At 49.6% G+C, this 67,809-nt stretch overlaps 6 protein-coding genes across 17 annotated transcripts in view; 2 read left to right on the top strand and 4 right to left on the bottom strand.

Annotated features, from left to right (window-relative positions):
- BRCA1 (BRCA1 DNA repair associated) overlaps positions 1-20,626 on the top strand; it is a 67,102-nt gene extending 46,476 nt beyond the window's left edge. For all 10 annotated transcript variants that reach the window (XM_059379007.1, XM_059379008.1, XM_059379013.1 and 7 more), the window contains 10 exons: positions 623-813; positions 1,898-2,208; positions 4,476-4,563; positions 7,748-7,825; positions 8,263-8,303; positions 11,487-11,570; positions 15,934-15,988; positions 17,614-17,687; positions 18,284-18,344; positions 19,393-20,626. In XM_059379007.1, coding sequence (XP_059234990.1) covers positions 623-813; positions 1,898-2,208; positions 4,476-4,563; positions 7,748-7,825; positions 8,263-8,303; positions 11,487-11,570; positions 15,934-15,988; positions 17,614-17,687; positions 18,284-18,344; positions 19,393-19,538 — 1,129 coding nt within the window. In that variant the 3' untranslated portion in view covers positions 19,539-20,626. The remainder of the gene's footprint in view (positions 1-622; positions 814-1,897; positions 2,209-4,475; positions 4,564-7,747; positions 7,826-8,262; positions 8,304-11,486; positions 11,571-15,933; positions 15,989-17,613; positions 17,688-18,283; positions 18,345-19,392) is intronic.
- A 12,502-nt stretch (positions 20,627-33,128) lies between these two features.
- Positions 33,129-36,722, bottom strand: RND2 (Rho family GTPase 2). 2 transcript variants are annotated; one of them, XM_059379313.1, is made up of 5 exons: positions 36,506-36,722; positions 35,942-36,029; positions 35,024-35,085; positions 34,093-34,227; positions 33,129-33,843 (listed from the first exon to the last, which is right to left on the bottom strand). In XM_059379313.1, the coding sequence occupies exons 1-5, from the start codon at positions 36,605-36,607 to the stop codon at positions 33,589-33,591; spliced, it is 642 nt and encodes a 213-aa protein (XP_059235296.1). In that variant the 5' UTR covers positions 36,608-36,722; the 3' UTR covers positions 33,129-33,588. The 2 variants fall into 2 exon arrangements, with proteins under 2 accessions (XP_059235296.1, XP_059235294.1); XM_059379311.1 differs by having other exon boundaries at positions 35,024-35,133.
- Positions 36,723-38,308: 1,586 nt separating this feature from the next.
- VAT1 (vesicle amine transport 1) lies at positions 38,309-45,078 on the top strand. Its single transcript, XM_059379000.1, has 6 exons — positions 38,309-38,812; positions 41,572-41,779; positions 42,184-42,354; positions 42,457-42,546; positions 43,089-43,330; positions 43,478-45,078. Exons 1-6 carry the CDS (start codon positions 38,405-38,407, stop codon positions 43,559-43,561), a joined length of 1,203 nt encoding a protein of 400 aa, XP_059234983.1. The 5' UTR covers positions 38,309-38,404; the 3' UTR covers positions 43,562-45,078.
- A 127-nt stretch (positions 45,079-45,205) lies between these two features.
- IFI35 (interferon induced protein 35) lies at positions 45,206-54,251 on the bottom strand. The gene is made up of 7 exons (XM_059380986.1): positions 54,041-54,251; positions 46,996-47,094; positions 46,462-46,609; positions 46,262-46,368; positions 45,981-46,167; positions 45,776-45,882; positions 45,206-45,561 (listed from the first exon to the last, which is right to left on the bottom strand). The coding sequence occupies exons 1-7, from the start codon at positions 54,053-54,055 to the stop codon at positions 45,370-45,372; spliced, it is 855 nt and encodes a 284-aa protein (XP_059236969.1). The 5' UTR covers positions 54,056-54,251; the 3' UTR covers positions 45,206-45,369.
- A 1,500-nt stretch (positions 54,252-55,751) lies between these two features.
- RPL27 (ribosomal protein L27) lies at positions 55,752-59,044 on the bottom strand. Its single transcript, XM_059380850.1, has 5 exons — positions 58,939-59,044; positions 58,616-58,698; positions 57,518-57,687; positions 55,964-56,074; positions 55,752-55,853 (listed from the first exon to the last, which is right to left on the bottom strand). Exons 2-5 carry the CDS (start codon positions 58,694-58,696, stop codon positions 55,805-55,807), a joined length of 411 nt encoding a protein of 136 aa, XP_059236833.1. The 5' UTR covers positions 58,697-58,698; positions 58,939-59,044; the 3' UTR covers positions 55,752-55,804.
- A 4,600-nt stretch (positions 59,045-63,644) lies between these two features.
- RUNDC1 (RUN domain containing 1) overlaps positions 63,645-67,809 on the bottom strand; it is a 9,187-nt gene continuing 5,022 nt past the window's right edge. For both annotated transcript variants that reach the window (XM_059380654.1, XM_059380653.1), the window contains 3 exons: positions 67,678-67,809; positions 66,350-66,469; positions 63,645-65,909 (listed from right to left, as the gene is read on the bottom strand). The exon at positions 67,678-67,809 is cut by the window's right edge and continues 67 nt beyond it. In XM_059380654.1, the coding sequence (XP_059236637.1) occupies positions 65,044-65,909; positions 66,350-66,469; positions 67,678-67,809 (1,118 nt within the window). In that variant the 3' untranslated portion in view covers positions 63,645-65,043. The remainder of the gene's footprint in view (positions 65,910-66,349; positions 66,470-67,677) is intronic.

Below are 67,809 nucleotides of genomic sequence, written 5' to 3' on the forward strand. Positions count from 1 at the left end.
ATTTGAGGATGAATTCCTCAAATCTGTTAAGTATCCTTTAAATCTGTTGCTAAGTATCTTATTCTGCAAAGCCCTAAACACCTGAAAGAGTGGAGGATGGAATCACTCGGCACATGTGCTCTTCTGACAGTATTTTATAGCTGGCTTTTGTTTTGAGAATGGCTTTGGACGTCAAAAAGATAGGAGGTAGGCATGATTCTATGAATTCTGCTAAAATTGGGTAAAAAGAATGAGTGTATAAATGTCAAAATTAATCAGCTTTCTATTTTCATGAGAGATCTGATTCTATTACATCCATTTGGACTCAAGTGGAGTAGCACATAGAATTTGATTGAGTGAGCGGCAGTGGAGAATTTGGTGAAATTTGCTGACACGCTTTTAAACAGCTGAGAGATGGCCTGCGTCAGCCCAGACCCTAAGCAGAGCTGTTATATGTCAGCCCTGACGTACTGGCAGGCTTCATGAATCCAGGATTCTGGGCAGTCACTCGGGTTCTTTTTCGCTAGTCATTCCCCATGTCCCTGACAGTGAGATGTTCCACTTGTGCGTCCACTGCCCAGGATGGGTGATGAGTCCTTTCACAAACTGTCGTGGTGTGTTTCTCCCTTCATCCTTCTTCTAGGTCTTCCCCCTCTCAGTCCCGGTTGTTAGATACGAGGTGGTATGTGCACAGCTGCCCAAGGAGTCTTCAGGACACGGACTGCCCTTCACAAAAGGAGCTCATTAAGGTTGTCAGTGTAGAGGAGCAACAAGCGAGTAGGTCAGAGGCGCGAGATTTCATGGAGCAGCCTTATTTGCCAAGACCAGATCTGGGTAATACTTCATCTGTTGTAATGGAGAAAACACATCTGTTTTACTTTGAATCTGACCTAAAGATATTTTGGTTAATCAGCTTTTAAGATGTCTAGCATGTCTAGTCTATAGTGAATGCTTCTCTTATACTTAAACCCATTTTAGAAAAATAACTTGAATATTAATCCAAATTTACATGAAAATTATTGCAGTTCTTAGTCTTTATTTATTGGTTTAACTCCAACAGTTTTGAGGATGGGAGAGTCATGTGCTCTGAATATTTTATTTCAACTGTTAAGTAAGAATTCTAGGGCCCTAGGGCCGCCTGCCTGGCTTAGTCAGTAAAAGAAGCAACTCTTGATCTTGGGGTCAGCGACTCTTGATCTTGGGATCGTGAGTTTGAGCCCCACAATAGACATAGAGATTACTTAAAAATAATAATAATAAAGTAAAAAAATAAAGAATTCTAGGGCCCTAGAAGTTTTCAGCCTGTCCTTTATTGAAAAATGAGTCCGATCTCCAAAGTAAGCTCTTATTATATGAATTAATGAATATAAATGACTACGTATTTTATGCCTTATAAATCACTTTAAATGAGTGGTGTGTTTTATGGCTTATAAATCAAAGTTTTAATCAGTAAAGAAAGTTTTAAATTAGTCCTCAAAAACACATTATCATAAAAGGTGCTCTTTGGCACCTAAATGTTGTATTTGGCTGTGTTCATTAAGGTCATTTTAGGAATCTCACGTTTTCTTTAGCTATGCTTACTTCCTGGTGGAGTGACGTTTTCTGAAGCATTTCAGAAATGTTCTTCTAGGGGCACTTGGGTGGCTCAGTGGGTTAATCCTCTGCCTTCGGCTCAGGTCATGATCTCAGGGTCCTGGGATCGAGCCTCACGTCAGGCTCTCTCCTTGGCAGGGAGCCCACTTCCTCCTCTCTCTCTGTCTGCCTCTCTGCCTACTTGTGATCTGTGTCTGTGAAATGAATAAATAAAATCTTAAAAAAAAAAAGTTTAAAATATAGAATCATGATGAATACTACGAATACTACTTGTAATTGAAGATTCATCATCATGTGGATTTAACTTCTTCCCCATGCTTTTCAGAGGGAACCCCTTACCTCGAGTCTGGAATCAGCCTCTTCTCTGATGACCCTGAGTCTGACGCCTCTACAGACAGAGCCCCAGAGCCAGCTCATGTTAGCCGCATGCCAGCTGCAACCTCTGCATTGAAATTACCCCAATTTCAAGTTGAAGAATCAGCCAAGAGTACAGCTGCTGTCCATATTGCTAATACTGCTGGGTACAATAAGAGGGAAGACAGTGTGGGCAGGGAGAAGCCAGAAGTTATATCTTCAATAAAAAGAGTCAACAGAAGAATATCTATGGTGGCATCAGGCTTAACCCCAAAAGAATGTGTGAGTGTATTTATGTATCTCCCTAACACCTGAGACGTCTTAACATATTGCAAATAGTTTTCAATACGTACTAGCAATGAATAACGTATAAGAAATCTAGGAACCAAGAACGATTCTATGTAATCTAATTTCCATTGCTAATTTCTGAAAATTGGGGCCTAGGTAAAGCTGTAGCATAGACTATTTTGTATATATTTACTTAAGAAAATAGTTATTAAATATTAGCAGAAAGGGTATAGTTTTGAGTATAACATAGAGCTTTTTAATTTATTTTTTTTAATCTAAAAAACCAAGTAAGTATAGTTTTAATCCCCAGAGGAAACACCTTGGTTTACATCTGAGTGAATTTACAACCATAATTAACTAAATCCAAAGTGCTTCCAAGCAAATGGCCAGATAGTGGCATTTCTCCAGTGTTTGTCTTTATCCGAGTTTGTAACACAGTTATTCCATAGCTCGCTCTATCATTTCTGCCCTACAGCACCCCTTCCCTATTAGGATTTGACATGTCCTTGGGCCCCTGGTACCAGAAATAGGAATTGTTTCACATTGTAGAAAAATATCCATTAAAATATTAAGACCACTGAAATTTTGTTTCTGCTTGGGCTGAGTGTAGATTTCAGACATCTTAGGAAATTAATCTCCCTGGTAATTAATCACCATTGGTATCCTTTCATAATAAAGTAGTTGAATGAATATTTCTTTAATATCATAGAATAGCACACCAGCGTATCAGATGGATGAAATAGTGGGTGCCATTTATTGCACACTGAGAGATGACCCAGTCATTCTTAAGTATTTTTCTTAATATATCCTTCCTAGGCTTCCTTTAACCCTTTCTTAATATAACCTTCCTAGAACCATTTCTCGCCTCTCTATAGGTAGCAGCTCAGGGGCCAAATGTATCCTACTACTAATCCCACTGTATCTACTATGTCTGCCGTAGTAGATACAGTGAATAAATTCTCATCAATAATGCTAAAATTCCCATCTCACAGCCATGTGGCCAGATCAGCTATTTGTTCTGAAAATTCATACCTTCGTCTGCTTATACTGCTCTTGATCATTTACCTATACCTCTAGAATTCCCATTTATTCATTGAAAATTAGCATTCCCCTTTGTTTTGTGAGTCCAGCTTTTCAAAGAGGCTAAAATGATCTGATCTTTCTTTGCCACGGAGGACTCCGCGGAGCTGCAGATTAGACTGTAAGCGACTTGGGTACGTGTTGTCTTTAGGCAAGCCAAGAAGAAAACTTTTCGGCTCCATTCAGGCTTGCTGAAGTGTGGTAAATTTATTATGAAAGCTGCTGACTGTAGTACACATGATTAATTCCGAAGCCCACATTAAGATGATCTTTTCAGCAATTGCTGTTCTAACTGAACACTGTTTCAAGGCTGGGATTTCAGCAATTAATCAGTTCAGAATTGCTAATGATCCTGGCAGAAGGGCAGCGGCAAAAGGGGGAGGATGTCATTAGCTTCTCTAGCCTCCCTTTTGCAGTGCCCTGTGGCAGTAGGGAGCAAGCAGCTTAAAAGAAAGATGACTGCTCTCCATTGCAGTTTTGCGCAGCCCAGAAATATTGGCAGGGGTGGCCGTGACTAGTACAAGATGGCCCTTAGGAAGAGAAGTTGTTTACCAAACAGTAGCTACTGATTATGTCAACTGTGTCCGTAATGGATCTGGTTAATCCCTTTTACTGCTTATTGATTTTTATTTGATTGATAGATAATAGCTAGAAGGCTGTAGCTTTCTTTTCCGATGCATCTGAGTCTCTTCCAAACCTTATTCTTAAGGGGAAATTGATAGCTTTTGCACTGACCTTTAGAAGCATCTTGAATGTTTTGTAACTCTTAGAGGGTTGAACCTTATTTTCAGCCACGTACCTGTGGCATAACTTTGAACAGGCTGGTCACCTCTTGGCTTATAAAGTGTAGGCAGATAAACCTAAATTATAGTAGAGTATCACTCTGCAAAGGAACTGGCTTAGGGAATCAGATGATATGGGCTATTAAAGGGAAAAATTATTATTTTTGAATCCTGGGTTGTAATTCTGTGTCTGTGAGTGCAAACTATTTTAGAATTTTTTCCAATGAATTCTACATAATTTTTTATTAAATTACTATTTATTTTAGGACTTCAGGCATGTTTGAATAAAAGGGATGTACGTTTTATGAGGGAAATGGAGAGTCAAAGCTAGGGTAACTAGCATTCTAAGCTATGTACTAGAGGTAATTGATTATAACATAATATTTGATTTGATTTTAGATGCTTGTGCACAAGTTTGCCAGAAAACACCACATCACTTTAACTAATCAAATTTCCGAAGAGACTACTCATGTCATCATGAAAACAGGTATACCACGAGCCTCACAGAGCATGTTATGTCTGTTGCATAAAACTACATGAAGAAATGGGAGAATCTGTCAGGCAAAGGATGGTTGACAGTCTTCCAACAGTTGATCAGTTATTTATGAAAGAAAAATCAGGGGTACCTGGGTGGGTCAGTGGGTTAAGCCTCTGCCTTCAGCTCAGTCATGATCTCGGGGTCCTGGGATGGAGCCCTGCATCGGGCTCTCTGCTCAGCGGGGAATCTGCTTCCCCCTCCCTCTCTCTCTGCCTGCCTCTCTGCCTACTTGTGATCTGTCTGTCAAATAAATAAGTAAAATCCTTAAAAAAAAAAAAAAAGAAAGAAAGAAAGAAAAGAAAAATAATAGTTTTGCTATGTCCTGACCCCCTTTTGTTTGCGGTAAGATCTGGAGAGTAGTGAGTCAGGAATGGTGAACCACTTCTCATCCACCCTGCCTAGACGGCACTGTGTGAGGGGCTGTCTGATAAGGCAGATCCCAAGTCCTGGAGGAACGCATGGGGAAAAGAGGGGAATGAAGTGAGTTCCCACTCTTAATCTGGGCAGTTGTGGGTGGCTGCCTGGGTGGCTTAGTCGGTTAAGTGTCTGACTTTGGCTCAGGTCATGATCCCAGCGTCCTGGGATCAAGTACCACATCAGGCTCCTGAGCAGGGAGCCCGCTTCTCCCTCTTCCACTCTCTCTACTTGTGTTCCCTCTCTTGCTTTCTCTCTGTCGATAAATAAATAAAATCTTAAAAAATAAACAAAAACAGGCAGTTCCAAACACTAGCTCCATGTCCACTCTGTGTCCTAGCTCCATTCATGCACGTGGACTGAGCATGTTGACAGTTTTTCTGGGAAGCTAGTATCCTGTCAGCTCTGAGGTAGCCTAGCGTATGAACCAGGAAAAAGAGACGGGGAAAATTCATTTCTCCTGCACCTTCCTCTTTTTCAATCTTAATTATGGCTTGTGTGATAACGGAGACCTCAGAGGCTTTTAGCTAAATCTAAGTAAACATTTCAAGGCCGCTGAAAAAGCACATTTGGAATTGGGCCTTATGTACACAAGCCTAGCGTCCAGAGCAAGAGAAATGTAGATGCTGACCCTCCCCTCCCCCCACAGTGCATCCTCTGCAGGAGCAACTGCCTGAAAGGTAACGTGCTCTCCTTTGGCTTTCTTTTTAAGCTGGTCACTGACCAACTAGAGTGTTTCTGCAGAGGTAGAGGTAGAGAATGAGGCTGGGGGGAAAGGAATTCAAAGCAGTATCATTTGAAGAAGAGAGGAAAGAATGGAAAGACCAGGGGCGTCTGGGTGGCTCAGTGGGTTAAATCCTCTGCCTTTGGCTCGGGTCATGATCTTGGGGTCCTGGGATAGAGCTCCACATTGGGCTCTCTGCTTGACAGAGAGCCTGCTTCTCCCTCTCTCTCTGTCTGTCAAATAAATAAATAAAATCTTTAAAAAAAAAAGAATGGAAAGACCAAAGGCAACAAGCTAGCTGTCTCACCACTATTCAGAGAGCTGCATTCTGGAAGAGGAGGTAGACTCACTTGTTGGGCCCCAGAAAGCAAAGAACAGTGCATGTAGCACACGGAAGTTGCAGATTATAGTGCATGTCTTAAACCCTTTTGAACAAAATGGACTCTCCAGAAATATGGTGGCCCTCTCCAGGATTTTTCTGTCTTATAGCTGATGGTGCTTGAGCATAGGGGTACAGACTCCTTGGCAGGGACACAGTGCTTTAGAACCTCTGAGATCTTGGGATTTCTAAGGTGCAAACACTGTCCCACTGGGTCAGAGGATAATGTTCCCAGGAGTCAGGTGCCAGGACAAGGTACTTTGAACTAATTACTATTTTAGAGATGAATGTCATGTATGTTTAATATATCTTAAGCTATAGTTTTAGATCAAAGCTGCTAAAAGGTGAAAACTTTAAAAGGCAAATCAGGAATGCCTGGGTGGCTCAGTGGGTTAAGAAGCCTCTGCCTTCGGCTCAGGTCATAATCTCAGGGTCCTGAGATGGAGCCCTTCAGCAGGCTCTCTGCCTATTTGTGATCTCTATCAAATAAATAAATAAAATCTTTAAAAAAAACCAAACTTTAAAAGGCAAATTAAATCTAAAGTAGTTCGGTCTTTAAACAAAGGTGATACATTTGCTACTTTTAAACTAAAAATGAACTAAAACAGAATTCTGAGTTTAAAGCCTATTACTGGATCAACTTTTACAACATTTAAAAGCTTTAAAAATTGAAGAAAGAAAAATTTTTTTTTTATTTGTGAAGAATTCTGGGAGAGAAAATGGCTATTGCTTCCACTGGCAGATGGCCTACTGTGTTTAGGATTTAGTTAAATCCATTTCTCCTGTTTAAAACTAAATGTTCTGGGGCACCTGGGTGGCTCAGTGGGTTAAGCCTCTGCCTTCAGCTCAGGTCATGATCTCAGGATCCTGGGATCGAGTCCCGCATCGGGCTCCCAGGGAGCCTGCTTCCCCCTCTCCCTCTGCTGCTCCCCTGACTTGTGCTCTCTCTCCTCTCACTCTCTGTCAAATAAATAAATTCTAAAAAAAAAAAAAAATTTAATAAAACTAAATATTTCTCCATTTTGTTTAGTTCTTCAGAGGGGGCCTTCGAAACACTACAGAACAAACAGAACTGATTCTTCAGCTACTGCTTTCTGACATCTATAGAAAGGGGAAGAGCTGTGAAAATAAGTCTGTTTTCTTGGCCCTTTCAGGGGAATTGGGAACTAAGCAGTTAGGACTTCCCAGATAGACTTTCCGGTGGGTGAAACTTTTTCACTTACATGGACATTTCAGATTCAGGATTTCACATATTCATATCCTCTCACATTTTGCCATCCATTGAAATAGACCTTCCCATCCACATGTATCAGTACTCCTGAAACGGGGAATTTCTTGAACACAGTGACCGACATCTTGAGCACCTAGAAGATAGAGCAGATATCTCCTGTGGTCTTAACCTCGTATCAGCCTCTTCTAGACTTCCAAAGATGCACACCTGCTGGTTATAATTAGGGATGCTTCCAGCCTCTGAGTCTATCACCAGGGCTTCTGGAATCATCAATCTGGATTGATCTTAAGTGGCATAGGACCTGGGGGCATTTTAGCTTCCTACAGCAGAACTTCCTGATTTTTGTTTTCAACTTCTAATCTTTTGGATGTTTTTCATCCTGCAGATGCTGAGTTTGTGTGCGAACGGACACTGAAATATTTTCTGGGTATTGCAGGAGGAAAATGGGTAGTTAGCTATTTCTGTAAGTACAATATAATGTCTCCCCTCTTCCCCTTAACACCTCAGAATTGCATTTTTACACCTAACATTTTTTTAACACCTAGGGTTTTTGCTGATGCTGAATCTGAATTACCAAAAGGTCTTTAATGGTAACACTTAAACTAGCTTTATCTTGAATGCATATCTCTTTGTTCCGATAAGCTGGTGATGTTGGGGGAAATGGATTTCTTTTCCTAACTAATAGGACCTAATCTACTCCTAGCAAAGTTTGCCTATAACTAAGGATTTATTTAATATGAGGCAGAAATCCATGTGCAGCAGGCACTTTTATAATGTTTAAATTAAGCCACCACAGTGTTTCCAGAATAAAATCTATTAGGGAGCCGTGGCTTTACAGAGAGAGGACCTCTACTCCTTGTTCTGCCCTCATGTGACCTGTCTTTTCTGTCATCTCTTTAGGGGTGACCCAGTCAATTAAAGAAAGGAAGATGCTAGATGAGGTAGGTACTTGATGTTACAAGTGAATCAGAAAGACTTGGTGCCATCGAGTCACAAAATCACTGAATACTTCTCTGCTGCCTTGTTTGTACTACTTTCCAAAGACTTTGCCCAGTGATGTGGATCATCAGAATTGCATGGAGCAACCCAGGAAATTCTGTGCTTTTGCTCATCTGTTCAAGTTTCAGTAGAAACAGTCCTTTGCTCAGAGAAAGGAAAAGGAATTTATAAGGCAGAAAGAGAAGATTCATAAGCCTATGAAACAGGCCAACCCGATCGCACATGCATAGACCTTTGTAGAAAACTGGTTGTCCACTGTCTTTGAAGAAAAGCCCTTCGTATTAATATGCAAATGTATCTGCTTAAAACTCAGATGCCTACTTTTATGATTTTGAGAACAGTGAGGTAAATAAGACGGAGTGTAGGAGGAGGAATAATTTTAGAACAGAGCCATCTAAGAGCTGCCGGTGACAGATCAGGCAAAATAAAAGTAGCAAAAGCACTTTTAAACTACTATGCGCTATTTGGCATATTCATTATTAATCAAATGACGTTTTTGTTGGTTTTAACTTTGATTCTGTGACCTAATAGGATTGGGAGCCTACTGTGGCCTGGGCAGTGGGAATACAGCCACAAGACTGATGGGTCCCTGCTCTGCTGGGACTCATGTTCTATTGAGGCAAGATGTACAATAAATAAAGATGCATTTAAAATACCAATAAATAGGAGCACCCAGGTGGCTTACTTAGTTAAGTGTCCTGACTCTCAGCTCAGGTCTTGATCTCAGGGTTGTGAGTTCAAGCCCTATGTTGAGCTCCACAATGGGCGTAGAGCCTACTTAGAAAAAGCCACCAAAACAAACTAACAAAACCAATAAATACTGTGAAATAAAAACTTTAAGATTTTTTATTTATTTATTTGACAGAGAGAGATCACAAGTAGGCAGAGAGGCAGACAAAGAGAGAGGAGGAAGCAGGCTCCCGGCTGAGCAGAGAGCCCAATGCGGGGCTCGATCCCAGGACTCTTGGATCATGACCTGAGCCGAAGGCAGAGGCTTTAACCGACTGAGCCACCGAGGCGCCCCGAAATAAAAGCTTTAAAAAAAAGTGATAGTAGTGAGATAATTAAAAATAAATAAATAAATACATACATACATACTTAACTTGGAGAAATATATATAACAGACTAGCACCTGACTGGGGACAGAGGTTGACTAACTAGGGACACCAGGGAAGCCTTTCTGAAAAGCTTGAGCTGAGACCTTAAAGACCGAGATTTGGCCTGGAAAAATGTAGGGAACAAATGTTAACAGGCAGAAGAACAGCGAGCATAAATGTCTTGAGCTAGGAATGAGTTAAAGAAAAATAGTGTAGCTGGAAAGTAGTAATTGGTGAATCATATGTAGGGAGCAGAGGTTGGACCAAGGGTTGGAGAAGGTCACGGACAAGGGTTAGATGAGGCAGGATTTGGTGGAAGTCATGGTAAGGAATTTGAATTTTATTTGTAGGGTAATGGTGGCATAGAGTTGGTAAGAAGAGATTGAGTTATGTTTGGAGAGAGAACCTGCTAAAGGGTTAGGTTTGGAAGATGAGGTAAAGGGAGGCATTGAGGGGCTGAGGCTTGGGTTTAAAAATATATTTTTTTAAAGATTTTATTTATTTATTTGACGGACAGAGATCACAAGTAGGCAGAGAGGCAGGCAGAGAGAGAGGAAGGGAAGCAGGCTCCCCGCTGAGCAGAGAGCCTGATGCGGGGCTTGATCCCAGGACCCTGGGATCTTGACTTGAGCTGAAGGCAGAGGCTTTAACCCACTGAGCCACCCAGGTGCCCCAAGGCTTGGGTTTTTGACCTGAACAATAGAGTGGATGTTAGTAATAGTAAATCAGATAAGGAAGACACAGAGCAGGAAGAGCATCCTGAGAGAGGGCAGAACAGGAGGCAAGAGCTCTGTTTCAGATGTGTGAATTTGGGGATTTATTTATTTTAAGATTTTATTTATTGGGGCGCCTGGGTGGCTCAGTGGGTTAAAGCCTCTGCCTTTAGCTCAGGTCATGATCCCAGGGTCCTAGGATTGAGCCCCGCATTGGACTCTCTGCTCAGCAGGGAGCCTGCTTCCTCCTCTCTCTTTCTGCCTGCCTCTCTGCCTACTTGTGATCTCTGCCTGCCAAAAAAATAAATAAAGTCTTTAAAAAAAAAAAGGTTTTATTTATTTATTTGACAGAGAGAGAGATCACAAGCAAGCAGAGAAGAAGGCAGAGAGAGAAAGCAGGCTCCCCATTGAGCAGAGAGCCCGATGCGGGAGTCAATCCCAGGACCCTGAGATCATGACCTGAGCCGAAGGCAGAGGCTTAACCCACTGAGCCAGCCAGGTGCCCCAGAATTTGGGGATTTATATTAGACTTCCAGGCAGAGAGCTTAAGTAGGCACGGGGGTACAATCAAGATAAGAAATTTGAGGGTCAGCTTCCAACATGACATTTTTAGCACTAGACTTTTGCCACTCAAGTGACTATGAAATGTTAAGTGTTTTTTCCTCTAATAACAGCCTGTGGTGACATTCATGACTCTGTCCCCCCTACAATCTAGTTCCCATCAGAATTGTTCCTAAGCATTCTTCCCCTAAATTCTCCTGAAAACTCTAACCTCCATAATCCTATTATTCTTTATTTCCTCATCCTTGAACCAGTGAGTTTGAAAAAGTGCTAACTTTAGTGTGTTCAATGTATATTTTATCATTTTGGTCTCATTAACTGTAAATCTCTCAATGGACATCTGTGAGCCCTTATTTCTTTAGATGGCAATACACAATTGATTTAAGAGATCGGGAATTCTCCAGTTTCCTTTATACCAGCACAGTATTAGCAGTTTAATCTCAATGCGCAGTGACTGTTTTGAGAAGAGACAGATGTTGAAAATTAAAATACATTAAGTCCCAATGAGGTGAAAAGCCAATTGTTCATTTCTGCCCACAAAGATTTGCTTCAGTGACTTGATTTCAGCAGCTGAGATGCTGGTCATCTCATTCAGTCTACCAAAAATGATTTTTTTTTTTTTTTGGGTGGTACGGGGTTATCAAAATTCTACCCAGCAATACTAGATTCCTTAATAGGATGTATCTACTCTACTCCCATCGAAGGACACTTCTCTTTTCTCTGATCTCTGTGGTTTGCTTTGGGTTTCTTCCAGCATGATTTTGAAGTTAGAGGAGACGTTGTGAATGGAAGAAACCACCAGGGTCCAAAGAGAGCAAGAGAATCCCGGGACAGGAAGGTAAAGCCCCAATCTGCCCTGTTAGCAAATACCCCACCCACCTTGATGCATTCCAGTCCCCTTGGTGGAGCTTGTCTCAGGCACCTGCAAGGGGCATAGCATCCTTGCTCATAGAGCACCAGCTGGGTGCTTCCTTGAGGTTCTTGTTTGCTTATTTTAAGGTTTTATGTATTTGAGAGAGCACAAGGAGTGGGAGGGACAGGCAGACTCCCCTCCAAGCAGGGAGCCAAACTTGGGCTCAATCCCAGGACTCTGAGATCATGACTGGAGCCAAAGACAGACACTTAACTGATTGAGCCACACAGGCACTCCTTTTTAAAAAGATCGATTTATTTATTTATTTATTTATTTACTTACTTACTTACTTACTTACTTACTTTAGAAAGAGAGTGTACATGAGCAGGAGGGGCAGAGGGAGAGGGAGAGAAAATCTTGAGCAGACTCTCCACTGAGCCTGGAGCCCAATGTGGGGCTCAGTCCCACAACCCTGAGATTACAGCCCCAGCCGAAACCAAGTGTCAGGCACTTAACTCACTGCACCAGCCAGCCTCCCCCAGGTTCTTTCTCAGTTCTCCTAGCCCGACAGGGTAAGTAAATATTCTCTCCGTTCTATGGATGAGGGAACTTAGAGGTGTGAGAAGCTGTGTACTTTGGACTGTAGTCTGGGGTTCAAATCTCAGCTGATAAGTGGCAGGGCTGGGATTTGAAACAGATGGGAATCTAAGGCCTTTGCTGTTTCCACGTCCCCGTGGCGTCTTTCTGTAACCTAGAAAAAAAAATTGTAACAAACAAAACAATAAGAGGGCTGTCTGGCTGGCTCAGTCAGTGACTCTTGATCTTGGGGTTGTGCATTCGAGCCCCATGTTGGGTTACAGATTACTTAAATAAAACCTTTAAAAAATAATAATACCAGAGTTTCTTGGAAAGGTAAGGAAGATTTCACAGAGTAATAGATTATTCCGGCAACTTTACAAATGAAGGACTAGAGGCCCAGGAAGACTCCATGATTTTCCCCAGGTCATACTGTAGCAGATGATAGAGCTGAAGCGATTTCGCCCTCTCAGGGAGAAGGCCCGGCAAGACTTCACCCCTGCATGTCAGGCCTGCACCGGCTGCTTTCTCAGGTCACTAACTGAGCACTTGCGTGCGGAGTCTGCATTTCTTCCTTTTTTAAATGTGCACCACTGAGCATTTCAGAACAGTCCCATACAGAGCACCGTCTGTCCCTTTATAGAACTTGAGCAAGAACCAGTAGGGGTGATTTTCTAGAGAAAACTTTTTTGGGAGAGCTCTGAACCCTTGGGGTCAGCCCACCCCCCACCCTCTGAGCCTATCAAGTAACTTCCAGATGCCAAGAAGAGCTGCTGGCCCTGTTTCTGTTTTTGCCTCCACCCCAGGGGAGTTCTGTGTGAGCCAGCCATTTGTTTTTATTCCACTGCATGCCAGGCAGTGTTAGTGCCAGATTCTTCCTCCTTCAAAGGAAATTCCAGTGTTTGGGGATTTTTCCTGATTTGGGGATGGCAGTGATGGAAAGTGCTTCGTCAAAGTAATGACATTCTGAAGATACTAAATGTCACTATAGTATTTTCCTGGGCAAGAGAAATGTATTTGTAGAGATGAAACTTCAAATTTCTTATCTTATAACTAGACATCCTCATCAATGAGTGTCAGCTTGGATATAACAATTCCTGATCTTTCGTACATTTCATAGCAACACTTGGCTGCGGCCAGCAGCCTGGGGAGAGCTTTTAGTATTATGAGCATCTAGAGCCTGTCAACAGGTTGGGTTGCAGTTTATTCGTACAGATCCTAAGAATGGCATGTGTGGGTGCTGTCACACCAGAGACAGACTTGGCCTGCTGCTCTTTTTTCTTTTTTTTAATTTAATTTAATTTTTTTCAGTGTTCCAAAATTCATTGTTTATGCACCATACCCAGTGCTCCATGCAATACATTTTGGGTTTTTTTGCTTTGTTTAAAGATTTTATTTATTTGAGAGCAAGAGAGAGAGACAGTGAGAGAGAACACGAAAGGGGAAGAGAGGGAGAAGCAGTCTCCTGCCAAGCAGGGAGCCCGAGGTGGGGCTCGATCCCAGGACCCCGAGACCACTACCTAAGCCAAAGGCAGATGTTTAACCAGCTGAGCCACCCAGGCTCCCCGAACTGGTGCTCTTTCTTATTCTTGCGGCTGTAGTTGAGAGGAGAGTGGAAGGCTCATTTCCTGAAGCCATCATGAGTTTTTAGCTCCTGATTTTTCTGTACCCTGGTCTCTCTTATTTGAAAGGAGGTGAGTTCCAGGCCCAAGCAATTCTCTTTTTTGTGGAGCGGGGAGAAAGAGGGTCAAGAGATAATGATGGTTACCCAAATGATATACACGCAGCCAACTGACACAACTTTACATTTCTTTTAAATGATACCCTTGTGGGGCACCTGGCTGGTGCAGTCGTGTAAACATCCAACTCTTAGTTTTAGCTCCGTCATGATTTCATGGGTTGTGGGATCAAGTCCCATGTTGGGCTCTGCATTCAGCGGGGAGTCTCCTTGAAAGGCTCTCTCTCCCTCTCCCTCTGCCCCTCCTCCCATAGGTGCTTGTGCATGCATACGTGCTCTCGCTCTCTCAAATAAGTAAATAAATCTTCAAAAACATAAATAAGTGGGGCACCTGGGTGGCTCAGTGGGTTAAAGCCTCTGCCTTCAGCTCAGGTCATGATCCCAGGGTCCTGGGATCGAGCCCCACATCGGGCTCTCTGCTCAGCAGAGAGCCTGCTTCCTCCTCTCTCTCTCTCTCTGCCTGCCTCTCTGCCTACTTGTGATCTGTCTGTCAAATAAATAAATAAAATCTTTAAATAAAAATAAAAAAAATAATAAATAATAATAATAATAAATAAATAAGAACCTAGTGCTTGGGGTGCCTAAGTGGTTTAGTTTTAAGTATCTCTGACTTCTGCTCAGGTCATGATCCCAGGGCACTAGGATCAAACCCCATATCGGGCTCCCTGCTCAGTGGGGAGTCTGCCTCTCCCTCACGCTCTGCCTGCTGCTCCCCCTGTTTGTCCTCTCTCTGTGTCAAATAAATAAAGTCTTTTTTTAAAAGAAAGAAGAAGAAGAAGAACCTAGTGCTTGCCTAAGAACCTGACCTAATGTACGTATAAGAATCTCTCTGTCTCATGAGCCGTACAAGGCTGTTTAAATTCTATATAACTAGATGAAATAAAATAGGAAGTTTAGTTCCTCACTCACCGTAACCACATATCAAGAGCTTGGTAGCTACGTGTGACTTGTGGCCACCTTACTAACACCTTATTTCCATCATCACAGAAAGTCCTTGTGTTTTGTCTTTTAAAGTTTATTTGCTTATTTAAATAATTTCTACACACAGCATGGGGCTCAAACCCCATGACCCCAAGATAAAGAGTCACACGCTTCACCGACTGAGCCAGCAGGTGCCCCCCAGAAAGTTCTTGTGGGTGGTGCCAGCGCTCACTAAACAAAAGTGGGGGAGGCACCTTGGAGGTTCCAGATATTCTGTGTCTCCCGGAAACCAGGCAGTCAGGTCATCTCAGTGAGGAGAGGCAGAACCAGACTTCACTTCTAGATTAGATTAACTTCCGGATGAAACAGTTAGGTTGCCTGAAGGAACAATGGCTGTTCTTAGAGCAGCATGAAGGTAGGAAGAGATGTCAGATTCCAGAAGACAGAGGAGAAAAGGAGCATGTAAAATCAACATAAACTTCCCCGCCAGTTAGGGTGATGGTCAGCCTTGATGTACCAAATTCTGATAAACAAACTGCAACTTAGAGCTTGAATTTCTTGCCATCCAAACCTCTTATTAAATATAAAGAAGACCTGGGGTTTTTTTTATTTCAATAAGAAGTGAAGGAGCCTGGGCCTTGACTGGTGGCAGGTGGGGGGTGCTCAGCCTCTGAGTAACAGGGAATGACTGTCGAGCAGACACACCTTTCTTAGAAGTCTTTTTTTTTTTTTTTTTAAAGATTTTTTATTTATTCATTTGACAGAGAGAGAGATCACAAGTAAGCAGAGAGGCAGGCAGAGAGAGAGGAAGGGAAGCAGGCTCCCCGCTGAGCAGAGAGCCCGATGCAGGACTCGATCCCAGGACCCTGAGATCATGACCTGAGCAGCGGCTTAACCCACTGAGCCACCCAGGCACTCCTCTTAGAAGTCTTCTAAAGTCCATCAGTAGCAGATGTCTCCAGGAGGTAGCAGAAATTAGGTGGTAAAGAAAAATGAAACTCCTTCATTTTGGAGACTCTTGTTTTTTTTTTTTTTTTTTTAATGCATGCTCTTTTATAATTAGTATTTCTTTTCTCTCCATGCCTCTGTCCCCCTGTCTCACTCTTCTCCCAGATCTTCAGGGGCCTAGAAGTCTGTTGCTATGGGCCCTTTACCAACATGCCTACAGGTAAGAGACTGGGAGAAGTGCAGAGTCCAGCACCAGCCTTTCCGCTACGTGGTGGAGTGTTACAGGAGAGACTGTCTTAAGGGAGCTCCTTGGTGAGGTGCTCTAGAGCTGATTCTGTTTCTCTACCATCTGTCAGACAAAACTGCCCCTAAACGTTGCCCTATGTTTAAAAAAAAAAAAAAACAGTCCTGTGCCCCTTCTCAAGAGCTAGCAGGCCGTGAAAAGTTAGCTTCTAGGATGCAGTGTTCTGTGCTCAGAAGGGATAGAGCTGCCCTTTGGTTTAAAAAAGGAGGGAAAGAATAAGGTGGGGAGAAGATACCTTTCAGGTTTGTGAATGTTAAGAAAGAATTCTGCTCTTCCTAAATCATTTTCATTTGATACTGAGAAACAAGCACAGCGGCTACTTAAACCCTGTGGGCCTGGGCCCCACACAGGCCCAGAGCAGGCAGGGAAGGACTCTAGATGAACATTTTCTAATTAACTTTGACATTGAATGTGATGTTATGTGTAGGAGTGCTGTGGAGCTCAACCTTGGAGTTGTGTGGCCCTAAGGCCCTGGCGTGTGTATAGATCTGGTTTGTTCTTCTCAAAACAAAGTCCACCCACCTTTGCTTCTGTGCCCACTTCCGCCCCAGGGATCAGGTTCTCTGGCTCCTCAGAAGATGGCCTTGGCCTCTGGTCAGGGACAGATGAGTGGCAGCAAGAGAGCCCAGCAAATTTTCCTCCTGTCTTCTTTATTGGTTATTGATTGGATTTTTATGAAACTTCCAGGTGCCACTTGGGGATTTCTCGGTGTTTTTGTTCTTTGGTGTAATGAAAACCAGGTCTCTAGCAGGTATCATTTTGGAGATGAGTCATTTGACCTCCGTTCTTTAAGACAAACAGGAGCCACCTCCGCAATCCCCAGAAATGGACTGATGGGAAAAGAGCACCCAGAGAGAGGCCCCGAAGCCATTCATCGGTCATTTCTGCTGATTTTCCAGGAGCGGGTGGAACATCCCTGCAGTCCGTTTTGATTTCTGTTTCCCTGAGTGTGTCGATTTCAGCTCAGCATGGAGCCCTTCCCCACTGACGGGCTGAGTCTCCATTCAGGATGATGTGTATTTTTTTGACTGAATGAATTATCTTCCTGTCTCCTGACATTTACAGTAATTACTGCCAAGTATGGTGTCCTCGGTGGCCGTGATTATTGATTGCCCAACACAGAATTAGGCAAGGAGGGAGGAAAGGCGAGTGGGCATTTTTCACAGTTTCTTAGCCAGCAATTTAGCAAATTAAGGGAAACTGCCTCTTGGATTCTTTCTTCCGAAGTGTTTTGTTTGAGAGACTGTCAAACCTTATCTATCAAGGGCCCTTCTGGGGACTGATAACCAGGGTAGGTCGCATATCGGTGGCAAACTGACTTCGAATCCATACCATATAGATTCTAGTTCAAGGTCTCTCTGTCTTGAACTAGAGGAGTTCAAGGCCTCTCTGTCTTGAACTGCTCTCTTTTGGAGCAGAGCTGGAGACTCTTGCCCTTGGAAGTGTTGCTGTAAGCCCTCTCCCAGAGGAGTACGGAGTAGAGGGCCCAGGTGAAGTGTGTAGAGTACTGTGGTGATTTTAGGTCTCCCTGTGCTATTTAGATCAACTCGAGTGGATGCTGCGCCTCTGTGGGGCTTCTGTGGTGAAGGAGCCCTCGTTATTCCCTCTCAGCAAGGTGAGTGTTTGATGCTCTCTCAGAGGGGACTGCACACTATCTGTCCTGTGACTGAGCAAGGCTGGCACCCATCCCTCCCTGTGAGCCCTGCCAGTGGGCCTCAGAAGCCTGTCTTAGCCTGAGCCTTCCCCGATCATATGCCAGTGCCAGAAAACTCCCATGTGTGGAGGGTCAGTGAGGACTGGAGTTCTCAACGTATTTAATTAAAGGAAGGCTGTCCCTCCAATGCTCCCTTTCGGCCTCATGCCCTTCCCCGTCCTTTCTATGGCTGCACCTGAAGTAGTCTGCTTCAGCACACCATCAAGAAAGGGCGATGTGGGGCGCCTGGGTGGCTCATTGGGTTGAGCCGCTGCCTTCGGCTCAGGTCATGATCTCAGGGTCCTGGGATCGAGTCCCACGTCGGGCTCCCTGCTCAGCAGGGAGCCTGCTTCCCTATCTCTCTCTCTCTCTGCCTGCCTCTCCATCTACTTGTAATTTCTCTCTGTCAAATTAATAAATAAAAATCTTTTAAAAAAAAAAAAAAAGAAAGGGCGATGTGACTGTTGCACAAGTCCAGCTCTGATAACCTCCATCCTGTTTCCTTTCCGGGGACGCAGGGTGCACACCCTGTGGTAGTCGTGCAGCCAGACGCCTGGGCAGAGGACAGTGGCTTCCATGGTAAGTTTTGCTAAGCCTTTGTCTGCAAGAGTATGGGTGGCAGGGCCTACATGAAGTCTGCAGGTGACTGTGGTGATTTTAGGTCTAAATGTCCTGTTTCAGTCAGCTGGAGCAGATGGTGCACCTGTGTGGGGCTTCAGGAGACCATGGGCATGTGCCTGTGACGTGTGGAGTCCTGGGTGATGGGGTTGGTTCACCACAGATCACCCAGTGTTTGGTTAACACAATAATCAGGACCTTCTGGGTGCTCAGGGAATATTTGAATGAATGAATGACTAAAGTGTCCTTTTAAAACTTCTTGTGGTTTGCTCATTTTACATTATAAAAATAATACATGAGCTGTTTCCATTGGTGGGGGTTAAATATTAATTACTGCTCATCACATAAAATATAAATGAGCACAAAGAAATAATCCCAGTAATCCCACCACATAGAGATGCTGATGGGAAGATTCTTCCAGGCACATGTGTGTATATATGTACAAGCATGTGTATATGTACAAGCATCACACACATGTGATCGTGCTCATCATACTGTTTTGCTTTTCCACCTGAGATGTTGTAAAATCATTTAATTGCAATGCTGTTTCAGGCTGTCTGGTGACTTTTTTTTTCTTTTAAAGATTTTTTAAATTTTTATTTGGGAGAGTTTGAGCAGGGGAGGGACAGAAGGAGAGGGAGATAACCTCCAGCTGAGTGCAGAGCCTGATGCAGGGCTTAATCCCAGGACCCTGGGATCATGACCTGAGCCTAAACCAAGAGTTGGTTGCTCAACCGAGTCACCTAGGTGCCCTTGGTGACTTTTCCTTTAACAGATTGCAGTTCCTTTTAGTAAAGTTGCCAGAGGCTGTAGGTTTTCACCAGCAGTCACTCCTCAGGCTTCTAAATGAGGTCCTGTGTCCTGAAGCATTACTTAAGATGATCAGTTTTGCAACTACCGGAGTGACACTATGAACTCATACAACCGTGTCCCCGGAGTAGACTGACAAGAGTCTGGTCTAGGGAAACATGAAGTGACACTAATTTCTGCCTGTGTTCTCTGTCCCCAGCGATTGGGCAGATGTGTGAAGCACCTGTGGTGACTCGAGAGTGGGTTTTGGACAGTGTAGCCCTCTACCAGCGTCAGGAACTGGACACCTACCTGATCCCGCAGATCCCCAGAGCCGCCGCTCACTCCAGCCAGCCGTGCGTGTAGCTTCCGGGGCCTGTCTCCACGGGACCCTGAGAATGAGCCTAAGAAGCAGCCTTTTCCCAGGCCCTGGGAGCTCTTCCTCAGTCCTTCCATAGTCCCGGTTACTGAATATTTAATGTCTATCAGCCTGAGAAGAAATTCTGGCTATGTAAGGGTCCCTTAAAGATTTTCTGCTTCCAGTCGCCCTTGGAAATCTACCATGAGCAGAAAATTGTGGTAATTTTTCACCTGAAAAGAATTTAAAACCGTTTAAACCCCACCAGTCGAGCAAGATGCTGATTCATTATTTATCAGCCCTATTCCTCATACTGGGGATGCTGGCTTAGAGCTGCAGGCGCAGAATGGCTGGCCTCCGGAGAATAGTTGGTCTCCCTAAGTTTGCGTCTCTAAAACCCCGTGTTCATAAAGGCCAAGAGTCAGACCCTTCAGGGGGAAGCGAGTACTTGGGGAATCGGTGACATGACTTCAAATCAGAACAGTCCTCCGGGGCTCTCAGATGCTGGCGTGGAGCATGGGTGGGGCTGGAGGGATTCAGAGGCAGGGAGTAGATGGAAACACAAACCCTGGGGGTCAGAGGAGAGGGGAGTTATGCCGGCCCTGATCCCCAGAAGTCTGTGCTATAGTCACTGGATTTCTAAAGAATTGCTTAGCACTGATGTCCTCTGAAATAGAATCTTTTCAAGAACTGGTGTCCAAAGAGAGTTTTCTAATTCCCCATCAGAAATAAATACAGGGTTTATTGTTGCAGCTCTGATGTGTCACCCATTCCTCTTGAAACATAAGATCTCTGATACAGATATTTCATGTCTGTGAAATGACGGATCCCACCAGGAAAGGAGCTGTTGCTTTCCTTGAGGTAATTTTTTTTCTCTTTGCCTCCTATTGCTGAACGGTACAGCTTCATAAATAATTTTGTTTGCCGAAGGAAAAGAAAGTGTTTTTCATCAACTCATTATCCAGGACTGTTTATAGCTTTGGAAGGACTGGGTCTTCCTTAGCCCCCCACTGTGTGAGGGCAGTACAGATCAGATTGTACAAAATGTTGTGTAAATGTTGTGCTGTTTACCTGCAAATAAACTTGGTAGCAAAGACTTCTACTGAGCATGACTCCTTAAGGCTTACAGCTGCAGACCTGCTCAGACCTTTTCACTGTCCTTCAGTCTCCTCTTCTGTCAAATGGGGGTAACAATAGTACCAACTCCAAGCGTTCATCGAGGAGACTTCAGTACCTACTGTATTTGCTGTTGCTTCCATAGCAAATTGCCACAAATCTAATGGCTAAAAACAACATCCACTTATCATCTCACAGTTCTGTAGGTCAGAAGGCCAAGTTGGCTCAACTGGTTTCTTTGTTTCAGGTTTCACAAGGCCAAAATCAAGGCAGCAGGGCTGTGTTCCTTCCAGAGGCTCTGGGGATGAATCGCTTCCAAGCTTATTTCATGTTGTTGGCCAGATCGTTCCTTGCAATTGTGGGACTGAGAATCCCCGTTTCCTTACTGGCTATTGGCCAGAGGTCATACTTAGCCTCTCCCACATTCCTAGACTCACGAACCCCTAGTTCCATCTTCCAAGCCAGCAACCAACACTGCTTAAGACTTTCATGTTTGGAGTCTCTCTGAGTTCTCCTTCCTCATCTCTCTGTCGGATCTAGCTCCTGCCAGAGAAATTTCTGTTTTTAAGGGCTCAGGGGATTAGATTGTGCCCACCAAGGTGCTCTCCCTATTTTAAGGTCCATAACCTGAATTACAGCTGCAGAGCCCCTTCCCAGCAGGACCTAGATTAGTGTTTGAATAACCAGGAGATGGGAATATGGGGAGGGTATCTTGAGATTTCTGACAACCACTCCTATTTAAACATACTTAATCCACAGATGAGAATCTGTTTTTGTTTTTGTTTTTGTTTTTGTTTTGGTCTTCACATGTTCAGAGATTAGAGTCCTCTTAGAGGCAAAGAGAATTAAATCCCCCCACAATCCCACGATTCAGCACTGCTACCTTTGTAAGGAGGGTGGGTGGGTGAGGGGCGAGTGGAGAAAACGGAAGGAGCAGGCATCATGTTTGTCTCCTATCGCAGCCCTAGGAAGTGGGTATTTGTCACCTCATTTGAATAAAGGAGAATGGGAAAGAGAAGATTTTGCTCCAAGTTTGCATAGCTAGTAACAACCTGGAAATCAAAGCCCATGCGCTCTGGACCCCATCATGGAGCTTCCTGCCCATGTCCGGTCATCCACCCAGTCAGAGGCACTGGCTTAAGCCTCGAGGGAATTTGAGGAAGGTGGAGTGGGTTGTGAGGGGAGGTAGCACTCTAGACTCTGGTGGCCACAGTGGGAGGCAATAGAATGTTCCTGCCTTCCACCAGGCAGCGCTCCCTGGGGAAAGCAGCCCTCCTTTGCCCTCAGCAGAGACTAACAGGATTGGCTCACAGCTGCCCGTTTCCACCTCCATCCAGCCTCCTGCTTCCAACTGCTTACCTTTCAGTGCCAGTCCAGGGGTGCCTGGCTGGCTCAGTCAGTAGAGCATCTGACTATTGATGTCTGGGCTGGGAGTTCAAGCCCCAGGTTTGGTGTGGAGATTACTTGAAAGTAAACTCTTAAAAAAAAAAAAAGCCTTCCAGTTCAGTGTCACCTAGGGCACCACCTGTCCCGGGCACCACTGTCAACCCAGCAGGGAGCCTTGGTGGGTCTTGGTGGGAACAGTAAAGGCAGGTGGGAAGCAAGTGCTTCTGTCACAGCGACAAGCCATGGCTTGCTGGACCCTGGGGGTGAGCCAGGCCTCAGCCTTCCCAGGAAGGGTGAAAGCAGGGATGACTGAGATACATAAAAAAGGTTTTCTATAATTATCTCTCAAGGTCTTCCAACAAATATCCACCCCATCTGTTTCTCGAGCTCTGCATAACCGTTCCCGGAAGTCAGCCTCTGGCCCTGGCCTCATGATGCTCCGCTGGGTTTTAGAGGCTTATCTGGTGATGAAGTAAATCTACTTGCTCCTTTGACCTCCGGCTTTAAGATGTCCTCCCACTTTTCCATCCCACAGTCTAGCCCTCTGGGCATGGCCGCGTTTGGGGCGCTAGTTCCTGTGTGGCCTTTATCTCATCTTACAAATGAACTGCAAAGGAGCTGGAAAGGCTGAAGAGGCGGGGTTACCATGCAGGTGCAGAGAGGGGGGCCCAGAGAAGAGCTCTGTAGATTATCTCCCTCCTAAAAAATGCAACCAGAATCATCAGCAAAGTATCCGCTCAGAAACACGCAGAAGAAAAGAAAGGAATCAGTGTTGGGGCGGTTGGAGCGGAAGAAGCCAAGCTGCCCAGAGTGTATCCTGTGAAGGCTGCGAGGAGCAGATAAGAGGGCCCCAGAGGCGGGCAGCATGGGGAGAAGGGTAGCGAGGGGGGAAACAGCAGATCTCCCCGCAGAAACCCGAGAGAATACGGCTTGCTTAGCCAGGGACCCAGGGAGTTTGCCTATCAAAGGCTGTGTAGACCAGCTGAGCCAGAGGCCCCTTTACCATAATTCGATGATGCTCAAACAACCTGTAAATCTGCCCATAACGAGGAGAAAATTAAAGAAATGAATCTGAGCAAATAGAAAATTAAGGGGAACTGGAGACAGCCAGCTCCTGTAGAGAGCAGGTCTTGGGGACCTGCAACCAGCGCAGGGGGTGGGGGATGTTATCCTGAAAGGAGTCCGAATGATCAGGAAAATCAAAGCAATGGTTGGAGTTTCTGGAAGGAATGGAGAACTGGAGAGTCCCCCCCCCCCCCAGGTTACTGCACAGACGAAGTTGAAGACCTAGTTTCTGGGACCCAGAATGATAAGGCAGTTTCACAAGCAGCTTAGTGCAAGGATTCTCAAACCCTGGGGAGTTTGGGTGGCTGAGTCTGTTAAGCGAGCCTTTGGCTCAGGTCAGGATCCCAGGATCCTGGGATCGAGCCCCACATCAAGCTCCTCGCTTAGCAGGGAGTCTGCTTCTCCCTCTCCCTATGCCTGCCTGCATCTCCCCTTGCTTGTGCTCGCTCTCTCTCTCTCTCCTCACTCTCTCTCAAAAAATACAATCCTTTAAAAAAAAGATTTTCAAACCCTGATCCTCTGATGGGGACTGAGGCAGGGGTCCCCACCACTAGGACCTTGTTAGCTAAGCAGATTCTGGGGCCTGCTCCCCACTTTCTGCATCGGAAACCAGGGGTGGGGCCCAGAAATCTGATTCCGAAGCAAGCTCCCATTTGAGAACTACTAGCTTAGTGGAAGGGGCTGCTGATTGGTACAAACATTTACCTGAGGTCTATTTTGTCTCCAGGAGAGGTGATTCCTGGATCTCTTAAGGAAACTAAGGTCCGTAGGCTGGTTAGTGGTTCTTATCTACAAGGTTACAGCAGCTGGCTTCAGTTGACTCTAAAATGGCCCTTTAAATAAATACAAAGGACAAAGATTAAATTATATTAGCAGCCTAGGAGCAGAAGGGCCAGACTGCTTAAAAAAAAAAAACAAAAAAAAAACACACAGAGATTTTATTAATATTTAAATTGCAGTGAAACCCCAGCTGCAGCCTTTGACTCCAACATAGAGATATGCAAATAGAGCTTTCTAAAGAAAGGCAATTTCAGACAGCCCGCAAGGTAACAAGAACAAATAAAACAAATGATTTTGTAATTTATCTTTATTGACTGATGGAGAGCAAGGCGAAGAGACAGCCCTCACCTAGCAAAAGCCAGCCACCAGCGGGTTCTCAGGGGAGAGGAGAGGGCTGGCCTGGAGGGAGAAAGGAAGGCAAGACCCACAGAGGAGGGACAGGAATGCCCCAAGGAGGACAAAACAGAAGGAGGCAGAGGGGCAGGAGAAGACTCAATCAGAAGGAAAGAAAAACGGAAGGCCAGCCCTGGGTTCCGCGGACCATTTGAATCTTACCAGCTCTCAGGGCCAACAGCAAAAGTGATCGTTAAAGACTATCATTTGCCACATTCCTACTAAGTGCCGTGCACTATTCCCAACCTACAAACGAGGACCAGGACACTTTGGAACAGGACACTTCGAGAGGCCAAGCAACTTGCCTGAGGTCACACGACAAAAGGAGGCGGTAAAGCCTCGTTCAGAGAAAGATTTGTGGGGAGCTAAACTGTGCTGGGAACCAGTCCTAGGAGGCGGTGAGTAACAATCGGGTTAGTGATGGAGGGGAGACTATACATGCCCAGTTCTCTGGTAGCCTCTGTGTACGTGTGCGCCGAGATTGTGGAAGGGAGGAAGAAACGGCCCATTTCTGGCCTTCAGATTGCTTACTATTTGATGCGGGAGGCCAGAAAGCCACGGAAAATCCTTAGAGAATTGCTCCTTCTGGTTCAGAAGCGCTTTGGGGGTTATGTGGCAGCACCCCTGAGTGAGGCATCTCAAGCTGACCCTTGGAGCTTGGGTAGGATTTGGCTGGTGAAAAGGAAGCTGGGAGATTCCAGAAGGCCCAAGTGAGAACCCCTGCAGGTGGCAGAATCAGTGGAACCTGATCCAGAAAGAGTTGGGACAGTCTTCATCAAATACCGAAGACTGGGTCTCTGACTGCCTCCCCACCCCCACCACCCCCACCCCTTCCCCCAGGCTTCCTAAACTTGCCATCTCAAGCTGAAATCCAGCCTCTCCAGTGCCCCACCTGCTGCTTCCCTCTCAGGCACCCTGGCCACCAGACATGGCGACCCGCAGGTTCCGCTCACACTGTAACTTGTCTTCAGCGAGTCCCGCTCTGCCATCTCCACAGGCCCAGTCCTGCCCACGACACCTCCTCCCCAGAACCTCCACCGATCTTTCCGGCCAGACTCTCTCCCCACCCTGCAGGACACTCCAGAAGTTTGCTTTATTTAATGACACTTTCCTCCGTCAGTAAGTTATTTGTGTGTATATTCTGTTTTCTCCATTTGACCAGAACGTCCTTAGGGGCAAGATGAGTATGATTTTATCTTTGTTTGGAACCCAGCCCCAGTACCCAGCAGATATTTTGTTAGGTACCCAACGAGGATTTGCTGAATGAATGAGTTCAAGGATGAATGAATGGACACACTGAGTGAAGGGCTTAACCAACTGCAACACCCCCCCACCACCACCACCAGGAACACTAATCCCTGGGAAGCCCACTGCCTTCTGCCCCTGGGAGTGCTAATTCCCTTCAGTCCTTCTCACCCACTTTTCTAGGATCCTGATTTATTCCAGAAATAGTGTAAGAAATCTAAGTGAGGCATCTGGGTGGCTCAGTGGGTTAAGCCTCTACCTTTGGCTCAGGTCATGACTTCAGGGCCCTGGAATCAAGCCCTGCATCAGGCTCTCTACTCAGCAGAGAACCTACTTTCGCGCCCCTCTCTGCCTACTTGTGATCTCTGTCTGACAAATAAATAAATAAATAAAATTTAAAAATAAAAAAGAAATCTAAGTGTCCAAGAATCACTTCCTCTCAGCCCACATCTACACATTTTCTCCTTGATTCTCTCTTGCCTGCCATGATGCCTACTCCTTTGTGATTAATCAAGCCAACACCCACGCAGACGGAGGACATCCATTTCCCCTACCCCTGTGTCTTCCACACAGCCCCCTCCAGGCGGGATACTCAAGACAGATAAACGGCGGCCGCCATCCCTGAAGAGATAATTACGATGTTCCTGAGAATCTCTTCGCAAGTTCAAAGCACTGGCACAACTATTATTTCTCCCTCCTCACTTGTTCCCTGGGAGATGGCTAGGGTAAAAATTGTTATTCCCACTTTATAGGTGATAAAACTGAGGTCCTTGTCAAAGGTCAACGAGTGAATTGGTGGCAGAGCCAGAACTAACTAGCCCAAGACTCCCTATTCATTAGAACACATGAAAATACCCTCATTATGTTGTCTGGGCTATGTTTGTCTGGGAGAGAGGGAGTTATGGACCCCAGTTGAGCAGGGTTAGAGGCCAGAGAAGCTAAAAGAAAGTTTGTGACCCTGTAAAATTTCTTTCTCTGCAGTGTTACAGCTGTTGGCACTGGTTAATTCCAGGAGAATCTTGTTCTGTTTTTGTTTTAAAACACGACCACATGTTCTAGATGAGGGAAGAGGGGAGAAAGGGTGAATCTGAAGGTAACATAGACACGCAGGTAAGCAGGTGTTTGCCATCTTCTCCTGAACACGACATAAAAGCAAATGGTAGTGCCTATTAGCAAGAGAAACTCAAGCTACAACTTCCAGGAGTCTTTCCAGCTGTTAAGCTATATAGGTCTGTGGAATAAACTGGGCCACAAAGGTGTAAAATCTTTCCTTGGGTATATCTGTCCCCCGAGTCTGTGGAGGGAAGGCCTCCTGTGGTGGCTGAGGGCTCCTAGGGGTCTGTCTCAGGGCCCTCCGCAGCTGCCAAAGTGAGAAGCCTGCTGGTGGGATCATCCCCAAGCCCACAGGGCCTCTGAAAGTCATGGAAACGAAGATCTGTGCCAGAGCAGCCTCTGGTTTCTAACCAAATGCCAGAGAAATTAGGAAGAAAAACAATTTTTTCTCAAAAAAAAAAATTTTTTTTTTTTAATTCAAGAGGCCATTTCCTAAAGATAGGGTCCCAGGGCTATGTTGTAGGAAAGCAGTGATGCTCTCTCCTGTCTTCTCCTCGGACTCCATCCTAAAGCACAGGACTTGTCCCCTTCAATCCCAGGCCTGCTCTGGGCTTTTCTCAGCCTTTACCCCAACACCAGCCTCCATTATTCCTGGACTCCGCTGAGGCCCAGCAGGTTCCCCAGGGCCACTGGAGGCGGGGGGTGTGGAGAGGGCCAGGGAGTATGACACCCGAGCCCAGAGAGGGAGTGACCGTGCTACATGAGGACCCTGTGAAATGCCATAGAACTGTACAGCTCGAGATGGTTAGTGGTGTGTCATATGCATTTCAGTCCAGGTAAAATCAAAAACTGAGCTGCCCTGATTGCTCTTTGGGGTGGGCTGAGAAGCCGGCCAATTGAAGGCTGAGGCTTCCTTGCAGGGAGTGGCAGCGAGTGACCATGGGAAGGCCAGTCTGCCCACAACTCCCTTGTCCAGGACCAAATGGGAACTGGGGGCTAAGGAGACAGGTCCACGGGGGGCCGCCCAGGGTCTGGGCAGAAGAGAGGCACTCAGGGAAAGCCGGGTCGCTGCAGCCGCCGCTCATTTGCATCATAAGTGATTGGTTTTCCCTGCTCGTTCCTCATTAGGACACAATGGACAGTTGTGTGCTGGTGCAGCAGATCCATTTACCCCGGGAGAGAAGAGACCAGCAAGAGTGCCTGGCGGGCCCTAGAGAGGGGGGTAGGTGTGGGGGTGGCCGCCTGTCCTCCCCTGCTCCCTGGGGCCTCTGGGACTCTCAGGTTCTCTAGCACTCAGCTAGGACCTTAGGGAGTAACCTGAGTCCCTCATTTTACAGATGGGGAGACTGAGGCAGGAAGAGGGGAGGAGACTTCTGAGGCCAAGTTCAGAGCAGAACTTGAAATCTACCATCTGGATTCTAGCCTCTCATTAAAGGACTCACTCCACCTGCCTGTAGTACCTTCTCCAGCCCTGCCGTGTGGTTCGGTGTCACCCTGGTCTCTCTCCTTCTGTTCCAGACCTGAGCTTCCACCCCTTCCCTCTCCCTTACCTACCTGGTCCCTCTCTTCCCGCCCATCTCCCTCTTGTTTCTTTCCCTCCGGATTTCCAGGCAGCCGGGATAATTACTAAACTCCTAATTAACCCCTGCCCTAAACATGGGTGGGGCTGACAGGAGAGGCAGCAATTTTGAACCCGTCTTGGTGTGTTTGGGGGAATCGGTGGAGCGGGGAGAACTAGTATGTGCTGGGCTTATTAAAACCTGACACTAGGACAGACATTTGACATGGTTTATCTCGTTGCATCTTTTCAGTCTTGCAAGGTAGATGTTCTTGGAGCAGAGGAGAGTAAGAGAGGCTCAGAGAGGTTGGGAAACATGCAGAACACCCAGGGGGAAATGAGAGCTGGCTAAGTCCAGAATCCCTGTTTTTCTGCCCCAAACCCTGGCATAGGGGCTAAAGCGGGTTGTGGGATCCACTGATTCCGGGCTCCCGGCTCACACCACGTTGCTGAAGGAGACCGCTGCTTTGTTGCTCCCCCTAGGCTGCACCTGCCTTTCCCCACAACCCTCTCTACCTTCTGGCTCCCACCTTCTTCTGGGCCCCTTTTGCCTGGTGGTGAAGTCTCACAGATATAAGCTTAGGCCCCCGGGGGGCCCGGGGGAACTGGAATAAGCCAGGGGCACCTGGGTGGCTCAGTCGGTTAAGTGTCTGCCTTTGGCTTGGGTCCTGATCTCAGGGTCCTGGGATGGAGCCCCACATTGGGCTCCCTGCTCAGCGGGGAGTCTGTTTCTCCCTCTCGCCCCCTCCCCCCACCTCACTTGTGCTTGTGCTCTCTCTCTCTCTCTCTCTCTGTCAAATAAATAAAATAAAATCTTAAACAAAAAAACAAAAAACAGGGCGCCTGGGTGGCTCAGTGGGTTAAGCTGCTGCCTTCGGCTCGGGTCATGATCTCAGGGTCCTGGGATCGAGTCCCGCATCGGGCTCTCTGCTCAGCGGGGAGCCTGCTTCCTCCTCTCTCTCTGCCTTCCTCTCTGCCTACTTGTGATCTCTCTCTGTCGAATAAATAAATAAAATCTTTAAAAAAAAAAAAAAAAACAGGAAGAAACTGACAAACCTAGCTCCAGACCCTCTAGGTCTCCCTCCTGCTGCCACCCCAGTTCCCTGTCTGCCCCTCCTCTTTGTGGGTCAAACTTGCCAGCATCTGTGTCTGTCTCATTGTGTTCTGGGGACAGGGGAGAGTCAGGCAGGGTGGTGGGGGGAGGGAAGGGTGGAGGGTGAGTGGGTGTCTGTGTGCATGAACATAAGGCCTCCGGGTTCATTCTGACACTGAATGAAAAACTCACCAATTATTCGTCCAATCTCATTAATATGCAGACAGACATCTGTTATTTCGGAGTCAACAGCAGAGGCATTTTCGTGGGGGGAGGGGCGCTCCCGCACATGCCCCTTGTTCCTTGGGCTGCTGGTGTGGGCAGCTGCTGGGAGCCACCACACCTGCCCGGACCTGGAGCCGCCTCGCTCTCTGACCCTCACCCCCCCGCCACGAGGAGAGGGTGTCGGGATTTACTAGAGATGGAGACAGACCCCGCTGGAAGGAGGAAGGTGGGAGAGGGGCCGCACTGTGGTGAAGGAACTCTTTTGTTGGCAGAGAGGGAAAGGGGGTTGGGGGGACACCACAGAAGAGCCAAACCCCTTTCTTGGGGAAGTGAGTGTGGAGGGGACGGGGACAGCTGTACCAGGATTGCCTGCTAGAGTCCTGGTGACCACCGGGAACCTCAGGGACATGACCCCTAGCCCCCACCTCCCTCAGCCTGCGGGACCAGTGCAAGGTTGTCTGGAGTGAGGTTACCATGGCAACGTGGGGTTCTCTCTCAGAGACTTCAGTAAAGTTTATAGGGGAATTCAGAAAGTCAGGGACCAAACAACTTCAGCCTTTGGAGGAGTCATTAACAGCTCTGTCTAAGCCTCAGGATAGAAGAGGGAATAACACAGAGACTTCCCCCTTCCTGTCTTTTGGCATTCCTTCAGATTCTCAATCCTGGGCTCAAGAAGCCTCCTCCAAGAGGCCTCTCCTGATTCTTTTGGGCAGGCTCAGAAGTGGTCAGGATGTCAAAGCTGTAAGGAATAAAGCTGACCCCCAACTCAGCCACCAGTAAAGGGTCCAACAGCTCTTCCAGAGCTTTTCTCCTCTCTGACTCTTTCTCAACAGCACAGCAAAGGCGATGTGGTCATCAGCCCTTTTCCAGGTGTGAAACCAGAGGTTCAGACCCGTGCAGAACCTCACCAAAGACTCCCAGGGGAGGACATGGCAGAGCTGAAAGCCAGGCCCTCTGCTTCCAGATCTCCAGCTCTTTTTCATGACTGTCCCTTGGGGGAAGGCTGCAGTCCGAAGGGGATAACCCCTCAGTCAGCTGAAGCGTTTCAGGGGTTATTAGACCACGTCCCAGCCCCTCGCTTCACCCCTTCTCCTTCCTCCCTCCAGGGCAGGCTGATTGCGGGGGTAAGAAACCCTGGCAGCATCACAGCGTGATTAGTTGTTTATTTCATTAAATGATTAACGAGGCTACATTGTTTCCCAAACGGGTGTCTAATTTGTGGGGGAAACAGCTGCGGAGGAGGAAGCTGGGTCTGACTGGGTCTGACTCCTGCATCTGGGCTGGGGGTGGGGTTAGAGTCCTCTCCCTCCAGCCCGCCAGGGCCTTTGAGGATCTAGAAACAGACCCATTCCCTCCTCCCATCCACTGGGCTCCTCAGCCCAGCAACATAGCCCCCTCCCCGGAGATCAAATGGCTGGCAACCCTGACCTGCAGAGGAGACCATGACCTATTCCCGGTGGTATTGGAAATAGATTAAACTTTGAGGGCTCCTTTGCTGATTTATTTTCCTAATTATGTTTGCTTTAGGCGGATACTGAAATGCTTCTGCATCGCCTGATTGAGGCAGGAGAGGGCAGTTGGGAGAAGGGAGGGGGCCCAGATGCTCTGCACTTTGGTGGCTATAGGCTCTGGTTGGCTTTGTATCAAAGTCCAAAGTCCAAAGTGGGGTGGGGGAGGGAGCCATGGTCCCAAATACCAGGTTGAAGGTGGGACAGGTCCCCGTTGAGGAGGGTTCAGACCTCAGAGGCCCCCAGCTGGGCCCCAGCCCTCTCCTGCTCCTGCCATCGGAATCCCAGAGGAGGGTCTTGGAGTTAGCTCCTAATCTTAGTCTGGGTGCCCAGTACCCTTGAAGCTGTCCCAGAATCCTTGAGATTAGCTGAGATGGACCAGGACAGGGTCCTGTAGGAGAGGGAGAGAAAGGGGTGTCTGATGAGCCAGCAGTGGGTGGGGTTCCTTTCCTCTCGAGACTGGGCCCTGGCATAGGGAAGGAGAAGATGTTTTAAAGGACTCTCAGGGCGCCTGGGTGACTCAGTCATTAAGCGTCCCAGGGTCCTGGGATCGAGCCCTGTATTGTACTCCCTGCTAGGCTGGAAGCCTGCTTCTTCCTCTCCCACTCTCCCTGCTTGTGTTCCTTCTCTCACTGTGTCTCTCTCTGTCAAATAAATAAAATCTTTAAAAATTAAAATAATAATAATAATAATAATAAAGGACACATCTCAGAGCCAGATCCCCCCAACCCCCATCCCCTCATCCAGATACTCATCTATCCAAAAACCAAATCTGGTCCCTTCATTCTCTGCTTAAAATCCCTGGTGCCTCCTCACATCCTAGAACGCAGACCTGGTTCCTTCATGGGCCCTGCCGTGGCCTTGAGGTACCTTCCCGGCCTTGTCTTCTGCCCTCCCTGACATGGCAGTCCCCCAACTGTGCCACACTCTTGCTCTTTGCCACATGTCTGCCCATGCTATACCCTCTGCCCAGACTGCCTTTCCTACCCCTTCCACGCCCACCATACAAACCCCTGTGCAACCCTCAGGCCCTGGCTCATAGGATGGGGTGTCCTGCACACACAAGGCTCTGTCACACCTGGGGTACCTCTCTTCCCCATTGGGCTGGCCTCCGGAGCACAGAATCTGGTCCTTCCACAATCCCAAGCCGGTGTCTGGCACAGTCGGTGCTTAGGGCATAGCCTCTGAATGAATGAGGGAGGGATGGGCTGCGAATTCGGGGGGAACCCAGCAGATGGGAGGGTGCGGTTTGTGTTCTCTCCCAGAATGTGTCTGGAAGAACTGGCGGGGGGCTGGGGGAGGGGAGCACCAGGGATGGTTCCTGGGGGAGAATGTCACCGAAAAGAGGCCAGTGGGACCAGAGCCAGGGAGGGAATACAGGACAATGTGAAACCAGACTCCCAAGAAAACAGACCAGCACTGTCTTTCCGGGCAACAAGAGCTCCAGCCAGCCCCTCCACAGGCTTTCCTCCTCTCTGAGGTTGGGGTTGGGGAGGGGGGCAGCGGGCAGTGACCTTAACTCACAGCTGAGGTCCCCTCCAAAATCATCCAAGAGCTCAAGACGGAAAAGAGGTGATAGCCCCACCCCCACCTCCAAGGAAACCCCAGAATCAAACCACTGTCCCCTTGGGTAGCTCACTGTACAGAAGAGTCAGCTTCTGTGACGGGAAGGCTTTTGAAACTTTCCCTACCCCCACAACTCCTGGAGCACCAGCAGATTCCAAGCTGGGGGGTGGAGATGGTGTAAGAGGGGCCTGGACCACTTCAGCAAGACCCTTCCCACGGGAGCAGGGGGCCCCAGCTGGGCTGAGGAATGAATTGCACATCAGTTTACTCTAAACCCCACAGATGGCCTTAGGATTGTCTGGCTCATTAACTGAGATGAATATTCCCAAGATCTCTCACTCCCCCACCTCTGGCTCCTAAAAGGATACTGTTAATCCGACCCTTGACTTTTTTTTTTTTTTATCCTCTATGGGCCCAGACAAGTAAGTTCTTCCTGAAGTCTAACTTCCCTTTCTGCTGCTAGAAACTGGTAGACTGGGTTTTTTAGAAAGCAACAAGACTAAAGCCACAGCCGTTTTCCGTGGACATGGGCTTTATTTGGGGACAGTTGAGGGAAGGGATTGAGGGAGCTAGGACTGTGGGTAGACGGTGGAGGGGCTTTTCAACTTGCTTTTTAATTTAGTGCGTGTTGCCTGGAGGTTAGGATGAGTGAGACCAGCAGTGGAAGGGACAGGAAAAGAAAAGGGAAGGTCATAGAATGGATACTTTCCTTACAGAAGGAAGCCAGGGCCAGGATATGGATACTGGGGGTGTGGAGGGAAGGCACCCTTCATAGACTAAGCCTCCACCGAAGTCACTGCCTGATGCCAGCTTCCCCAGCCCCCTCTCCAGCCCAGCTCCCAGCCCAGATGCCTGTCCTGCTGGCTTCCTCCACTTCCCGTGGAGAGGACGGGGATGAGGACATGGGGAATGGTGGCACCCTTCTGCCTTCGGCTCCCCTGCCCAGGAGGATCGCTCCCTTGGCCTGCTCTGAAGTCTCTGCCCGAGTCAGGCGGTCAGGAGGTCAGGTGCAGCAGGGGAACCGCTGTGCCCTCTCCGCCCCTCCTTACGCTCTGCCTCATCCCGGCCCCTCACATGAGGTTGCAGCTCTTGGCTCGATCCTTGTGTATCTCGCTCTCGGTCCCGGTCCCCCGGTCCGACCGGCCCGCCAGCTGCGCAGGTCTCTGCAGTCCACGGCGTGAGTCAGTACGACGCAGCTGCCTATGGCCACGGCCGAGTGAGGCCACTGTGGCCACATGGAAGACATCCCTGACGCTGCGCTCAGAGGACCGGGAGGAGCACTCCACGTAGGACACAGCGCCTACCTGCTTGGCCAGCACAGTGCCCTGGAAAGGATGGAGCATGGAGGCAGTTACGGGCCTTAGCCTGCAGCTCCGAGAGGGGCAGGGAGGCTGAGGGCACGAAGGTGGGAGTGGGGGGATGGGGGGTGTGGGGGGTCTGGTCAAGGGATCAGGTTGGAGTTCAGAGGTCAGAGGCCAGGTAGGGGAGGAGCCAAGTAAGATGTTTTCAAATCAGAGATAGGATCAGAGGTGAGAGGTCGAGGCAAGGACTAGGTCAGAGGTCAGGAGTCCCACCTGCTCATGCGTAACGGGGATAAGCCTCTGCTTGGACAGCTCCCTCAGTGTAGCCAGGTCGGTGCGCATGTCCAGTTTACAGCCAACCAGCACAACCTTGGCATTGGGGCAAAACTCCTGAGTCTCCCCTTGCCACTATTTGGAGGAAGAAAACAGTTATGGAGGGGTGGGGTGGGAAGAGGCACACAGTGAACCCTTGCTCCACGCCAGGAGAGCACCCTTCCTCACATCATGCAGAAACCGTGTACCCTTCTCGACTCTGCCGTGTGAGCAAGAAGATGGGGATGGTGGGTTCGGGCTAGAAGCAGGATGGGGTGGAGAAGAAGGGGAGGAAGGACAGACAGGGCCGGGGTAGGGCTGTAGGGTCAGGGGCCCTACTTCTCTCAGGAGCCACGAAGGGTCTACAGGGCCTACAGGCCTGAAACCTTCCCATTCCCAACCCCTTTCCCAGATTTGTTCCAGAGAACAGACCAATCTGCCCTTCCTCCCCCACCTGGGAACTAGGGCTCTTAGCTGACTACTGTCCATTCAATGGGGGGGTTTTCTCATGGAAATAGAGGCCTGGAGAGGGGACCCCAGGGCTCTCCTGAGCTCCTGAAGCAGCATTTCCATCCCCTCCATCTGGTGCTCCCACACCCAAGGAGACAGGGAGGATGGATACGGAATCCCTTGAGTACTTTTCCCTGCCCTCCTCTATCTCGACCAGATGCTGAATCCAGCTCTGAGGACAGACTTCCAGGAAGCAGGGGTGGGTGGGTGGGGGAGGTCAGGAGTACAGGGTGAGGGGAATGGGGAAGGATGAGAGCTTCACACACTCTCCAGCTGATGACCATGCCCTAGGCATCACTCCTTCCTTCTGGCCCATGTTGTATCAGGACCATGGTTTCTGGTCCCCCCTCAGTCTAGCTGTCCTGCTTCCCCAGGCTCCCACCTTCTTGAGGACACTGTCCAGTGTTTCTGGTCGGCTAATGTCGAAGCAGATGAGCACAGCATCTGAATCAGGATAGGCCAGAGGCCGGACGTTATCATAGTAAGAGGAACCTGAGGGAAGACAGGGAGGGAGGGGACACACAAGGGTTCTGAGTGGGTGGGAGCCCTGGAAGGAAATGGGAGACCTTACCAACCCTTGGGACGCTCGCTAGGAGCAGAGAATGGAAAAGAACAATAATTAATACCCATCAAGGAGTATGGGTTTCTCCAAGGAGGGGAGCAGGCAGAGGGAAGGTTAGATGGCAGAAAACAGCTCTCCACTTCCCTAGGGGCTTCTCTAAAAGTAATCATTCTTAATCTTTTCTGAGTCTTTGAGAAGCTCATGAAATCTCTCAACATTCTCAAAATTCTGCATGTGCTTTCTGGGCTTTGACAGACATCTTCCAAAGCCCTCCAGGGGAGCTGAGTGAAATAAAAACCATCCTCCTTTTTTGGAGAAGGGGGAGGGGCAGGAGCAGAGTTCTCCCACCCACTCGGGACATCTCAGATTTCTATACTTCAGTCTATAGAATGAGTTAGTTCCCCACCCGCAAAGAAATTCTAAATGTCTTTTCTAAACCCAGTCCTATCTCCCAAGAAACATGTTCCAAAATAAATCCATTCCTCCCAACTTTCCCAGGTAGGCAGAATCCAGCAGGGAGGATTGGATACTGGGCTTTCTCCTACAGGGCAAGGTTTCTATGTGTCTCTGCAAGCTCTGCCTCAGTTTCTCCAGCTTTAAGGAGAAAATTGGGTTTCCTTCCTCCTCAAATTGGATGGATGGACTGGGCTTAACTGGAGCCCAAGGGTCTAGCCAAGGGAGGGGCAAAGGTGGGGGCCGAGGAAGTCAGGGTGACCCCCCCACCCCGGACTTGGCTACCTGAAGTGTCCCACATGTTGAGCTCTATGCGGCGCTTGTCGATCTCAAAGCTCGCGGTGTAGTTCTCAAACACGGTGGGGACATAACTCTGCAGAGAGAGATGGGTCAAGATGAGATCCTTCAGTCTCCATCCCAGACAAATCGCTCCCACACACCGTGCAGCCCAGCCCCTGGACACAAGTTGGTCTGGTGTTGGGCAAAGGGGAGATCCCGGGAGCGGCCGCCTCAGCGGAATATCCACTAGGTTCCCAGACCCCCTCCCGGTCCCTTCAGCCCCTAGTTCTTCCCCTCTCCAATGCCCAGGACGCCCGACATTCCCCTAGTGTCCCCTCCTGGATCCTCTGGTTCTCCCAAACCCCATTCTTCTCATCCTGCTCCCCAATTCCTCCCACCCCAATCTTCTGCAGTCCCCCAGAGCTCCCAATGTCTCCCTCGGTCCCTGGTTTTCCAAGCCCCTCTCTCTAGACCCTGGTTACCCCGGCACCCATTTCGGTCTGTCCCTAGGGCCCTGATCACCCACCCCCGCGTCCTCAGCGCCCTCCTCCCGAGACACGGGTCCCTCACCCCGGGGTAGGCGTCCTTGGCGAACACCTGCAGCAGCGCCGTCTTGCCGCACTCTGCGTCCCCCACCACCACGATCTTGCAGCGGCCGCTCTGCCCCTCCATAGTCCCGGCTACGCGCCGGCCCCCTGCGCAGCCCCCCTCCGGGGCCCCGCTGCCGCCTCCCCCGCCGCTGCAGCTGCAGCCGCTCGGGCCGCCGACACCGGCATCTCGCGGGCCCGCGCCGAGCCCCCGCCCGGGGCCGCGGCCCCCCCTCAGCCCCGCCCCCAGCCCGACGGCCGCGCCCCCGGCCCCGCCTCCCGCCCGCGCAGCCGGGAGGGCGGGGCCCAGAGGAGCTGGGCGGGGCCCGGGGAGTCCGAGGGCTCCGAGCAGGGTACCAGCGCGCGGGGGTGATCTGGAAAACCTTTCTAGGTTTGGGGGTGGACGGAGCCGGGCTTATTTGACTATTTTGACTTTTTTGGAGAGGGGCTCGGGGTAGAGTTCGGGCGAAGTTCTGAGGTGTAGGGCGAAAGCGGCAAACGCGCGAGGCTCGGGCCTTCTGCGTGCCCACGCGTACACGCCGGTGTGCTAGTGCGGACACGCGCGGGGGCAGCCATCCACTTCCTGAACATGAGGGGGCGCGAGATGGTAGAGAACGAGGGAGTCTTTTTGGTTCGTTCTTCCCCCTCCTCTCTCAATGTCCCGGCAGGGAGTCTTGGGGATTTGGAAGGCAGCTATGCTCACCACTATACCACCAACGCAGTCTTGGGGATTTGAAGGTAGGGACTCCAGCAAACCCACCCGGTCAATGGTGACATCATGGCTTTCCGTCCCCATAGCAACGGACGGCCTAGTCTGGGGCTGGGGTGTCTCAACCGCGGGCCTGGACTAACAGGGAAGTGTGGATTAGTTTCTCCAGCCGAGCTCAGGGTGGAAAGTTTTGGGGGAGCTGCGTCCTCTGGTGGATACTTAGGGGAGACAGAGATGGGGAGGAAGATAGAATTGCCTACAGTGACAGCCCTGATGGAGCCAGAGACAAGCTCTAGTCATTTAAGGCTTGATTCGGAGTCTAACCATAATCACACCACAGTTTCGCGCTTGCTTGCATGACATCTTTTACCATTTAAAAGCGCTTCTTGGGGCGCCTGGCTGGCTCAGTGGGTTAAAGCCTCTGCTTTCGGCTCAGGTCATGATCCCAGGGTCCTGGGATCAGCCCCGCATTGGGCTCTCTGCTCAGCAGGGAGCCTGCTTCCCTTCCTCTCTCTCTACCTGCCCCTCTGCCTACTTGTGATCTCTGTCAAATAAATAAATAAAATCTTAAAAAAAAAAAACCCAAATGAAAAAAAATAAAAGCGCTTCTTTAAATCGGTTATACTCCATTTAATTTTTATCTAGCAAGCAATATCATCACCATTTTACAGAAGGGAAAGTTGAGGCAACAGTCGGAAAGTTTTAAAGACTCGGTCTCCCTGCTCCAAGTTGCCACTGCAAGACCACAAGAATGGGTCACATACGGGTAGAGTTTGAGCCTGAAGAACAACTTAGTTGTGTTCTAGGCCACAGGTGGCTGGCTCCCCAAATCTGATGTAAGCTCAGGTTTTGTGATTGTCCTTCAGACTGTCCTTTTACATATTAACTTGCATAAGGTTTATTATGAATAAATAAAATTAAGTCGCAGTCTGAATGACCTTAAGAATGCCCTCGCGCGGGTCTCTCTCCAAACATTCCTGGTCTCCACCTTCCGCGCTCCTGCAACTTCGCGGGGCCGCTGGCCCTTTAAGTAAGCCCGCCAGGCTCCGCCCCCGGCCTGGCGCCCCGCCCCTCCAGCGAGCTGTCCGCAGCCGCCGCTCCTCCCGCCGCGCGCCCCGCCCTCCCCAGCTGTGCACCCTCGGTCCAGCTGCGCGCTCGTCAGGAGTCCCAGACATGTCCTCGGAGAGAGAGGTAGCCGAGGTAGCCACTGTGGTGGCGGCGGCCGAAGCAGGGGCCGGAGAAGACGCCCCTTCTCAGCCCCCGAAAGCCGAGGCCGCTGGCGACGCCCAGCCATCCGCGACTTCCGAGGGGGCCGCCGCCGCGTCGCCGCCGCCGCTGCGGTGCCTGGTGCTCACCGGCTTCGGCGGCTACGACAAGGTGAAGCTGCAGAGCCGGCCTGCCGTGGCACCGGCCCCCGGTCCCGGCCAGCTGACGCTGCGCGTCCGGGCTTGCGGGCTCAACTTCGCCGACCTTATGGCTCGGCAGGGGCTGTACGACCGGCTACCGCCGCTGCCCCTCACTCCGGGCATGGAGGGCGCCGGCGTCGTGATCGCGGTGGGCGAGGGAGTCAACGACCGCAAGGTGAGCGGGACAGGGCAGGGCAGGGCGAGGCTGCCCAGGCCACAGAAGAGTGGGGCTCGAGTGGGCGGGGGCCGGGGGTGTGGCAGGGCGGAAGAAACTGGCACCGACCCGGGCAGATGGGCATGGAAGGCGTTGGAAGGAGCCTGTGTTACGAGGGCCATGGGGAACTGGGTTTATATTGGAGGGTAGGTAGTGTAGATACAGTTATCGCCCCCTCCCCAACCATTTTTAATTGTAGCCGCCGCCCAGAAGCGGCGACGGTGGCGGTGGTTTAGGGTTGGAGTGGGGGGGGGGGGGACACAATAAGGCACCCGTGCGCATGCGCACAATGACCTTACAGCTCTACCCCACCCGCCCCCCGCCCCCCGCCAACACCCCGGATTAAAACCACACCTGTACCCCCCGCCATTGAACACTGCCTGGGTAATTGTGGTCTGTGACCCTGAGTACGGATTAGTGCTTTTACCCCCGAGGGAGCTTGAGGAGCTGTGTAGTCTGGGTTGGGCGGGGACGCATGACCCTGCCAGAGCCCCAGTCACATGCAGCCCCGTGGTCTGTGGGGGTGTGAGGAGGCCCCTCCCAGAGCAGGGCCAAAGAGACGAGGCACGCCCATCATGGAGGAGAGGGAGCCTGCCACCCGCTCTTCCACTGGATTTACACTGCTGCTCTGATCTTGGCCATGGTGGGGGCGAGATGGGGTCTCTGAATCTTTGTCTTAGGCTCTCTGTATCCCGTGACTGCACTGTCTCCTTCTCTAGTGACTCAGCCAGCGGAGCCACGACCCCAGGCTGCCCTTGGGAACGTTGAGGGGACGGGAGTGGGGGCAACAGGCCTCTGCCTTCCCCTTCCTCCTGGAGGACCCTGGGCTCAGAAACCCCTGCGGTGCCCATTTGGACTGGAGTGTGGGGGTGTGGCACTGAGAGCAGGTTGGCCCAGCTCTGCCGGTCTGTTTCTCCTTTCGTTTATCATTAATCTTGGCCACAAACCCGGACAGCGGAGAGTTCGCGACTTTTTGAGGGACCCGGGGTGAAGCCTTTGCACATCATTTGTTTGGGTGTTTCTTTTTGGAATCAGCTCCCTGCAAAAGAGGCGCCCCCAGACGCAGCCTTCCTCTTGCAGGACCTGCTAGTCCCAGGTCCCAGAGCTGGAATTCTTGGATTTATTGTGCATGTACACATCTCCTCCTTAGAGGGCTTCTGCCTCTATCCAGCTCTGGCCCCACCCTTTCCACTGACTTCTGAGTAATCCCACTCTTGAGAAGGTGCTAAGAGGAATTTGTGTGTGTGTGGTGGGTGAGCGGGAGGGAATTGTAGTTCATGTTTGAAGGCCACCCACCTAACCTCCCTCCCCACACTTTCCGCTTAGTAAATACAGGATATCCTGTCCAGGGCAAGAACCTGATGTAAGAGGCTGGATTCTGTGGGGAGAGCCCTCCTTCCCTCCTGATGTCTGGAAAGGGGAGGGGTCGGCTTTAGCCTGGGTAGGTGAGCCTTGCTCTGGGCCACATCGGTCACAACCCTGGCTGAACACTGCACTTTCCAGCAGTCCCGGGCTGTTTCTGAGTCTCCTAGTCCTGAATCCTAGGATGGAATGCTTCCATTCCCCAGACCTCATTTCAAGCCAGTGCTTGCAAGGAAACATCCCAGCCTGCCTTCTGTCCTCATCAGTGGAGTATGGGGCTTTGAGGACATGAAAAGGGGTGGGTGTGGGAACCCCATGCCCTCTCTCCATGGATCCCAAGTCTCCTTAATATACAGAATTCCCATCATCCCTGGCAGGGACCAAAACAGACCTGGATTGTCCTGGAATAGCACCCACACTTTTCTCTCCATGGCCTTCAGAGTGAGAGGCCTTGCTTTCTCCAACGGTTGCTCCCTTTCCTCTGCCCTCCTCTTGACCCCAGAGGCTAAGCTGGAGGGAAAGATTCTGTTTTCTTAGCTCCCTTTCCCTCCTGCCACGAGGCTCTTGTACAGGTGGCCAGGGCTGGTTGCAGGGACAGGTTGCCTCTTCCTTTTGGACTGGGGCTGTGTGGCTGTCCTTGTCCACCACCCCAACTCCCTGTCTCTGGGTGAGGGTGTTTTCTGGGCCCCCAGTAGTGCTGGCTCAGATGCTTCTCATAAGGTAATTGCACCAACCCTAGAAGCTTTACAGGGACTTTATCGTTGTTATTACCTAATACTGTGAACTCTTTGCTCTGTGCCAGACATTGAGCTAAAAATTACTGAGTGATTTTTTTTTTTTTGCCACTTAATCCTCATAATTGCTCTATTTTTCACAGACAAGAAAACTGAGGCTCAAAAAGGTTAAATAGTTTTTATTTGCCCAAGGTCACACTGTCAGTAAACAGCAGAGTCCATTTTTTGACCAAAACAGTTTGATGTCTTTAACAATACTTCGTTCAGCCCTAAGTATAAGCTTCTTGCATTCAGGGGTCTTACACAATAGTGAAGCATAAGATCTGTAAAGTCGAGATAAGGACGGTATCTACCTCAAAGAGCTGAGAAGGATTAATCCACTATTTATGTGTAATAAGCTTATTACAGCTGTTAGAATAGGGCCTGGCCTCTGTCAAGCACTCCAGTAAGGGTAAGTTGTTATTGTTTTCCATAGTGTTATTATTACTATTAGCATGAGGACTGTGGCTGCTTTTATTGCTACTTCATTGCCAAGAAGAAGGCCTTGTACATAGTAGAAGGTCATAAATCGCCAGTGGCTGAATGAACAAGGGACTGAATGATGCTCTTCTTTCATTCTTCAAGGTAGGGGACCGGGTGATGGTGTTGATCCGGTCAGGCATGTGGCAGGAGGAGGTGACTGTGCCCTCAGCCCAGACCTTCCAGATGCCTGAGGCCATGACCTTTGAGGAAGCGGCTGCCTTGCTGGTCAATTACATCACAGCCTACATGGTCCTCTTTGACTTCGGCAATCTACGGCCCGGCCACAGCGTCTTGGTACACATGGCCGCAGGTGACAGGCCCCCTCCCTTTATCCCCCCTCCTTACCCCACCCAGATTTCCTTGGGGCCCCTTCCCTGCAGCCTGTCTGGACGGTCGTCATGGCAACACCAGGCTGCCTTGGCCTATGGCTCCCAGAGGCCTCTGCCTTATTGTTGCCGTGGTAACATTCAGGCTCCAGGTCCAGCCTGGTGTGCTATCCATAGCAACGTGTCCTCAGCCGGCAGCCCCTCCTTTGCCAGCTACCCTCCCCCCCACATTTCTCAGTCATGGCCATTGGACCCAGTTGTGAGGAGAGAAAGCCTCAAAATGCGCCCAGGCTCATTGAGGATGATGAGCAGAGTCCTTGAGGGGCAAGAATGGAGAGCGGCGGCAGGGTGACTCCAGTTCCTGCCTCATGAAAGGGTCTTGCTGCAGGGGGTGTGGGCATGGCCGCCTTGCAGCTGTGCCGCACAGTGGAGAACGTGACGGTGTTCGGGACGGCCTCGGCCAGCAAACACGAGGTGCTGAAGGAGAACGGGGTCACACACCCCATTGACTATCACACGACTGACTATGTGGATGAGATCAAGAAGATCTCCCCAAAAGGTGCAGCTGGGGGTTGGGATCTGGGTGGGGGCAGGATGGCTCAGGATAGGGAGGGGCACCTAACGATGTTCCTGGCTTCCCCCGCCCCCCCCCCCCCGACAGGAGTGGACATCGTCATGGACCCTCTGGGTGGGTCAGATACTGCCAAGGGCTACAACCTCCTCAAACCCATGGGCAAAGTGGTCACCTATGGTGAGTTTGCAGGCCGGGGGTGGAGAGGGCTGTGAGGGAAAGCCAGCTGTGTCTGAAGGGCAGGCTGCAGAGGCCCAGGGACTCTGGGACTCAAGCGGGCATCAGGGTTAGAGTGAGGACGGGTAAGGCGTCCAGATCGCTGCCTCCGGGGTGCAGCTGATGGCATATTCTCATTTGCTCTTTTTCCTGCTAGTCACACGCAGTGAATTCTGTGTTCTTTCTGTGTTCCTCTTTGGGGTTTATTCCGGATGCAAAATCCGTCCACCTGCCTGCCTTTGTTCTGCTCTCCTGGGCTTCTTGGGCAAGCTGCATTTTCATCTGAAAAACACACCCACAAAAATCAGCAAATAGATAAAGATGGGGGCAGTTTTGAGTCTGCTGGAGCGCATCTGGGACTGGCACCCAGCGGGTGGGGGGTCCTCCTGTCATTCCCCGCGCTGCCGGGAATGCTTGTGACTGGCCCTTGGGGACCGAGGAGCATTGTTTCGGGCAGGGATGCGCCGGGCACCCAGACTCACGGGCCACGGTGCCTCGTCCCGCAGGAATGGCCAACCTGCTGACGGGCCCCAAGCGGAACCTGATGGCCCTGGCGCGCACGTGGTGGAACCAGTTCAGCGTGACGGCCCTGCAGCTGCTGCCCGCCAACCGCGCTGTGTGTGGCTTCCACCTGGGCTACCTGGAGGGCGAGGTGGAGCTGGTCCAAGGTGTGGTGGCCCGCCTCCTGGCTCTGTACAACCAGGGCCGCATCAAACCGCACATCGACTCTGTGTGGCCCTTTGAGAAGGTGAGTGGGATCCCTGCGTGGGGGGGGGGCTCTGGGGGCTCGGGTTCCTGGGAAGAGAAGGGCTGGCTCCTTCTGGCTGGCTCTGGGCGGGGGGGGGGGGGGGGGGACTGAGCAGCCCTGGGAGCCGGGTGTTGTCTTCCTCCCCAGGTGGCGGACGCCATGAGGCAGATGCAGGAGAAGAAGAATGTGGGCAAAGTCCTCCTGGTGCCTGGACCAGAGAAGGAGAACTAGGGCGGAGGCTGGCAGACCCTCAGGGCCCCGGGAAGAGAGACACCGGGGGCCGCACTGTGCTGGTCTCCAAACTCTTCACATTTCATCCTCTGTCATCATGCTCTGCCCTCTCTCCCCTGAAGGTCTCCATCCTGATGGCCTCTCCCCAGCCCTGTTCTGTCTCCTGAGGCAGGGCTGCCCCCTCCCCCCCTTCCTGCCCTCCGAAGAGGTTGGGAAGTGACCACTTGGATGTCTGGGCCCTGCCAAGGGGACAGGGAGGGTCAGAGGGAGGCCGGCTGCTTCCTGCCCCCACCCTTTCCCTGGGCCTGCTGTGCTGCTTTTGTGCCAAGGTTAGCCAATCCCTTTCCGTCCAGTTCTGTGTGCTCCCCCAACTCCCCACCTCATCTCCCACTCCTGCCCCTGCCCCACCCCCACCCCACCCCAAAAGAATTGAAACGTCAGCTCAGGATATGGGGCCAATCTGTGTGAATCCAGCATGTCCCTGTCTTGCCCTCCTGTCCCTTCAACCCAGGCCGACCAGTGCCCCCCTCCGAACTCTGTCACCTCGTTGCATGGCCTTGTCCTCTTGCCCCCATCTCCTTAAGCACACTTGGGCTTCTTCCACCTCTGGGTTTTCTGCCCCTCGTAACCAAGGTTGCCTCTTACAACAAGGGTGGGACTCATACTGCTCCCTTAGGTCACAACTCTGAGGGAGGGACACAGAGTCCCCCCCCCCCCCATCAACCCCCCTGCCGCTCCCCACCCTTCACTGAGTTCTCTGGAGTTGTTCTCAGTGCCTTAGCAACGGAAAACCTGTGCGTGTATGTGTGTGGGGGGGTGTCCCTGTCTCACACCTCCTCCTCTACCCCATACTCCCCAGTGCCTTCTTCTGCTGGAGCTGGGGTTTTGCTGCCTCCCAGTCCCACAACACTGCCAAAAATCTGTGTGCATGCCAGTGGCGGGTGGGGGGGGCAACCCCGAGCCGCCTGGGGTCTGTGCCATGTCCTGTCTCTGGGGCTGTCATTTCTCTCTGGGTGGTGGAGGAGGAGGAGAAGGCGGGGAAGCTCTCCCAGCCTTGCAGGCAAGTGTGGCACTTACCAGCCAGAGCTCTGAGAGGCGATGCCATCTGTTTTTTGTTCTGGGACCAAAGTAAAAATCAAATCCCATTTCCCGTGTTGTCAAGGGAGGCCCACTGCCTTCTCAGAGCAGGGGCAGCTTTTCGAACTCAGCCCCAAACTTTGTTTACATGGGTGGGGAGATGGAACCGGGGAATAAAGAGGGGGGCGGCTTAGGACCTGGGCCGCTGGAACCAAAGTGGGGGCTTCCTGGCGTAGGGGTGTAGCTCTGTCTGCTCTCTGATAGGGAATTAGGTAGGGTTCTTGCCCAGCCACTGCCAGGGGGAGGTGGGGGGAGGGGCTCAGCCTCTTCATTGTCTAAACAAGGCCTACACTTGTGAAGTGCGATTTCTGCTTTTGTGTACCCCACCCCATTTTACCGAAGCTGCCTTTGTGTTTGTGTCAATAAAAAGCCAAACCCTGGGTCCTGGATGTTGCCTCTTGAGAGGTGGAGGGGAAGGGAAGGTGGGCTCCCAGAAAGCCAGGGCGGAGAGGAGTATATGGTTAGGGTTCCTCCTGCCATGCTCAAATCAGGTTTCCTTTCAGGAAATGAAATGAGAAGGTCACACCACTTTTTATTGTTCTTGGGCAGCGTTTCACAACCGATAATCCCTGCTGCCGTTGACCGGCACGATCTCTTGCACCCGTGTGCCCAATTCCAGTCTGGTTCGAGAGGCTTGGCAGAGGGGTGTGGGCGACGAGGAGGGCAGGCTCTTAGTCTGATGCGGCAGTGAAGACTGCCAGGCCCCGCTGTCCCGGGGGCACGACTCTCAGGGCTTCCACCTCCCCACCTCCACGGGAGGGCTTCTGGAAGTGGATCTGTAGGATATCCTGCAGCTCCGGGCCATCCAGCACATCGGGAATGTTGAGCACTAGCACTGACTGGGGTACCGACCGGAACGTGATCTGGAAAAAGAGCCGGGAGATGGGCAAAGTCTCCTGAGAGTCAGGGACCGGGGGTAGGTGGTGCCCCTGGGGGTAAGGGAGGGGTAGGAAGGCCAGAGAGGCTAGCAATGGGAAGGACAATGGCGTTTGGGGGCTCTGATCCTTTCCTGGGCAAGTTTCTGGCAGGCGGACATGTGTGGGGCCCAGCCCCCAATGCTCTACCTTCCCCACTTACATCAGCCTTCTGGATCTCCCCACTGAGGTAGGGAGAGACTCTCAAAGGGAACTTGTGCTCGCCCAGTGGCACTGTGAACTGGCCAGTCTGGCACAGGTACTGGGCCACTGCGGGGAGAGAGAGGGATGGACCTCTAGCATCCAGGGCTCTACTCCCCTGGGGCCTGAGGCCTCCATCAACCCCAGTCTCGTGGCAGGGCCCTCACCTGTGTCCTCAGTGAAACCCAGCACGACAGCCCCTCGCAGCAGCTCCCGAGTCTCCACGTCACCACCCCCATTTCTGGTCTTGCCAAAGAAGATCTCCAGCTTGTCCAGCAGCTCCTCCTCACTCAGCCGGAGCCCTGCGGGAAACCCACTGACCAGCACGCTCCGCCTGCTTACCTGAGTGGACACCTAGGGGCAGACAGGAAGGAGAGGTCCAGCCCTGCTCCCCAGGGCCCCAGTGCATGGCAGCCCTGCGTGTCCCAGGATCCTGCTGCTCTGTCACCTGGACGGCGGTCACCACAGGCAGCTCCAGAGCCTGTACTTGAACCCGCAGCCGGCATTCCTCTATGTGGATCTCATGCTCCTTCTGTTGCAGCACCCTCTGGGCCACTAGGGCGGGGGAGCAGGGTCAGTGCAGGGCGGTAGGCGAGGGGGTGAGGGAAGCCTCCCAACCTCTTTCCTGGGGCCTCTTGGAGAGCTCACCCTTGGGGTCATCGAAGGTGACCAGAGCAGAGCCTCCTGGCAGAGGGTAGGAGATCCTCACTTCAGAAACCAAACACTTGGGTGCTTCCTGGCCCTGCTTAGTGTGTCCTCGGAACACCAGGGGGACTGCATTTGCCAGGAATGGGACCTGGAGGTGGGGGAGGGGAGGCTGATGCAGCCTTCAAGGGTGGGAGAGCCCCCCCCTCCCACCGCGCCCCATCTCAAGAGGAAAACGTTCCACGTGATCGATGCTGGGGATGAATACATTTATTGAAAGAGCTGGGTGAATGAGCCGATGAAGTTAGGTTACGCCTGAACTGGCACGTTAGACCCAAGATCTGAGCTTGTCCTTGCACAGCAGCCCTGCAAGTTTGGTAGCTCCACTTTACAGATGAGAAAGCAGGTCCAGAAAGTTCAAGTCCAGCAAGTTCAAGTCACATACTTGAGGTCACACAGCAAGGAGACGGCAGAGACAGGAGAGAAACTAACTTCTAGTTCTTCCTCCCAGGCCACCCCACCCCCACCCCCACTTACCTGGTCTCGGGTTTGGTCCCTGAGCTCCCTTCTCCGCTGCTGCAGCTCCCGCAGCCGGTCCTTTAGTCTGGCCTGTTCCTCCCGAAGGGCACCCAGGGTCTGTTAGAACAGGGGGGACATGACCACGCATCCACCTGCCTTCCTGGAGAAGGAGCCCAGGGAGAGGGGACCCTACTGTGGAATCTCCCACCAGCAGAGCTGATGCTCAGCTCCAGAACAGCCCAACCCCTTTCCCCTGCCCCCGGGCTGGGACTTGGCTGGCCTCATCTCTGGGGGCCTGGATACTCTCTTGGGGGTCAGGAGGAACCTTAGGTACAATCACAACTGTTTTTTACAGGAGGCCTTGCTTTTAACAAACACTGACTGAACTCCTGCTGAGGTGTGCTGGGCACTGACACAGGGAGACACAGGGACAAGAGGCCAGCCCTCGGGTCTGAAGGAAACAGTACCCCAGACAGTGTACCCTCACCCAAGGGACTGTGGAGGACATCGGGAGTGTGGAAGAGGGACCGTGCCATAGGACTTAACATCACAAGGGAGGCCTCCAGAAGGAGTGGGGCTTACAGTGATAAAATGTTACACTACTAGCTAACCTTTATTAAGCACTTACTGTATGTCAGGCGCTGTGCCAAGCTTTTTATTTATTTATTTATTTATTTAAAGATTTTATTTATTTATTTGACAGAGATCATGAGTAGGCAGAGAGGCAGGCATGGGGGTAGGGGGAAGAAAGCTCCCCACTGAGCAGAGAGCCTGACGCTTAGGACCCTGAGATCACCACCTGAGGCAAAGGCAGAGGCTTAACCCCCTAAGCCACTCAGGTGCCCTGTGTCAAGCTTTTTATATGGAGTGTAACACTCAATTCTTGAAACAACCCTACGAAATAAATTCCCTCTTAACCTTACTTTACAGATGAGGAAACCAAAGTTCAGAGAGGTTAAGTGACTTCCCCGAAGTCATTCAGCCCTATCCAGGCTGACTCCAGACTGCTAATCTGTGCTTTCCAGTGAAAAAATCAAGCACCACTCCCTCCACAGCCACAAAAAAAGAAACGAAGCCCAGAGTGGGGGAGCAGTTTACCCCACATCTCCCAGCTTGTCCCTTGACTGCCACTCTTTCCACTGTACTGAGCAGCCTTTCAGGCTGGGTGTGATTTGGAGTGAGTCCAGAGACAGAGAGTGACAACATGGGCAAGGGAATGACACCAGGGGCACGAATAAATGCACCTTTGTTTGTGGGATGGAGTAGATGTTAGCTGGCAGGGTTCACTCTGTGGTTGGGAAGCCTGATAAATAAGGTCGGCTCAGAGAATCGTGAGCTCACTTGGGAAGGCGGGACTCTTGTCCCAGTCATCTCTGTATCCCCAGTGTCCAGCAGAGTCCCTGCCACAAAACAGACATTCAATCAATGTGTGTTGAATGAATGAATGACTGCAGTGAATGAATGACAGAATGGGGGCATATTACAGAGGGCACTGAAGACGTTCAGTGTGTCTTTAAAAAAAAAAAAAAAAAATGGGGCACCTGGGTGGCTCAGTGGTTGAGCCTCTGCCTTCGGCTCTGGTCGTGATCTCGGGGTCCTGGGATCGAGCCCCGGGTCCGGCTCTCTGCTCGGCGGGGAGCCTGCTTCCCCCACCCCCTCTCTCTGCCTGCCTCTCTGACTACTTGTGATCTCTGTCAAATAAATGGATAAAATCTTAAAAAAAAAAAAAAAAAGACATTCAGTGTGAGTTTCCTCTTTTTTTTTTTTTTTAAAGATTTTATTTATTTACTTGACAGAGATCACAAGTAGGCAGAGAGGCAGGCAGAGAGAGAGGAAAGCAGGCTCCCTACTGAGTAGAGAGCCCGATGCGTGGCTCAATCCCAGGACCCTGAGATTATGACCTGAGCTGAAGGCAGAGGCTTTAACCCACTGAGCCACCCAGGTGCCCGAGCTACTGGGGATTCTAGTTCTTCACATTTATACACATAAGGTGCCTTAAAGGCCGGTCAGATGACATCAATGACTGCAGAGAGTCACTGCAGATGACAGGGACTCACAAACTGGAGAGAGCGTGTCCCCACTAAAGTGGCAGCCTCTTCCCAGCTCCAACCCAGATTTTTTCACATGGGAATGTGGTTCCAGTATCCTCTATGTTCCCATTTTTAAAAAAGATTTGATTTTATTTATTTACATGTGTGAGAAAGTCAGACACTTCACTGACTGAGCCACCCAGGCGACCCTATCAAACCTCATTTTATAGATGAGGAACTTGAGGTTTGTCAGGGCTAATTAATGGGCCAAAGTAAGTCAAACCCAAGGCCACTGAAGACACAAGGGGTCAAGGACAGGATGTGGTGGAAAGGACTCTGGGTTGGAACAACATGTGGGGATGGAAGAAGCCAAGAGGAAGGAAGAACTCCTTGAGGGACAGAGCCTTGGAAATCTAATCTTTGAGGATTATATTTAGTCAGGGGTCAGGGGAGACAAAAGGAATGACAGAGAGAAAAAAAAAAGAAGGCCTGGCCAAAGATAAGGAGGGCCAGGGCCAGGACTGGGGACTGTCAGAGAAGGAAAGGAGGCTAAAGGGCTCCACGTGCTCATTTGCTTTCTCATTCGCTCATTCTCCAATTAGCTACGGAGCCACTACCAAGTGCCAGGCACTGCGCTAGGCTCTGGAAACACAGTGATGAACACAACAGGCACAGCTTCCTTGTGGAGTTTATATTCTAGAGGATGAGCCAGACAGTAAATAGAATCAATAAAATCTACAGTATGCTAGTGGTAAGTGTTGTGGACAGAAGCCAAGCAGGGGAGAATGGAGAATGTCAGAGGCCATCTTAAATGGGGTGATCAGAATAGGCCTTGCTGAGATGATACTGGATCATTTACCTGAAGGAGATGCAGGAGAAAGCCATGTGTACACGTGGGGGAAAGTTCTGTGCACAGGAAGAGCGAGTGCAAAGGCCCTGAGATGGGAGTTTTTGTCAGGCAGATCTGAGGAATAGCAAGGAAGCCAGTGAGTAGGAGCGGAGGAATTGAGGGGCTGGGGGCTGGAGAGGAAGTGACAGAGGAGGAGACGGAATTGGACCATGCCACATCTTTCACACAATGTGGGGTGGGAAGCCAAAGACAGGATGACTTGGCTGTTGTGTGACTAGACTGATGTGGGGAAAGGGCACAAGCAGGGAGACCACTGGTGAGGCCATTACAGCGTCCAGGAGCGCCATGTTGGGGGCTTGGACCATGGGGGAGTAATGGAGGCCATGAGGGGCCGTGGAGTCTAGATAGGTTGAAGTTGCTGATGAATCGGAAGAAGAGTAAGGAAGAAAGAAAGGAGTCTGGGGCGCCTGGGTAGCTCAGTGGGTTAAGCCTCTGCCTTTGGCTCAGGTCATGATCTCAGGGTCCTGGGATCGAGCTCTCTGCTCAGCAGGAAGCCTGCTTCCCTTCCTCTCTCTCTGCCTGCCTCTCTGCCTACTTGTGATCTCTGTGTGTCAAATAAATAGATAAAATCTTTAAAAAAACAAAAAATAAAGAGAGGAGTCTGGGATGACTCTAAGCTTTTTGGCCTGAGCGACTAGAAGGAATGAGAGCCATTTTCTGAGATGGGGAACACTGTGGGTGGAAGAGATTTAGGGCAGAAAATGAAGGGTTTATTTAGAACACATTAGGTATGAAGTGCCTATTTAACATGTCAGTAGAGACGGAGGGTAGCAGTTGCCTCTAGGGATCTAGTATTCAGGGAAGATGTCCAGGCTGGAAGTATACATTTGGGGTTTAGTCATGTAGAGGAGACACAGTCACAGAGTAAGTTCACAAGAAAGTCTCATACTACTTGAGAGCAACTGGGAGGGAGGTATAGACAGAGGGAGGTCCAAGGGCTGATTTCTGGGGTGCCCACCACTAAGAGGTCAGGGGAAGAACGAAGCACCAGCCAAGAATACAGGGGAGGGGTCAGTGCACCTGGAGGGTGAACAGGAGTGTGAAGAAGGGTTTCAAGGAGGGGGAGCCAGCAGCTGGGCCAAACGTGGCTAATTAAGGCCAACAAAGATGAGACACGAGCAACACTCCCGGCGTCAGGACACTCAGTGACCACTGAGCACCAAACAAACAGTTCTGCTTATAAGGAAACTGCTTATAAGCCAGAAGTTCATGTACAAAGATTATTGCGGCTTTATTTAAAACAGACAAAAAGGGGCGCCTGGGTGGCTCAGTGGGTTAAAGCCTCTGCCTTCGGCTCGGGTCATGATTTCGGGGTCCTGGGATCGAGCCCCATGTTGGGCTCTCTGCTCAGCGGGGAGCCTGCTCCCCCACCCCCCGCCTCCTTGTGATCTCTTGTCTGTCAGATAAATAAATAAACAAATGTTTTAAAAATAAATAAATAAAACAGACAAAATGAGGGGTGCCTAGGTGGCTTGGCCAGTAGAGCATGTGACTCTTGATCTCAGGGTCTGAGTTCAAGCCCCACTTTTGGTATAGAACTTTCCTTAAAAACAAAATAGGGAGGCCTGTGTGGCTCAGTGGGTTAAGCATCTGCCTTCAGCTCAGGTCATGACCCTGTCGTCCTGGGATCGAGCCCCATGTGGGGCTCCTGGTTCAGCGGGGAGTCTGCTTAGCTTTCGGCACCCACCCCCACCTTGTGCTCGCTCTCTCTCTCCCTCATAAATAAATGATTACAATCTTTAAAAAAATCCAAAACAATAAAATAAAAACAAAACAAAAAGAAATCTACGTGTCCAACAATAGGGTAATAGCTAAATATATCATGTAAACAATTAAAGGACATAAAGAACATTTAACAATATGAAAAAATGCTCACAATAAGCCAAAAAAGCAAGATATAAAACTGTATAGAAAGTATGATTCCTATTCTGTTGATTTAAAAAGTTTTATTTCATAAGGATCTTTATTAACACATAAAAATGCATGGGGGTACCTGACTGGCTCGGTTTTGGAAAAGCGTGTGACTCTTGGTCTCGGGGTCATGAGTTTGAGCCCCATGTTGGATGTAGAGATTACTTTAAAAACTATAAAATCTTGGGTGCCTGGGTTGCTCAGTGGGTTAAGCCTCTGTCTTCGGCTTAGGTCTTGGTCTCATGATCTCAGGGTCCTGGGATCAAGCCCTGCATTGGGCTCTCTGCTCAGCAGGGAGCCTTCTTCCCCCTTTCTGTCTGCCTGCCTCTCTGCTTACTTGTGATCTCTTTCTATCAAATAAATAAATAAAATCTTAAATATATATATATATATATATATATGTATATATATATATATATATATATAATCTTAAAAAGGCATAAAAAAACTCTGGGAAGATAGACACCAAAATGTTATTAACAGGGGTTGTCTCTCAAATCCGAATTTAGTGTGATTAAAAGAAAAGAGGTTCACGAACCCACCTTTCAATATGTAAAGGCCCTTTAAGGGAGTAGTTTTGGCAGAGGTAGAAGATGGGTGTGAATCAAGTATACTTCTTCCCCAAGAATAATCTCAGGGAACTGGGGTTCTGAAATGTTGCCAATAACATTAATAATAATAAACACATACTGTATGCTTAGTAAGTGCGAAGCAGTGTGCTAAGTTTTTACTGTATGGATTTATGGATTATCTGCTTTAATTTTTTTTTTTTTAAGATCTATTTATTTGTTTATTTGTCAGAGAGAGAGAGCACAAGCAAGGGGAGCAGCAGGCAGAGGGAGAAGCATGCTCCCCAACGAGCAGGGAGCTCAACGCAGGACTCTATCCCAGGACCCTGGGGTCATGACCTAAACAGAAGGCAGACGCTTAATCGACTGAGCCACTCAGGCGTCCCTAATTTTTTTTTTTTTAAAGATTTTATTTGACAGAGAGAAGCACAGCAAGAGAGGGAACACAAGCAGGGAAAGTGGGAGAAGGAGAAGCAGGCCTCTTGCTGAGCAGGGAGGCCGAGGCAGGACTCTATCCCAGGACCCCAGGATCAAGGATCATGCCCCGAGTTGAAGGCAGACACTTAACGACTGAGCCACCCAGGCACCCCCCCCCTTTTTTTAGAGAGATTTTTATTTATTTATTTGACAGAGAGAGATCACAGGTAGGCAGAGAGGCAGGCAGAGGAGAGAGGAAGGGAAGCAGGCTCCCTGCTGAGCAGAGAGCCCGATGCAAGCTTGATCCCAGAACCCTGGGATCATGACCTGAGCCCAAGGCAGAGGCTTTAGCCCACTGAGCCACCCAGGCGACCCCCCTTTTTTTTCTTAAGTAACCTCTATACCCAGTGTGGGGCTTGAACTCATAACCTGAGATCAGGAGTCACCCACTTTCACCAACTGAACTAGCCAGGCTCCCTGAGCCTGTGATCTCTCTTATTACACTTGCAGGGCAAATGAAAAATTCCCAAGCAAGACATCTGTGTATTTATAACAGATGGAGTAGTAGCAGCAAGGGAGACTGCAGGAGCTGGAGAGGGGAGGAGATTCATTCATTCCACGGCTGTTTATTGAGTGCCGACTGAATGCCGGGCACAGTGCTGGCATGTCTAGGGATCAAGGGTGAGCAGGCTAGATGGGGAACCAGTCTTAGTCTAGTAGGAGTTGGGGCATCACAGGTCAGGAAAGGGAAGACCACAGCTTGCAAGGCTTAGGGGAGCCCTTGGAGGAGGAATACGTCTGCCTGTGAGCCGGAAGAGGACCCAGGACTCACCCGAAATGAACTGTAAGGCGAGGAACTGTTCAATTCTAGGATGAAATACAAGGAGGGGAAGTTTGTTGGGTGAGATCTCAGGAGATAAGGGTGTGAATGAGTCCTAAGCTTTTTGGGTCACAGAACCCTTTAAGTACCTAAGAACTGAATTCTCTCAGAAAAACGCATTCACACAACAAATTCATGAGCTCTGCGGCACAGGCTATAGGATTGTCTCTGAGGCAACGGGTTAGGGGAGAGGTAATCCCAGCCGTGTTTCTCCCCTGGTGTTCAGCAGGTCTAAGTGAAAGGCAGAGAGGCTTGGCCACCAGACCCCGAGATACCTGCAGATTCCCAGCCAAGGAATGTCCTTTTTGCTTCTCCCTCCACCCCCAATACTTTCCTCTTCACTTACGGCATCATCATACATCACTGACGTGGGCCTGGGGTCCGGATGAGAAGAGCCGAGGCTTCAGAGCTGGGCACAAAGTGGCAGTGTCCCCTGTAACTAAATTCTTGCTTGTATCTTTGGAGGTGGCTTCGTCCCCTCCAAGTTGGGCCTGAGTTACACTTCCGAGGGTTCGGTCTGCAGGTTTTGCTTCCACTTTCACTTCAGCAGAACCCCTGCCGTGTGTTTGCACGCCCCCAGCTGGTCTCCCCGCCCCTGGGAGGAGGAGCCCTTCTGGGCTTGGAAGTTGACCTCACCCACTGGAGGCCTGAGAGGAAGACACTCACAAATAACAGCCAAAAGAACGTGGGCCCCTATCAACCACTCATTCCAGCCCATCAAGGCCAGTACAAGCCTGTTGATAGAATTCTGTCTGCTGTCAAGATATTTCCCTGGAGTCTAGAAAGATGCTGGGCACATTCAGACTAATTGAGATTAATTGAGAAATGTAACCAGGACGGTTAAAACCTCTCCAAGTTCACAAAGTTGTACTAATAGCCAGCCATTTGTGGAGAACTGTTCTGTGCCTAATACTGACTCTGCTTCACATGAATTAACTCCGTCTTCCAAACAACCCCACAAAGTTGGTTGTTTTTGCCATTTTACAGATGATTAGTCTAACCACCTGAGGCAGGAAGTGTAGAAACTTGCCCCAGGTTGTACTGCTAGAAGTCAAGCACATATCCAAACCTGGTTGGAATAGTATTTGAACTTGGGCCTCCAGGTAGAGTGAAGAACTTCTAAATTTCTAGTCAGAGGGTTAAAATTTACTTCCATTTGTGACTGAGTAGGCAAGCTACTTAGGAGTCTGTCTTGAGAGATGCCCAGTACTTACGCGTGAGGAATCAAACACAGAGTTCAGTGCAGATTTTTCCTAACCAGTCCAGGATTTTTCCAGTAATTTACAGACCCAGACCTTGTTCCACATCCCACGTGGGTATGTGTCAATCAGTGCTTGGTGAACAGACCAGTTGGGACTCCTGCTTCCATCAAGGGTCTTAGAACCAGACCAGCTGGAGAGCACCTATCTCACCAGTAGAGCAGGGTCACAGGTATCCAATCAACGGTAAAACGGCAGACTGAAGGGCCACATACCGTTCCTGTAGCAGTGACGCAACCATGCCCAAGAGCCTCAAATCACACCTTTTCTTGCCAGGTTCTGCTGGCCATCTGGGGACCTCTTCTGATCTTACTAGGAATGGCTGTTCTGGGGCTCAGGCCTTCATTAGTCACCACCCCTGCCATCAAGAGCAGTTCTCCAGGGCGGGCCTCATGAGATCAACACAGCTATCAGCAGGTAACCTCCCAGAAATTCTGACCTACTGAACCTCAGGGTGGGATTATGGCACTTTGTGGTTGGTTTGAGGTCCTCAGAGTGGTAGCTCTCAAGTGGAAGAAGCCAGTGCCCACTGAGCGGGGCCTGTGGGTGTTCCCAGTGCGGGGGCAAGAGCAGCCCAGGTTCTACCATGCACCCACAAGTCAGGGGTACTCATTTTTTGGGCAAACAGTTCAGTAGCTCACACCTTACACATCAAGGACATCCAAATGACGAAAGGATGATCAGGTTGAGGATCAAGTAGTCCAAGTATCACTAAGGCATTATTTTATATATTTTCCCACAGCCTCTCATCCACCACCGAATGTTCTTCTTTCCCAGTCTAATAACACACACCACAGGTAGACAGAAAATTTGGGGGGGGGTGTATTTTTAATGACTGAAACAAAACAGATCTAAAATCGCAGCTTCTGGAAGAACCACTTGTTCTTGCCGGTCTTGTACCTAGAGGCGGGGGAGAAAAGGAACACCATTGAGAAGAACAATGAAACCAAATTCCCTTCATGGAGGATAAGGCCACCATACTCCAATATCCTCCACCTAAGTCTATTTACCTCTCCTCGAACTTGACCTTGGCCTCTCGTCGGGCCTTGCGTTTAAGAGCAGGGTCTCTGAAGACATCCTTGTTGACGACAGTCTTGTCCAAGGGGATATCCACAGAGTACCTGGACACAATGATGGGGACAGAAGATCAGCCCACAGGCCACCAGGGCCCTTCACACAGCCCTGGGACATTGGGGTGTCAGGGTCTGTCTCCATAGGAGCCATCCACAGAATCTGTGCCAAAGTCCCGAGAATATTCTTTGGAAATTCTCAATTTAATAGGACTCATTTACACAGATTCATACTACTAGAATACTTCACATTTCATTCTCAACTTTCCAAAGTCACTATTTTTCTAGCTAAGGACTATCACTTTATTACATTCTCACTATGATCACGGCGGTTGGCCAGCTTTCTATTAGGAGTCTTTTTAGTGTTGTTCGGGTTGTGCTTGGACAGGGGAAGCCTCACTGCAGACAGTGCAGAGGCCGGGCAGCTAGCTGCCCAGGTCTCACTGCTTCCCAGCACCTAAAAAACCGCTCTGTCCTTTTAAGACAGCTTTGACAGTAAGCATGCAGCCCCCGGCAGCAAACTGTAAGGCATACACTGCTGGGTTTTGCCAATTATTGTTCAGGACTCTCAACCGTATAATCTATGCACCAAGGCAAGTGTGTACAGTGCACAATACTGTGGAAGGCCAGGAACTAGAGGGCATGGCAGCACTGTGGAATTAGCTGGTGGTGGTGGTGGGGGGGGGAGGCTTCCTGCCTTTATCTACCAACCCTTTTGGAAAGCCTTCAATAACTATCCTGGAAAGTGGAGAGTGGCAGAGAGCAGGCCAGATCCCATGCCCGTGTATACCCTGAATGCAAACGAATGATCTTTACCCAACACTTACAGAACTTTCAGGGGAGGAGACAGATAAAGAACAAGTTTGTAAGAGATTTTCTATCCCGCTTAGCCAACTCAGAGAAGTCGCCACAGAAAAATGGTAGAACATAGCTCCACGTTGGACCAAAGAGGCGACAAACACTGGAAACCACATCACTTTGTAAGTGACACATGAAAACAATGTCTCTTCCTCACACCAGAATGGTTGCAAGGTTGTCTCCTGATTCAGCAGGGCAAAGGGGCAAAAGAATCCCTTTCATTCCCATTTAAAAAAAAATTTCATCTATATATTTTTTAAAGATTTTATTTATTTCAGGGAGAAAGAGAAAGAAACAGCAAGAGAGGAGAGAGTGCCAGAGGGAAAGAAGCAGGCTCCCTGCTGAGCTGGGAGCCCAATGGATTCGACTCCAGGACTACGGGATCATAACCTGAACCGAAGGCAGTTGTAACGAACTGAGCCACCCAGGCACCCCTTCTTCTTCTTTTTAAACATTTTATTTAATTGAGAGAGAGCACGCGTATAAGTGTGCACGTACACAGAGAGGAGAGTGAGGGAGAAGCAGACTCCCCGCTGAGCAGGGAGCCCGAAGTGGGACTCCATCCCAGGACCCTGAGATCATGACCTGAGCCAAAGGCAGACTCTTGACGGAGTCACCCAGGCACCCCTCACTCACCTTGTGGGCATGAGGTGATTGTAGTTATAAACTTTCACAAAAGACTTGATCTTTGACCTCTTGGCGATTTTCTTCTTGCCCATGGCAGCTGTCACTTTGCGGGGATAGCGGTCAATTCCCGCCACCAGAGCATGGCTGTAGGGACGGTCTGAGGTGCCATCATCAATGTTCTGAACGAGCAAGATCACATGTCACTGACTGAGGGCCTATTTAGGCCCTGTGCCAGATGGAGGGCTTGCATCAAAGGAACACCCCCCCACTCCCAGGTCTGAGACCCACTATGGGAAAAAACCCACAAAGCAGTCGCTCGGGAGTGCCATGCCAGAGCGCAGAGAGAGTAATAGGGAAGGGTGGTTGGTATTCATTCCCACAACAGTCTGGAAAACCTCCTAGGAGGTAAGAGAACTAAAAGGCGCAGTATTAACACCGATGCAGTGCTTGCTCTCTATCAAGCATCTCTGCATCTCGTAGCTTCCCCTACGACCACACTGCTGGTGAGGGACAGAGGAACAATCCCAAAACTGGTCGTCTAACTCCAGAAACCAGTCAGAGGGAGGGGGGCAGGGAAACAAAGGATGCCCCTCGACCTCACCACGGCCAGCAGCTGGTGTGTGGGGCCAGAGCTCAGAGAGCCTCACCAGAAGCTACAAAACGTGGGCAGAGAGCCACCCGTGAAGGGTCAGAACATGCTACGTGATCTTTTGGACTAGAAACAATTTCTCCTCCTCTTACAGACTCCCAGCCGCAGCACTTGACGTCTCCACACCTCGGCAACAAAAAAGCATCCCCTACAGTGACTTCAGGGACCGGGCGTTGACAACCTCTGAAGGGCGATGCCAGACACCAAGCGAGCGCTCCATAAAACGTGGCCACTGTTATTTCTTAGCACCCTCCTTGGTAGAGGGCGCCCACTTCCTCTCCCATTTGTTTTTATTTTGCACCTTCCTCCCTCCAAAGCTCTCACGCATTCACCCCCACCCGCAATGCTCAGGGACGAAGGCCCCCAGGTTAGCTCTCGCACTCCAAGCTTGCAAGCCCTCGGAAACCGGCCCGATTCCCGAGATGCAAACGCGTCGCAGAAGCTCGCGAGGCTGGTACCTTCACGATGACCGCTTTGCGTCCGGAGTAGCGTCCGGCGAGGACCAGCACCACCTTCCCGGGTTTCATGAACTTGCCCATCTCTGCAGAGAAAGGAGAACGGACCGATCAGAGACGCGCAAGCCGAGGCTGTGGGTCCGGAAACTGGGGCTGCGCTCCTGGCCGCCTCGGCCCAGGCCGCCCGCAGGCCCTGCTGGCAGGACCGGGCCGCCACGAAGCCGCCAGAGACCAAGCAGTGGAGAGAGCCCCGAGCCGCCCCGCAGCAAGACCCCCCGGCGGCGGATGGCGGCGGATTGGGACCTCCTACCCAAGTCTCTACTCACCGACACCAACCACTCGAGCCTACAGCAGAAAGGAAGAAAGGGCACTTCCGCTAACCTTTCACCCCCGTGAGCGATGACCTCACTTCCGGTCCCGCCCCGCAAGGTTACTCCGCTTCTCCAAAGTTGTTGTGGGCGGAAGAAGCTTTAGCGGATAGAGCGGCATTTGGACGCTCATTTATTCAAATCAAACTTTATTAGAAGCCTCAGCAGTGGGCAAGAGCAAAGGAGTCCCTTTCTTCCCCGTAGGTTGGAGCGGGGAGAACGGTCCTAATGCCCGCGGATTTTTGACTCCGCCGCTCTGCTGTACTAGTTGTAGTTCCTTTCTCGGGCGCGAGGAGGGGACACAGTTTTAAATTGACATTTATGCCTTCCAAGTTAGCAAAATAGGACTTGTATTAGTGTGCACTGTTAGGCGTAAGGAGAGAGAGACGAAGATCAATCAGACAAGGGTGCTTAACCCCAATATTTAGAGTCGTGATGTCACAGACATTACCAGCTAGAATAAGCAGTGAGAGGTGAAGGACAATGATGGTGATAATCACTGAGCACCTACTCTGTGCTAGGGTTTTTTTTTTTTTTTTTTTAAATTTTTAAAGATTTTTTTTTAAAGATTTTATTTATTTATTTGACAGAGAGAAATAACAAGTAGGTGGAGAGGCAGGCAGAGAGAGAGAGGGAAGCAGGCTCCCTGCCAAGCAGAGAGCCCGATGCGGGACTCGATCCAAGGACCCTGAGATCATGACCCAAGCCGAAGGCAGCGGCTTAACCCACTGAGCCACCCAGGCGCCCCTAGGGATTTTTATTTATTTATTTGAGAGAGAGAACATGAGCGAGGAGAAGGTCAGAGGGAGAAGCAGACTTCCCATGCAGCTGGGAGCCTGATAATGGGACTCGATCCTGGGACTCCAGGATCATGACCTGAGCCGAAGGCCGTCGTCCAACCAACTGAGCCACCCAGGCGCCCCTGTGCTAGGGTTTTTAGGTAAGCCGATAGCCTATTTAATTCTCACAACTCTGCATCTTTGCTGTTTTCCTCCCATTTAGATATGGGGAAATTGAGATTCAAAGAGGATATGTTACCTATCCGAGGTTGACCCTGATCAGTAGCATAGATGAGATTGAAATTTAGGTTTGAACGCAGGTCTAGTTGGTTCTCAAAGTGAATTATTTCCCATCACTTACTGGAAAATGTTTTTATTTTATTGTTGTTATTATTATTATAGTAGGCTCCCTGCCCAACGTGAGACTTGAACTCAGGACCTTGAGATCAAGAGTCACATCCTCTACCCAATGAACCAGCCAGACATCCTTGGAAGAGTGTTTTTTTACATGGTCCCTTAGTTGTCTTCTGAGTTCAAGAGGAAGGGAAACCATCTTACAGTTTTGCCTATTGGAACATTGAAGAATCTACAGGATTGGTCTTGGGCAAAATGTGAGAACAATCAGGGTTTCATCAACTCTTGTCTTAAGGCTCTCCAGGGACAGGTTTCCCCTGCAGCCCTTATGACCCCATTCCAATGGTTTATCACAGTAATTACATACTTATATTTTTATATTCAATTACAATCTTTTGTTTTAATTTGAAATATGACATTTTAGAGTTGGAAGGGACCTCAGAGACATCTACTCTGGCCTCTGAGAGGACAGTTCCAGAGCAGCAAAGTCACAGAGATGGTGATGAAAGAGTAAGTTCTTGTTCCCAACCCACTGCACCACACCAACCTGCCCATTTCCACCTCCATGGTCTGCTCCTATCCTCCTTATCTGCTGCTGCTGCCTCTTTTGCTATATCTCTCTTGGAAAATAGAAACCAGATCCTTAAATCTTGTAATTGCCTTGGACTCTTCTCACAAACACTCTCCAAATCAAACTAGTATTAAATCCTGCGAATTTTTTTCCTTGTGTTTTGAATTCTTTTTCCACCTGCCCCCTAATCAATCCAGCCTCAGATCTTTTTCTTCTCCTTCTCAAACTTTTGTGTGGGTCAGCATTGCTTGCTATGTTTATGAAAGATGGATTTCCAACCTAGGAGATAACCATTTCAGTCTGGTGGAGGTATATGATCTATAGGACTGATTTTGGGATGCTTTCCTCAACACAACTCTTAAATCCACCATTTATGTGCTTGAAATCCTTCGTTGGTTCTCTATACCAAAGTCTGAACTCACCTCTCCTTTCCTGCAGTCTAAATTCCTACTCCACACCTTCACATACTGCCCTCTCCCATCCCTCAACTACTAATATCCAACCTCTTCTGAGCCCTGGGGTCTTTTTTCTCCTCCACTGCAGCCAGGCGAAAACCTATCCAAATCCTATCCAGAGTTCTCCTGAGCAGAATCAATCTCTTCCTTCTGTGATCCCTCAGCAATCCAATCCACATTCATCTTTATTATAGAACGTATTTGGTTTGTGGGTGCCTGGGTGGCTCAGTCGGTTGGGTGTCCGACTCTTGATTTCAGCCCAGGTCATAATCTTAGGGTCATAAGATGGAGCCCTGTGTCAGTGTAGAGTCTGCTTGGGGTTCTTTCTCCCTCTCCCTCTGTTCCTCACCCCTCTCCCAAGCTTACACATGCACTCTCTCAAATAAATAAAATCTTAAAAATTTTTTTTGGTTAGGATTAATGGTTCTCAAAGTGTGGTCCCCAGACCAGCTGCATCAGCTTAACCGGGAACTTGTTGGGACTGTAAATTTTCAGGCTTCACCCCAGAACTACTGAATAAAAATCTCTGGGATGGGAGCCAGCTATTTCTGTTTTCACAAGCTACGCAAACCTCCAGTTGGTTTGGTATCTCCTTGGTTAGACTGTGTCTTCCCTGAAGGCAGGGGGTCTGTTTTATTTACCTCTTTCCTCAGTATCCAGCCTGGTCCAGGTAATTGGCAGGTATTCAAGAATGAATGAATGCAAAACACCTTAGAAAACTTTTTTTAAAAAAACTTTTTGAAAAATAGATTTTATTTTTATTTATTTGACAGACAGAGATCACAGACAAGCAGGCAGAGAGAGAGGAGGAAGCAGGCTCCCTGCTGAGCAGAGAGCCAGATGCGGGGCTCAATCCCAGAACCTTGAGATCATGACCTGAGCCGAAGGCAGAGGCTTTAACCCACTGAGCCCCACAGGTGCCCTAACTTTTTTTAAACGATTTAAAATAATCTCTACACCCAATGTGGGGCTTGAATTTATAACCCCGAGATCAAGAATCGCATGGTCTACCAACTGAGCCACCCAGGTGCCCACACCTTAGAAATCTTTAAAAACCCTTTGTGGGGGTACCCGGGTGGCTCAGATGGTTAAGTCTCTGCCTTCAGCTAAAGTCATTTTAGGTTGTGGGATCGAGCCCTGCGTCAGGCTTCTGTCTCAGCGGGGTATCTGCTTGTCCCTCTCCCTCTGCCTCTCCCCATGCTCATGCTCTCTGTCTCAAATGAATAAATAAAATCTTAAAAAAGAGGATGTTTTGTAGATCATACTTTTGTAACAATTGACGCTTCCCTTTTATGGATATATATCCATGGCTCTTTTTCATTCTGTTCTTGCCTATGCTTAGACCTAGGCTGTTTCCTTCTCTCCTCCCTTGTCCTCTGTGCCTCACCTAAAGCCAAAGACAGGGCTACGTCTTAAGTAATAAGCAGATGATATCAGTGACTACCAGATATCTGACAATGGGATGCTGGCGGGATTGTCTCTATCTCTACACGTTGCCTTTATGTTTCATGAAGAAGTTGAACAGCAGCAGCTGTCTGCCCATCTCCTTGTGGCCCGGTCCCTTGGCAGCATCCATTTTTGGTGGGTATGTGGGAAATAACTTCTCTTTCCCAAAGTAATGGTGGAGCGAGGTGCATTAAGGAGAGGAACAAAAGATCCGGAAGCAGCAGGATACAATGAGATAACATGATGGACTATAAAGACCAAAGGATTTGGATTCGGGCAACTTGAATTCAAATCTCAGCTCTTCCATTCCATAAACCTGGATGAAATGTTTAACTTCAATTTACTCAATTTAATCAGGAGAATATTGTCCTGCCTTACAAGTAGTGAGAATTAAATTGGGATGACTTATGGGGCACCTGGGTGGAGCAGCTGGTTGGGTGTCTGACTCTTGGTTTCAGCTTGGGTTATGATCTCAGGGTCATAAGACTGAGCCCCCTGTCCGGCTCTGTGCTCAGCAGAGAGTCTGCTGGAGGATCTCCCTCTCTCTCTGCCCCCACCCACCATGCTCTCTAATAAGTAAATTAATTGATCTTTAAAAATAAAAATAGGGGTGCCTGGGTGGCTCAGTCATCAAGCATCTGCCTTTGGCTCAGGACATGATCCCAGGGTGCAGGGACCGAGTCCCAAATCGGGCTCCCGGCTCCACGGAAAGCCTGCTTCTTCTCCCTCTCCCACTGCCCCTGCTTGTGTTCCCTCTCTTGCTGTGTCTCTGTCAAATAAATAAATAAAATCTTAAAAAAACAAAAAAATAAAAACGCTAGCTTCTGAAGTGGCACGTATGGGGAGGTGTGCTGGGGGAACGGGGCTGTAGGCCTGGGTGAGACGGGAGGATAATGTCTGGGGGAAAGAACACCACCAAAGCTGAGCTGATCCAGGGTAGAGGGCCAAGAAGGGGCAGAAAGGTCAAGAGCCAGACATCACCAAGGAAATAGTGGTTTGGATCAGATGGGCTCATAATGCACAGACAGGCTTATAAATCAAAGCCAGGAGTCTCCAAGGTCTTTGTAGAGAAGCTACATAAAATATTATGATTTTATTAGCAACCACAGATATATCATTTTTCTCATTTTGCACTTATCCTGTTTCACACAGAAGGACTAATTCTCATGAATTATCAATCCTACATCTTAAATAACATGTCGCTGAAAAAATTAAGTTAAAATGCACTACGTAATAGTGCAGACACAAAGTGCAGCTGGCAACTGAACACGTGAAACAAGGCTGAATCAGCGGTACTGAGATCCTATTTGGTTTTCCAGAAAGTGATACGCTTTGCCCATCTTTGGTCAGTCCCGGAGCAGTCAGCAAGTTAGATGATAAATATGAACTCAACAGGCTAAAACACTGAAGACCAGACAGGATCACTCGAGTCAGTTTTACGAGGAAATGCTCAGTCCCTTGTCTGCCAACAGTGATCTGCTGTAGTCCCACTCCCACTGCTGTCCTTACCGCGTGACCAGACCCCCTCCATCATCCAGCCTCGGGGCCAAGTGGAATCCTAACCCTGGGAGAGTTGCTGGTGATCACTACAGCAAACCGCCATTCACACTCGACCTGGGAGGCAGGGGCTCTCTCTCTCGGGTATAACTCTGGCATATCTACTTCTCAAAGACTGTGTCAGCGCCCTACTGGGACCTGTGCACAGGGAAGGTTATTTGCCAGAGGACGTGGTACCAACAACGTTTGCTGTTCCTCATAAATAACCAGCTCTAAATCCAAAAGACCATTGTCTCTGCTGTGGGCAGAGGGGGCCACCTTGTGAAGAACAAGATTTCAGTTCCGACCCTCAAAAAAGGGCTCATATGGAAATCAACTTGCGGTGAACTCCCTCAGAAACGCTGTTCCCAGATCTCCCCACTCCAAGTCTGAGAGGCAACTGTGGAGCATACACGGCCTCCCCTGAGCCAGAGTCAAGAGGAAAGGGGTGTTGGTACTCATAAAGGAATTTAAATTCTGGCCTGAGGACTCACAAACCTGCTCCAAGCGAACGAGTGCAGCTCCCTGCGCGACCGACAGGAGCCTCAAGCTCAGTGTCTCCCGGGACCAACAATTCACTCATGTCACTAACCACCATTAAGAGAACGGTTAGAGCAACCTGGGTTTTGTAAAAAGCAGATATGGCACAATCAGGAGGTCCAGTGACTGTGTGCCAGAACTGATTTCTTTTGCATCAGCTCAAATACACATGTCTACGTGTCACACACCGGGGCAAAACCTTTGAATGAGTTGGTCTCTGGCATCTCGGAGATGCTAAGTTGGCGGAGAAAACAGCCTGTGCAGTCCCTTGGCTGAGGAGACTGTCTGTAAGCCCGCCTCCGCCTCTGTTTCTATCCCGAAAGACTAACCATCTACCCCTACTCCATGGAGTAAGGTGCTGGCGCAGGGCCGGGCCCTCTCATCAGAAGGCATCTTTGATGTTCTTGAGCTGGCGCACGGCCAGGTCCACGGGGAGGCTGAACTTGAGGCTGCTGAGGCGACTGAGCAGGTTGAGGGCGCTCTCAAAGCCTGTGTGTGCCATGTAGCTCCAGGGCTGGTAGTGGGGCTCAATGAGGGACCCTGACTTGCAGATCAGGTTCACCCAGGACACGAGGCGCTGCTCGTTCAGAGCCATGCACACCAAGGCCTTCAACTCCGAGTCTGCACTGCGTTTAAAAGGGTCGTGCTCCGTCAGCACCATGTGGATGGCTGTCAGAAGGCTCTGCTTGGGGGTCACCACGGTGCCTCCTGTAACTGGCAGGGCAAAGGACTGGGAGAGCTTCCGAGCGGGGGATTCCACGTAAGCGCGGCCGTTCTTAGCATGGTAGTACTTTACGAAGAGCTCCCACGGGTGCATGGCCTCGGGGGCTGAGGAGAAGGCCGGCAGCAAACAGGCGATGGGGGCCATGACCAGGCTCATCCCTGGTGAGGCGGCGTAGAGGCCATGGGCCAGCAGGTCCCTGACGGCCACTGTCAGCTCCTTCCGCACAGCTGTGGTCAGCTCGTCCTTGCCTCCTAGGGACAGGTCCTGGAGGCTGGCAGAGGTGATGACATGGTCGTGTGGCTGGTGCCTCAGGGCCAGCTGCCTTACCCTGTCTACTGAGATCTCCAACCTCTTCAGTAAGGGGGCATAGTCCCCATCAGCCTGGCCCCTCTGCCACAGGGTTTGGGGGATCTGGCCCGTGGCGCAGCCCAGCTGGCTCACGGCGAAGATCTGGAGTACGGCCAGCGCACGCTGCATGAGGCGCAGCCCCGACTGCTGAACCTTCTTCACGTCTTCTGCCTTCGCTGTTTAGGAAATACAATGGCTCATCAGCAGGGACCATAGTGGCATAGAAGTGTACTCAGCAAGTCATGAGCTGAGATCTAGTCTTGCTTCTGAGCTACAGTATGGGTCCCCCGTGAAGCCAAGAGACACCCGGGAGGTCACTGGGCTTAACTGTTTTGGGTTAATCAGAGCTATATTGAGATATAGAGCATATACCACATAAATCATGCATTTAAGCGTACAAAGCAGGGATTTTTAGTATATTTACAGAGTTGTGCACCCAGAGTCCCAAAAAGAAACCCTGTACTGTTAGTATTTCCCATTCCTGTTCTCCCCAACCCTGTAAGACCTAGGCTGGTAGTACTTCCCATTCCCATCCTCCCCAAGCCCGTAAACCCTGGGCAGCCACTAATCTACTTCTTATCTCTCTAGACCCGCCTGTTCTGGAAACCATACTTACTCTGGCTGTTTCCTGGAGGGAGTCTACTGCCACCTGTTCTCGTGGAGCCACTTCCAGTCTTCCCACCGGCCTTGCACTCACAGGGCACGCTCTCTGCCTGCAACGGGCTTCCCACTTCATCTGTAGTCAGCAGTTACAAAGTGGAGGAAAAAGAATATTCCCCAGTGCCTCCCACATGGTAAGACTTTTTACAAATATCATCTGATTTGTGTGGAACAGTGAATGGCTCAATACATATTTGCTGAATGAGGGAGGCATGAATCACCCTTTCATGGGTGAGGACAGTGGGGCTAAGGAAGTTAGGAACCTGCCCAAGAACCCCAGGCTAGGAAGTGGTGGAACTGGGATCTGAACTCTCTGGTTCTAAAATCCATGTTTTGGGGGCATTTGAATGGCAACTCTCTGGTTCTAAAATCCATGTTTTGGGGGCACCTGGATGGCTCAGTTGGCGGAGCATGCAACTCTTAATCTTGGAGTTGTGGGTTTGAGCCCCCCCATTGGGTGTAGAGATTATTTAAAAATAAAATCTTTCAGGGGCGCCTGGGTGGCTCAGTGGGTTAAGCCGCTGCCTTCAGCTCGGGTCATGATCCCAGGGGTCGTGGGATCGAGCTCCACATTGAGCTCTCTGCTCAGCAGGGAGCCTGCTTCCTCCTCTCTCTCTGCCTGCCTCTCTGCCTACTTGTGATCTCTGTCTGTCAAATAAATAAATAAAATCTTTAAAAAAAAAAAAAAAATAAATAAAATCTTTCAAAAAAATAAAACGATGGCGCCTGGGTGGCTCAGTGGGTTGAGCTGCTGCCTTTGGCTCAGGTCATGGTCTCAGGGTCCTGGGATCGAGTCCCGCATCAGGCTCTCTGCTCAGCAGGGAGCCTGCTTCCTCCTCTCTCTCTCTGCCTGTCTCTCTGCCTACTTGTGATCTCTGTCAAATAAATAAATAAAATCTTAAAAAAATAAATAAATAAAACGAAATCCCTGTTCTTTCCGTTCTACCATGCTGGCTCCTTTACTGAGTGATCAAACTTCCTACAAAGTACATCAAGAACTGGCACCTTCAGGTACCAGTACGTGGATTATGTATAATTATTCTTTTTCAAAGATTTTATTTATTTGAGAGAGAGAGAGAAAGCACACATGACACATGTACACAGATGAGAGGGAGAAATAGACTCCCTGCTGAGCAGGGAGCCTGATATGGGGCTCGATCCCAGGACCCTGAGATCATGACCTGAGCCAAAAGCAGATGGTTAACGGACTGAGCCACCCAGTTGTCCCTACATATAATTATTATGACATCTGTCCACCCTTCTCTCCCCATCCCCTCCTCTGACCTTGGATGAAGTTGATGAACATCTCGAGGTCTCGGATCTGAGTTTTCAACTGCTCAACCAACTGCTCTTTCACTCGGGCTGGGTTGACAATCTGAGCCACGGCTGCATCCACACGCTGCCGGAGCTCGTCGG

Source organism: Mustela nigripes, chromosome 16, assembly GCF_022355385.1.
Source record: "Mustela nigripes isolate SB6536 chromosome 16, MUSNIG.SB6536, whole genome shotgun sequence".
Taxonomy (NCBI): Eukaryota; Metazoa; Chordata; class Mammalia; order Carnivora; family Mustelidae; genus Mustela; species Mustela nigripes.

Excerpts from the sequence above, each read along its gene's own strand:
- RND2 (XM_059379311.1), bottom strand. The coding sequence starts at position 36,607 with ATGGAGGGGCAGAGCGGCCGCTGCAAGATCGTGGTGGTGGGGGACGCA. Across the intron at positions 34,228-35,023 it reads TGGACAGTGTCCTCAAGAAG|TGGCAAGGGGAGACTCAGGA; the intron begins GTGGGAGCCTGG and ends TCCTCCAAATAG. Across the intron at positions 33,844-34,092 it reads TCCCCGTTACGCATGAGCAG|GGCACTGTGCTGGCCAAGCA; the intron begins GTGGGACTCCTG and ends CATCCTTTCCAG.
- VAT1 (XM_059379000.1), top strand. The coding sequence starts at position 38,405 with ATGTCCTCGGAGAGAGAGGTAGCCGAGGTAGCCACTGTGGTGGCGGCG. Across the intron at positions 42,355-42,456 it reads CAAGAAGATCTCCCCAAAAG|GAGTGGACATCGTCATGGAC; the intron begins GTGCAGCTGGGG and ends CCCCCCCGACAG. Across the intron at positions 43,331-43,477 it reads CTGTGTGGCCCTTTGAGAAG|GTGGCGGACGCCATGAGGCA; the intron begins GTGAGTGGGATC and ends CTTCCTCCCCAG.
- IFI35 (XM_059380986.1), bottom strand. Across the intron at positions 46,610-46,995 it reads GGGACCAAACCCGAGACCAG|GTCCCATTCCTGGCAAATGC; the intron begins GTAAGTGGGGGT and ends CCCCACCTCCAG. Across the intron at positions 45,562-45,775 it reads GGGAGATCCAGAAGGCTGAT|ATCACGTTCCGGTCGGTACC; the intron begins GTAAGTGGGGAA and ends CTCTTTTTCCAG.
- RPL27 (XM_059380850.1), bottom strand. The coding sequence starts at position 58,696 with ATGGGCAAGTTCATGAAACCCGGGAAGGTGGTGCTGGTCCTCGCCGGA. Across the intron at positions 57,688-58,615 it reads GCAAAGCGGTCATCGTGAAG|AACATTGATGATGGCACCTC; the intron begins GTACCAGCCTCG and ends TTGCTCGTTCAG. Across the intron at positions 56,075-57,517 it reads AATCACCTCATGCCCACAAG|GTACTCTGTGGATATCCCCT; the intron begins GTGAGTGAGGGG and ends CATTGTGTCCAG.